Source organism: Ursus maritimus, unplaced genomic scaffold (assembly GCF_017311325.1).
Source record: "Ursus maritimus isolate PB19 unplaced genomic scaffold, ASM1731132v1 scaffold_4, whole genome shotgun sequence".
In the NCBI taxonomy this organism is placed as follows: Eukaryota; Metazoa; Chordata; class Mammalia; order Carnivora; family Ursidae; genus Ursus; species Ursus maritimus.
Window position 1 is genome coordinate 33554831 of NW_024426552.1, and position 72089 is coordinate 33626919.

A 72089-nucleotide genomic window follows, 5' to 3' on the forward strand; every position below is an offset into this window, starting at 1 on the left:
AACACACATAGAACTAAGACATTTAAAATTGGTATAAGGAAATATAAATAATTTATTTTCATATTTTTCTCTTTCCTCAATACAGTGCTTGAAATATTGTATCATATTTATTCTGGCCTAAGAATGTGTATGAAATGAATATAGAGTTTAGTAGTTGCTACTTCAAAATTCAGTAGCTTCAAAAAATATTCATTTATTAGTGTTCATGAGTCCATGGATCACCTGGGTTGCTCTTTTTCTCTTGGCTGAGCTCACTCATCAGTTTGTGGTCAACATTGTATTGTGCAACCAGCTCTGCTAATTTTAGAAGGACTATATCATATGTTTGTCAAATATCTTTAGGTTACTCTGTTATTTCCTTATCTGTGACAATTAGAGTCTTCTCTACATCATCCTTCATCCTCCAGTAGGTTTTTCTGGACTTAAATTAGCAGTGGCCTGGTTCCAAGTAAAAGTAAGAGCTCTGAGGTCCATGCTTAGAACTTCACACAAATATTCTACAAGCTAAAGCAAGCCACAAGGTTAGCCTGTACTCAAGAAGTGGGGACATACACTCTTCTGTTGATGATGTGGTTTCACAGTTACATTGGAAATGGCTTGGATACAAAAAGAAATATTGAGAAAATTTTAATAATCAGTCTATTACCATCACTTTAAGAAAATATACCGGGGGCGCCTGGGTGGCACAGCGGTTAAGCATCTGCCTTCGGCTCAGGGCGTGATCCCGGCGTTATGGGATCGAGCCCCACATCAGGCTCCTCCGCTATGAGCCTGCTTCTTCCTCTCCCACTCCCCCTGCTTGTGTTTCCTCTCTCGCTGGCTGTCTCTATCTCTGTCAAATAAATAAATAAAATCTTTAAAAAAAAAGAAAAAGAAAATATACTGGAATATCTATTTCATAATTTATGCTCTGTCTTCCGTGGAGAAAAACTAGTAAAATAAAATATTTTAATTGCCTGGATTAACCTTACATCTGATTTTTTATAAGACTATTATGTAGTCATTTGACATTTAAAAATTATTATTCTAGCCTTAAACTGATGTGTATTATCTATTAAGAGAATACTACTGGCATATTCTTCAGGTGTGTTTTCTTTAAAGTGGATTAAGTGCACCTTGAGAACACAGGAAGATAATTGCAAGGGATAAATGGGAAAAGATAGTTTCAAGGGGATAACTTTCTAAATAATCAACCAGAGTGGGAAGTTCTGAATTGAGACATATCTGAGTATAAAATACAGTGTCTCCCCACAAAGAATTTACAGATTATTGAAAAGAAACACAAAAAATAGTATTTTGTGTAGCTGTATAGTCACTGCGGTAGCATCAGATTCAGTCTGGAGTCAGCATGGTGAGAAATGATTTGAGGAATATAGACATATGTGGAGCTTGTGTAGTATGCTTTAGGGCTTTTGGAGTTTATAATGTAGGAGATGGGAGGACACCAATGAGAGAACTTAAGTAGTTTTACATCCCAGGCAGAAGAAGGAAGAGAACTAGCATTCAGTTCACACTTGCTGTGTTTGGCCCTTGACACTTCTTGCCAAATTGAACCTTATATTATTTTCGCAGAAATCCCAGAGCTGATATCATCTCTGAATGAAGCAGGTTAATTGATTTACCTAAAATCCTATGTCTAGCAAAAGTTTCCACTATTTAAAGCAGTCCGATTCACTATTCTATTTTCCTCTGCTCTAGATGTTTATTTATAAGTCGTATTGAGTAGCATTGAGTTGAAATTATTGGCAGTATGATAAATTGGAAAAATATTTTAAAAATCCAGATTAAATATAAATTGGAGCCAATGAGGTAACTACAAAAAGAAGAGAAATGGATGACTTGGCATATAATTTGGTGAATGTCTTTTAATCTATATTGTCACTTAGAATATTGAATGACCTCAAAATTAATTTAAGCAATATTTGATGGGAAATTGATTACTACCTATATGTAAAAATAATCTAGTGAAAGATAGATTAAAATTAAGCTAATTAAAACTGTTTTAGTGTTTCCACAGTCACGCGACCACTGTTTTATTTTGGTTCATTCAAATATTTGAGGTATTCGGCAAAATGGCTGTGTTACTATTTCCATCCTATATATCAGGCAGTGATATATTTCAGTACAATTTTGGAACTTTTTCATTGAAAAATGTGTATAGGTGCAAAGGTGTCATTTGACTTTATTTGTCAGTAAGCTATAAAATATTCATGCACAACAATGTTTCATTTATTCTGATAATGTGAGAATAGTTTTCATGCTTATTGCAAATGCTTATTCTGAAATAAAATATTTTCTTCCTTTTACATATGTATTATACAACAAAAATATTTTAAGTGGGTACAACAGTACTCACTGAAAGTAATTCAAATCAGACACATGCCGTGATACAAGCCAAACACTTTCTTCTTCTTTTTTTTTAATTTAAAATTGTTTCCTCATAGAATAAGTAATATTTTACCCTTGAAGGATTTTCTTTCTTTCATTTGTGGAAAGACCAGATGGGTCTCACAGGTCATTCACAGTTATGAAAGAAACAAAAAAAAATTCTTTCTTCAGAGGTGAGATATCTTTTATTTTTCACTAGAAAACAAATTATTTGCTTGGATGGAAACCTTTTGTATAGCAGCGTAATTGCTGATATCTGTGGGGTGTCTTGGAAAATGAGATGCTCTGTCTCAAGGAGTTATAACTTATCCTTGTGCATAAAATCTGAATAAATAAATGGGAGCAGACCTTGGAATTTCTTGCAGAGAAGAGATACACAAAATACAGCTGAGAAATCAGGGCTAACCCCCAAATGATAACGAACGAACGTGATAAAATTACTTAGCAGTGGGATTAGGCTGGTCTTTCTTAATGTTTTGCACTTTTAAAAACTGTTTACATATTTTTCATGAAGAATTTGATTCTCTCTGATCTCCAAAAAGTCAATTATGTATAATAACCCATGTTTAAGATATTAAAATTCAATCATATATAGCTGTCTGATTTTTATTTAATTGGATTAATAACATTGTGATCTATACAATAGAAGGTAAATAATTTATTAATTCACTCAATGCTTATTGAATGTCTACCATGAGTCAAGCTCTGTTCTTGACACTGTGGGTAGAGCAAGAACAAACTAACCAAAACATATTTTATTTTGGAGCTGTGGACTACTAGAGGCAGGAAGAATATAAACAAATTAATATAGGGGTGCCTGGGTGGCTCAGTCAGTTAAGTGTCTACCTTTGTCAGGTCATGATCTCAGGGTCCTGGGACTGAACCTCCGCATCAGGGTTCCTGCTCACTGGGGAGTCTGCTTCTCCCTCTGCCCTCCCCCACCCCCCACGCATGCTTTCTCTCTCTCTCAAATAAATGAATAAAATCTTTAAAAAATAAAATAAATAAATGTATAGTATATCAGTTTATGATATTTTTATTAAGAAATATAAGTTTGTCCAGAAAACCTTCTCTGGAAAGGTAATATTTGAATAAATATTTTAAGGAAGGGACAGAGCAAGTCAAACAAGTGTCAGAAAGAAAAATGCCCATGATAGAAGGAAAATCAAGTGCAAAGGCCCTGAGGACAAAAGCGTTCGTATGTTCATGCACATCAATATAAAAGTTGTATTATAATTTTATACTTATTAAGTAGAAAATAGAGAATAGTGCTTATATAATTTAATATAACAATTTTTATTATCAAATTCTTATTCTCCTTGAAATTGTGCTTTAATTCTTAACTGTTGCACCTATTGGTGTTTGTGAGTTTTGTTTGTCAAATTTGCAGTTATTTGAGGAATGTAAGTTAACAGAGAAAATTAAGGTTTTCCTTCTTCTGTTTATTATATTCCTTCCCCAGTATTGGAACAGAATTGAACATTGAAATGTCCCAAAAAACTAAAAATAAGGGGAGAGGAATATGACCAGTTCCAGAAACTAAGGTCATATGTCATGCCTGTGTCTGAAATATGAAGGGCTTTGACCAATAATAGTTTAAGTGGAACCAGATTGAAAAATATTGTGAAAGCTTAGTAAAATTTTGTCTTCCTGAGAAAGGAGCACAATATCATGGCGCATGAATAGAAATCTTAGCCATAGTTGGAAGGACAAAGCGGAGTATTAGAACTGGCTATGTGATAGAGAACATTTGTGCTAAATTGTCTTTGCCCTTAAAGATAAGCATGTTGATAGCAATAATGGGAGGAAGGCCAGTGGTACACCAGGTCAGAAAATATAAGAGCAGTGAGTCTTCTAGAGTCACAGATACTATTTTCAACTTGGCTTCTGCAATGTGAGCTGAGTCAACAAAAACACACAAAACTGTTCCCAACAAAAAATATTTTCCAAACAGACAGATGCGCTTACACTACAATTCCCCCAGATCCAATCATTACAAAAAAGTAGCTAATATTAATGAGCCTTCTTAGATCTGGCAGGTTTTCTAACCAAATCTAGGAAAAGAGTGAAGGCATCTAATGAATGAAGTGTCCAGTCCTGTTTTTGAGAAATATTAGATTTAGACAGACTCATAATGTTCCATGAGTAAAAATGGAACATTTGGGAAAAAATTACTATATAGTTTTTTAATTTAAATATTAACCGCTTCTTGAAGCATCGTGCTTCCCTCTTCTTGATTTTTAAAACTTTCTATTAAGGGCAGGAACCTTAGACTATTTGGTTTACTCTTACTTTCCTAACACCTAAAAACAGTGCCTGTCTCATAGATGTTTGATAAATCTATAGAAAATAAATGATTAATGTCTCTCACTTTTCTTTGTAGCATGACCATTGGTAATTCCTTCTTAGTCTGCCCAGCCCTAAACAGGGCTCGTGTTTTAGTCCTTTTCCACCCAGTCCCCCAGCAATCCCAATAACACATCTGCGAATGATGACTGATGCCTGAATTCTCTGAGTAACTCTATTTGCAGCTGTCTGCTTGATATTCCTGCGTGTTGAAACCTCAAACTTAGCATCTCTAAAATTGAACTTGCCATCTTCTTATCAAATCTGATCTCTGAGATCAGCCATCTCAGCCAATGATGACTTTGTTTACCTATTTGCTCAAACCAGAAACCTTGTTTTTATTCTTGATTCCTTTCTTTCCCCCCTACATGCCAACAATAACAAGTTCTCTTTAACTCAAAAGTAAGTGCTCCAATCCATGGATTTCTTTCTATCCCCACTATCATCAACCTAGTTCAAATCATCTTTGTCTCTCACATTTGAATTGTGCTTTCACTTTCTAGCTGCTTACTGTGTAGCATCCTCTAACACAATCTCTCCCAAATGCAAATCTGCTCACAGTTACTTGCCTACTTAAATATCTTTCATGGTCTCCTTGCTTTTAGGATGATTTTCAAAGTTCTTATGATGACTTTAAGAACCCATGGTGAACTTTCTCATATTTATCTCTTTGGTCTCATTTCTCTCCATTTTACTTCTAGAAAACTTTGTTACAAAAATTAATTTTTTTTCTTTTTCTTTTCACTTTCTTGAATACAGTGCTATTCTCTCTCATCTCTAGACCGACCTCTGCACACAAGTTATTCTTTGTCTGAGAAACTTGTCTGCTCTTCTTTCTCCTGTCCCTGTTCCTAATCCTTCCCTGAGCTAAGATCCTCAGGTCTTAGTTTTGGCATTACTTGATCTGGGAAGCATTTTATGATCAGAAAATCTGGGTTAGGTTCTCATTCTTTATACACCCAGGCCTCATGCAGTTCTATCTATGCACTCATTAGACTGTCTAGGTGCCTAGATTTTCCATTAGACTGTAATATTTGTGAGGACAGGCACACTTTCCCTTTGACTGGTAAAGTGAATGTACATTCTAAGTGCTCCATGGATAGTTTTGAATGCAGGACTCGATGTTTAAGGATATATAGCAAAATGTTAATTGAAATTACCCTTGGGCAGTTTGAGTAAAGATTTTATAATTAATATCCTGTCATATGCTTTTCTCTTTTAACTAAATATTTTCAATTAACATGTTGCAATGGTTATTTTTTTGTGTCAACTTGACTGGGATAACAGATGCCCAAATAGCTGCTACATTATTTCTGGGTGTTGTCTATGGCGGAGTTTCTGAAAGAGCTAAGCATTCAAATTGGTAGACTAAATAAAGAATATTTCCTTCTCCAATGTGGGTGGACATCACCCAGTCCATTGAAAGTCTGCATAGAACAAAAAGGTGCAGAAAGAGTAAATGTGCCGTCTGTTTATTCTGGGACGTACATTTTATCCTGCTCTTCAATATTGGCGCTCCTGGTTCTTTGGCCTTCCAGCTGGGAGTGGGACTTCTACTGCTGGCTCTGGTTCTTGGGCCTTTGGACTCAGACTGAATTATACCACCAACTTTCCTGGTGCTCTGGCTTGCAGATGGCAGATCATGGGACTTCTCGGCAATAATCCTCTATAATCGCATGGGCCAATTCCTATAATAAACTCTGTCTCTCCCTCTCTGTGTATCTCTGCCACTGTGTAAATCTCTGTATAGATAGATTATAGATAGATAGATTAATATCTATCTATATCTCCCTCTCTGTGTGTCTCTGTCACTGTGTGTCTCTCTCTATAGATATTGTATATAAATCTTAAGTTACTTATATGATAAAATTACATGTACATAGGATTACTTAATCTCTCTGCAAAACAACATATATATCTCCTATTGGTTCTTTCTCTGGAGAACCCTAACATAAAGTATTATATTTCTTAAATATTGATTAATCCAAATATAGCATTTCTGTATGCTTTAGATTTTTAAAGTGTATACTGAGATAAAGCAGACTACCATATTTGTTTTTACATATATATGAACTAATTATATTTTTAAAATACTATTTGGTATTCTTTCAGCCTAATTTAAGCATATTTATGACTATTCTTTCAGCTGGAAGGGAGAAATGTGAGAAATATGTGAGAAACATAGCATATTATAGCATTCCTTCCTTAATTAATTTTTGAATCCTATGTAAAATAGAAGTAAAATTTACTTTGAATATGCTCATTCTTTCAATGTTATCATAGAAATACATACTATCAATTTACTAGTCTAAAAAAATCTTAGGGGCACCTGGGTGGCTCAGTCAGTTAAGTGACCCACTTTTGATTTCCGCTGAGGTTATGATCTCAGGGTCATGGGATTAAACACTCCACTGGGGCTCTGGGCTCAGCAGGGAGTCTGCTTAAGATTCTCTCTCTCCCTTACCTTCTGTCTCTCCCCTGGCTCATGTAGTCCCTCTCCCTCTCTCTTTAAAATAAATAAATCTTTTTTAAAAAAATCTTAATATCCCATTTCCTCCTTCTCTAAGCTCCACCTTATAAAGTATATTCATTGAAAACTTGGTTACTCTAAAATTTTACTTTTTGGGGGCTATTAATTTTTTTTTTAGGAATTTATAATATAAAATTTTCCTTAATTTTGAACCTCTTTGAGTTGCCTATCAGCAAGTTTATTGTTGCCCAATAAATGCCTGAATACTGAGTAAACTATCAATAAAATATTACTAGCTGACAAGTATATTCCTAATCAAACCATAAAATGAATTTATACAGCATCATTGACCATATGTTCAGCATAGTTTTGCTCTGATACAATGTAATGCTTAAAAGCATCAACAGTAACTGTGATCTATCTTAGATTACTTAACTTCTCCGCAAAACAACTTATTTATCATAAAATAATTACTTTCCTACCTTATATTTCTTGTAAGAATTAAATAGGGTGATACGTGTAAAACAATATATACATCATACATAATAAGCACTTAATAAATGTTATTTCAAAGTGATAAAAAGTGTCCTGCCCATTGTTTCCAGCAACAGTGTATGTGTGGGTTTCTCTCTTTTCTGTTTTATGGAATAACCCGCATTGTATAATGTGTATAATGTCATGACAGTCCCTTCTCCACCATGTCTACAGAGGTTTAAAATTCCTCCAATGTTTTACCTGTGCTCTTTGAGGTCTTAGGAGGAGTTACCACTCATCATTCCTGACTTATAAAGGAACCTGTATTAACCAGGTTTTTTTAGTTTTCAATGATTACTGCTTTAAATCAGTTTGCTTGAAAGACATCCAGAAACTTCCTGTTAGACTGTTGGCTTCACGGGTGATTAGGCACAACATTAACCCTTTCAGTTTAGTAGGTGGCCATTTGGGAAAGTACCTCTGTAGTGAATTAATTGGCACTCTAGACTGAGAGGATTGATGCATCCTCAAAAGCGCCTTCCATTACTTCCAGGAAAAATTCACAAGAATAAATTGGCCGTCAAATGAAGACGTGAGGTTAATATACTTACACAGTTAAAGTAACCCACTTTCTCAACATCGGTGGAATTACTCTGACTCTAGTCAGATCTGAAAGCCCATTGTTATGATTTATTTCAACATTTCACCGAATGTCAATAGTGCACCAGACATGCCAGAGCGACACAATTCTCCAGGGATATCAGTAATTATGCAAGTTCAACTAGTTTTGTTACATATATGCCAAAACCCAATTTTTAAGCAACTTCATTTTACTTATTTCAAACCCAAAGTCATTGAGGACATCATGCACATACAATAAAAAGCTTTAAAAAGTTCAGTTGTTTGCTAGCTATCTATGACAAGCTTCAGAAACTTGAAAAGGAGGACTGCTGACAAAGCAGAGAATACGGGGACACTTCTTTTCAAACAATAACCCACAAATGAAAGAAGAAACTAAAAATTCAACCAGAAATAAACCCCTGATTGTTCTCCTGTCAGCCTGTCACCTACACGAAACAGCTGTTAAAGCAAAGACAGATACAGCAGCTGTTGCTCCTGAAAGTACTAATGCTAAAGCTTCTCCCAAAGCCTTTATTTCTGTTACTGCAAGACTGTGCTGACGCGTTTCATCCGGTGACACCGCCCATCTCAGTTAGGCTCTTCCCAAGGCCTCTGCCCGTGTCATAGTTTGGTCCAGGTTAGTGTTTGTATCCTTTATCCTTTTAGCGGAACTCCGGCTACACTCTCCCCCATTTTGTGTGTTTTATCAGCGAAAAACATGTAAAAAAAATCTTTCAAATAGGCTATTACTATTGAGACAAAAAGCAAAATTCCTCCGATTAGAAAACCATACATAAGAGTGGGGGAAAATGTCTTGCCTTCAACGTCTTCACAAACAGCTGGTCTTGAAAGTATTTTCTAGAGAAAGAGACACAGCAGAGGGAAATATCCCCAAACAAAGAAACTGAAAATCCAGACACGAGGTATAGAAGAATTCAGCCCTCAGCTCTTACCACTCCTTAAGTTCCCACACCTCAATCTCTTTGTCTGTGTAGCTCCCTCGGCCCCGACTGCCTTTTCACATCCCTTTTCATCTTGGTTACTTCTAATTATTCCAATAAATTCTTCAGATGAAACGTTCCATCCTCTTTTAGGTTCCCTTAGGCAGAGTTAAATAGTCCCTTCTCTATTTGTTACTAACTTTATATATATTCTTCTAGAGAAGCACTGACTATATTGTAATGTAAAAGCCACTTCGGTTTTGAAACTTTGAGGGCATGAACTTGCTTTCTTTACTTGATAATTCTTCTACCTTGCTCTGAGGCTGTTCAACTTAAGTTCAATAAATATTTAATGAATGAATGAATGAGATAAGAAACATCATCTCAACCGAAATTAGCCAAAGAGGGAATTGTTATTTCTGTAGCGCCTAATGTAGAGAAGCTTTTTCTACTGAAAGTAACAGATATGGAGAAAAGCTACTCCAGAACACATGCAAGTCAAATTGGTACTCTATTTTAAAGAACTGGCACACGTCCTTTTTTCTGTATGTAAAAATGGAATTAGTTTGGCACATCCCACTTTTGCCATGGATTTATAAAAATTGAATTATATTCAAAAGAGAGAAATCAGGATAGAGAGAGGACATGGAATTATAATAATGATATCGTAATCATAATTATACCATAATAATATCTGATGTCACTTATGAGCCTTAACATTGAGAATAGATGTCGCAGCAAAGGGAAAGACTAGAAAAAGGACCAATGGGTAAAAAAAATACTTAGAGACACAATCAACTGAAGAGTTAACAATGGCTATGCTAACAATTAGTAAAATCCGAAGATGGAATGAAACAGTCTAGAAAATAGTGAATTATTTGTCAACAAAGATGTTCAAACACTTGGAAGAGGAAATTCAAGCATTAAATGGGCTGTAAGACTAGCTTAATTTTAAAGACTCTTCCTCTAAATTCTGTCATGCTAATGTTCTAGCTAACAGAGTTAGGGTAAGACTTTAGGATGTCAATTTTACAGCATATTTTAGCTCTTTTTTTTTTTTTCCTATTTTACTGCTTTAAGGAGACATTATTAATGCTTCCTTTCATAAAATCAGTTCTGCTGTGGGAAATCCCAGGCTTATCCACAGTTCCCTGGCATTGGAAGTTAAAATAAAATTGCTATAGATTTTAACTTAGTGTTTTTAATAATGTGGGGCTTATCACTTTTATAGTTAGTGCATAATTCTACCTAATATCTCAAATGCTTTCTCTACAAATGCCAAACTATATATATACATATATTGCATTTTTCAACCTTGAATTGTCTGCTCTCACCACTTTATTGTACTGGGGTCCTCACCATTCAACACAATTGGAAAAAATAATTAAGTGCATCCAGATTTGAAGGTAGTATTAAAACTGTGTTCATTCTCAGATGACATGATTATCTACGTAGAAATCCAAATAAAACTATTTTTTAAAAAGTTGTTAGATGTAATGCGTGAAATTAGCAAGCTGGTAAAATATTGCATCATACAAGATAGCATTAAAAACATAAACTAGTTATATATCCAAAACACATGTGTAGAGTCTTTATGCTGAAAACTACAAAGCACTGCTAAGAGACATGAAAGACCTATATTACAGGAGAGATAACCATGTTCACAGACAAGAACATTCGACCTTGTTACAATGCCAATTATCAATGTAATCCCAGTTAAAATCCCAGCAAGGTTTCTTTTAGAAATTGACAATCTGATTCTAAAAATTTGTATGAAAATGCAAAAGATCTAGAATAGTCAAAATAATGTGGGGAAAAAAATCAAATTTGGAAGATTAACCATTACCTGATTTGCCTAATAACCTGTATTCACTTCGATGTTTGCTAGCAATATCTAAAAACAACCAATGATAATATTGTAAAGTGTTCTTTTGCTGTGAATATATTTATTTAAAAAATAATTTTGAATATTGAATATAAACTTTCCCATACTTCTTGTCCAGCTTTGTAACATTACCCCATTTAAGCTCAGTCTCAAGACTCTGCCATTGTGACCTGACCTGAGCCAAAACCAAGAGTCAGTCACACAAATGATTGTGCCACCCAGGTGCCCCTAAATATATAGTTTCCTAAATGGGTTTTCCAAATTTACTTTTCCTTTGTCGATTTTTGAAAGTAAGTTATTTATCTCATGTCCGTCAGATTTGGGTTTAGAATTTTTCAAGCTTTGTTAATATGCTCTATGGGAAAAATGGTATATATTTTATTTTTCATTTCTGTGTTTACTATGATGAGCTCCCTTTCATATATTTGTTCGCCATTTGTGTTTGTTATTATCAAGGGTATCTGTTTCTGTCTAACCCTTATATGTCCGCTCAACCCATTAAATTTTTTTCATATACCTATATTAGTGCCATTTATGTTTTAATTAGAAGACTTTCTTTGTAATTTTTTTGGTAGTAAATGTGAGTGGTTTGACTAATTTTAACAAAGAAAAATTAAAATCTCTCAGAGTCAAGTTTTTTATGATTTTTCCAATAACGTTGGCACTTAGAAATTTTGTACCTACAGTATAATAATATCCACTTCTTTCTAGTTTTCCCGTCATTTTATTTCTTATAATTAACCTTTTAATTTTACTTGATATTTCCTTTGGTGTATATTGTGAAGTGAAAATGTAATCTTTATATCTGTTTTGCTTTTTCCTCAATCGGTAGTGAACTGGCACATAATACTTCACACATACATTCTCCTTGACAAACAGTCTGAAGTACTTATTTGGAGTTTCACTATTTCTGGTCAGCGTCTCCCCACCCATTGATGTCTGCATTCTAGGTGAAAGCTTCTCAGATTAATTTCCAATTATTTGTTGTTCTAAAGCCTAGTAGGGAGGAAGCTTTGTATATTAGTCTTCAAATACTTGTTTGGTTATTTCTGAGGATTGTCAGTTCAATGTATATGCAGTTTCCTTGTAAATACACATTACCAAATTCCTGCCAGAAGGGTTAGATATCCATCTAATTCTGTGTTGTATCATGTTTTTAATCTTTTAGAATGTGATAGATGAATCAAATCTTATTTTTAGAATTTGAATTTCATATACTGCTTCCATGAATTATTTTAAAATTTTATTATTTGTTTTTGTTTGTTTGTTTCTGAATTGACTCTCTAGTTTCATTGACCCTTACATGGAGTGTTTAACTTTTTTACTCTACTTTTATCTTTTCCTATACACATTTTAATGCTAAAATATTTTAAGTATTTTTATTATATGATAAAACTGAGGTACAGGAAACTATATAAAATAAACATATAACTTAATGAATTAGCATGAGGTAAATATCCTTATAATATTGATCCAAGTACACAGGTTAATAAATAGAATTTTGAGAGATATTCCATGAGACCCATTCTAGTAACAGTCCGTCTGCTCCCCTGCCAATGAAACCTTTATTCTGAATCTTACAGTTTCTTATAGCTGTATCACCCAGTATGCACTTTTATTTTTATATTGGTGGCTGATACCTAGATATTTTACTTCATAGAGTACTACCAAATGCTGATGTTCTAATTATGTCCGTATTTTTCATTTATTAACAATGTTCTATAAAAAGAAGTTTCCCCTCAATTGCCAAATTTTATTCTAGAGTAGTATTTATATAAGAAAAAAAGGAGAAATGTTTACTTCTTTACATTTATTTACTAGTTTTCTAGATAATGAATTGTTATCATCTTTCTAAAGTGATCAGTTAACGCCCACATCTTTCATATGCAATTACTTTTATTTCTTATTTGTTTTTTTTCCCTGTTTTTTTTTTCTTCTTTTTTTCTCCCCCTATTTTCTCAATCTTCACAAAGTTAAGCCTTTTCTTCTTTTCTCTTATGATTACTGGTTTTGGTGTAAATCTTGGAATATCTTTCTTAATCTGGTATTATAAAGATATTCCCTTATATTTTCTCCTAGCACTTTTATGGCCAACATAATCTTATAGCCATTTACATTTTTATATTTATTTGTTTATTTATTTATTTAAAGATTTTATTTATTTATTTGACAGAGGGAGACAGCGAGAGAGGGAACACAAACAAGGGGAGTGGGAGAGGGAAAAGCAGGCTTCCCGCTGAGCAGGGAGCCTGATGTGGGGCTTGATCCCAGGACCCTGGGATCATGACCTGAGCCAAAGGCAGACACTTAAAGACTGAGCCACCCAGGCACCCTTCCATTTACATTTTTAAATCTTTAATCGATTTAGAAATTTTCCTCCAAATTGATTACAGTTCTACAAATACATGACATTCCTTTTTATTAAAATACAACGTACCTACAAAAGAGTACAATTCAATGGCGTTCCACAGAGTATACACATCCATGTACCAAGTTAAGGCTCACTTTTGGTGTCCAGAAACCTTCCTCATCACCTTCAATTCTGTATTCCCGCTTTCCTACTCCTTCCAAGAAACCACTATTCTGAATTCCAATACCAAAAATCACTTTTCTCTGCTTTAAAAAATTATATAATTAAAATCATATGTATTCTTACATATCTGGCTTTCTTTGCTCAATTTTATATTTGTAAGATTTAATCCATGCTCTTGTTGTAATATAATTATTTTTATTGCTTATAAAATATGCTAAATTAATACACCTTATTTTCTTTTTCTTCTTCTTATTATTATGTTCAATTAGCCTTATTTTCTTAATCTATTCTACAGTTGATGGGCATTGTTCTTAGTTCTCGTCTTTGACTATTATGGTTACTTCCATTTTGATCATATTTGAATAAGTTTTTTGTGACATATGTAAGCATTTCTGTTTTGTAAATACCTAGGAGTAGAATTACTGGGTTATAGGGATGCTTTAATCAATATTACTAAACAAATATCCAAAGGGTTTTGACAAGTTATATTCCCGCACTTATGCATAGAGTTCTTATTACTTCATATTCTCATAAAAACTTTCTTTTATATAGTTTTTTTCTTAAAGATTTATTCATTTTTGAGAGAGAGAGAGAGAGTCACAAGCAGATTCAGTGTTGACAGCTGAGCCTGACATGGGGCTTGGTCCCACAACCTTGAGATCAGGACCTGAGCGAAACCAAGAGTCAGGAGCTCAACCGACTGCCACCCAGACACCCAAAACTTTCTTTTTTACTCTATTGTTTGGTTTTGTTATTGCCCATCACCATTGCAATGTTTTAATTAATGACATTGTAAAATACTTATTACATGATAGAAACAAATAATTTGCATACTAAAAAATAGACAAATGCATGGTCAACTGAAATTTGAATAATGGCTTGCAGTTAAACCTGACTATATTCTCTGTAATTTCTCATGGACCAACTCATCTCCAAATTATAGATATGAACATAAAAGGTGAACCTTTAAAAACAGGAAAGTATAATTTTCATGAAAATGAAGTATAAAGTATTTTACTATCTGACAAACTACAGTAGCCAAGAAATATCAAATCTTTGATTTCTACATGCATTAAGTAGATTACATTACCACCACCACCTACAGGCACCAAATTGTCATGTCTGGTTGTGTGTAATCAGTTCCATAATAATGAATCATTTGTTAGTCAATACATTTTTATACTAGGTATAGTGTTAGTTGCTTTGATATTAAATTTCTTTTTAAATTATGGGATAATTTTATATGCCTAACATATCACATTCTATTTCCCATTTAGTATATTATATAGCAAGTCATCTTGAATGGGTGGCACTGTGAAATATTAAGTATGAGAGCTCAGGAATCTATTTTTTCTCTTCCTTACTTACATTTTTATCATGTTTCCTTCTGTGGAAGGCTCCATTTGTGCAGCAACAAATACATATTTTGGCATGCTAAAATTATTTAATTTCATTGAGGATATATTGCGGATAAACAAAATTCATTCTGTCTTGCTAAGTGTGTCATCATCCCTTTTCTTTTCCAAGTTAAAAAACATTTTCCACTGAGTAAGATTTTTATTCTCCATCCTCACTAAAGCTGGGAAAATGTTTTGGTCTAAACAACTGTTATTATTTAAAAAGGCATGTACTCTATAGTTTCAATCATTGTACCTATAAAATGATATAATCAAAGTTTAACACATGGAAACTACTATAAAAAGGAAGTGATTAAATTATCAAAAGGCAGGAAAAAGAATTAGTAAATCTTAGAAAAAGGGGAAGGAATGGGTTGGAGAAAGTAAACAAGTGTAGATCCTGGATGTGTCAAACTTGTTAGGCACTGATGATTTGAATCATAAAAGAAGCTAGTGGACTTTATTACTTGTAATTCATTGAGAATCAGCAAGACATCTGAAGAGTCTTTTGTAGGTAAACTAGAAAAATGAAAAAGGTTATGCTGAAAACTATATATTTATTTTATTCATCTTATCACAATCTTGCAATTGTGCTTACACCTTAATTTTAAAAAGTTGCATTTTTTCTAGTAATTAGAAAAAGAATCGGCCATAAGATTTTTTAAAATTAAACCCCCCTGTCATACCAGTAATGGCTTTGGAAGATCCAAGAAAAATAATAAATGTCATCAATCTTCATATTAGCAAGATTTTTTACTTTGTTCTACATGACTTATTCATCAATACATTGGAAAATGCTCACTGTTCAACTGAACTATTAGATTCACAGCTAACTGTAAAATGAGTGTGTAGGTGGCTTATCTAGAACATCATTATCAATAGTTCAGGTGAAAATGGAAGACAAATGCTCTATAGAGACTTGACCCAATTCTATTTAACATTTTCCTTCATGACTGAGATAACATGGAAAATGTACTCTTTACCTAAGTATAGGATTAGCGTACTAAACCATTGTGAAATATTAGAAAAAAACTGATGAGAAAACATCATAAAATGTTTAATGTCCTACAACCCAATAATTAACAAATACAAATTGGAAAATGGTTTGTATTAATATGACAGAAGAATTCACTTTCTTGGTGAAACATAAGTTGAAAATCTGTTAAACCTATAATACTGTTTATAAAAACAGAAAGTGCATTTGCTGGAATGCAAACATATATAATAAACCCCAGTTTGTTTTTTTTTAAAAGATGTTATTTATTTGTTTATTTATTTATTTATTTGAGAGAGAGAGAGTGAGAGAGTGAGGGAGAAACTTAAGCAGCCTCCACACCCAGCATGGAGCCCCTCACAGGGCTCTATCTCATGACCCTGGGATCATGACCTGAGCCAAAACCAAGAGTCAGATGTCTAACTGACAGAGCCACACAGGTACCCCATCTGAATCCCTCCTAAACTCTTATATTCAGCTGAAGGTTTGATTTATGTAAAGCACATTTTGACAAAAATGGAGGCAACATAGAAAGGAAAGGAAAATTGTATTTACAAAAAGATATAATCCTTTAGAGTTCCAAGAGTATTGGAAGCTAACAATAAACAGAGAAATGTTTTAAGAAAGTGCTGAGTATTTTCTGCTGCCATGAAAGTCAGAATATAACAAAATAAACTTAATTGGGAGGTTTGATAAGAGAAAAATTCTGTGATTTAGGGATTAAAGGTGGGAGGTTTTTCCTTTTCAGTTCGGAAATTCTCAAGACCATGCTTAGTTGAATTTGCATCTGCACTAAACTAGGTCTTGAAATTGCTTCCAGTTTGTGACTCAGAATTTTCTTTCTTTCTTTTTCTTTCTTTCTTTTTTAAGATCTTATTTATTTACTTGAGAGAAATCACAAGTAGGCAGAGGGAGAAGGAGAAGCAGGCTCTCCCCTGAGCAGATAGCCCAACTTGGGACTCCATCCTAGGACCCCAAGATCTTGACCTGAGCCAAAGGCAGATGCTTAACTGACTGAGCCACCCAGGCACTCTGTGACCCAGGATAATCTTGATCCTTATAATAAAGGATCTGGAGATGACAATCTTTATATTGATTGGCTAGTCCACTTGTCATTGTAGATGTAAGTAGGAAGAATCCTAAAATGACTCCCAATGATACACACCCTATATAATCCATTCCCCATGAGTCTGTTATTCCTTCTAACCAAACAACATGACAAATGTGAAGGGATTATGCAGATGTCTGAAGGTCTCAAATCAATTGACTTTGTATTAATAAAAGGAGATATTAATCGAGGGAAATTATTTATGTTAGTCAAAAGGGGAGCCCTTTATTTTTTATTTTTTTAAGATTTTATTTATTTATTTGAAAGAGAGGTAGCGAGAAAGAGCACAAGCAGGGAAGAGAGCAAGAAGCGGGTTTCCTGTGAGCCAGGAGCCTGATGTGGGGCTCAATCTCAGGAACCTGAGATCATGACCTGAGCCGAAGGCAGGTCATTAATTAACTGAGCCACCCAGGCACCCCAAGGTGAGCCCTTTAGAAGAGAGTCTAGAAGTTCAAGACCCAAAGCAAAAGAGATTCTTCTGCTGGCTTTCAAGAAGAAAGTAGCCATGAGTTCTGAGCTGTAAGGAAATGGGTCTGTCAATAACCTGAGGGAATCTTGAAGCTGACCTTTTTGGTGAGAATGCAGCCTATACAAACTTGGTTTCAGCTTTGCGAAATCCTGAGAAGATGACCCAACTATGTCATTCCAGGACTCCTGACACAGGAACTGCACAATAAAAAATATGTGTTGCTTTAACCACTAAATTTGTGGTGATTTGTTATGTAGCACAGAAAACCAATATAGTTGTACTGGTCCGGTGACAGTGTTAAGATTTAAGACAATTAGCTTGGTATTTCACAAAGAATTTAGTTCCACTTCATCAAGCTTCCCTGGCCAAGGGAATTGGAATTACATTTCATTCTAGAATACCCCACCAAGTCAAATCAGAAATAATTCACCTAAAAGAGTCCTACAGATTTATGTGTAAGCCCTTTGTAAAAGTCTTTTCTGTGTGTAGAGCTATGACCCTTGAAATCTGTCTTCAGGTTCTGAATTCTGTTGAAGCATATTTACTTCAGTTCTCATGTTTGCTCTCTGATTGCCCCTTTGGATTTGTACTTTGGATCTTTCCTTGTGTCTAGAAATGTTTTGTGCTATGTGTTTTCCAGGGTTCTCTCAGCAACATGGCAAACTCATTTATTGTCACTTCCATTCCCATATTTGTTCAGAAAATAAAATCGAAATTCTGAAGATAATTCAACAAATGCACCTTACAATTGAAATTTCCTGTGCTTCTCTTGCTGTCTCTCTCTACCTGCCACTTTCTTCTTGCCCTCTGGTTACAAAATTCCCTGTCATGTAATGCTGTCAGCAGCTCATCATAAAAATAGTGATTTGTCTACTCCTTTGTACTTTGGGGCAGACATCTTAATGAGGATAAACTACCACAAATTGGCACTTTTTGCAGGCTATTCATTTGGAGAATCTTAAATATTTATTATATATCTATTCAGTTATGGCAACATGAATGTCAGAAAGGGTCTTTTAAAAAAATAATATATTTCCATGTGAGGTTCATATACTTTTGTAGAAATGGAAACAATTTACATTTCACCATTTATTCACATAAATGGATAATTGGCTCCATTATACTCACTTATTGTAATAATATTTAAATACCTATTGTGTTTGGAACCCTGAAATCTGAGTACTCTGGTTTGTTCTGTAATTTGTCTTTGTGGTTATGTATCTACTTGGTAGACTTGTTACGATCTAAGCAGTAGAATTGAATAGATATGAAAACACAGGCCCTGAGTTTCAGCCTTATTGTTGCTTCCTACCTAGTTAAAAAAAAAAAAAGTACTTTATTTCTCTGTGCCTTAGACAACTTGTCTGTGTAATAGGGACAATAGTCATATTATCTTTTAAAGACATTGTTAACTAAATTAGGTCACATGTATAAAATCTGTTGACATCAGTTTTTGGATATTGTGAGCACTCAGTAAATAACTTTGATTCGTTATTTCCTATTGCCTATTATTACGATAATTCTAATTAATATTACTGTATTTTCTCCTGTCTTGCTTTGGGTTTTAATTATCCATCACAAGCATGGTTACAAGGAAGTTCATATTTATTCTTCCTATCTAGTCAGAGAACTAATGGTATTTACTTTTTCATTTTCTTATTCAGCCTGCTGTTTTTGCAATTCCTTCAATTCTAGCACATTCTCCTAGACACAAAGCTTAAAACACACTAGCTACCGGATGCAACCAAGTGATGTACTACAGATCCATATATATCTTCCCAGGGGGAAAATACTTCATTAGAAAACTTAAGAAAAGTAAGAATGTCAAATGATTTAAGAGGAATAGCGCTAATACAAGAAAATGGTAGAATCAGAGAATTGTTTTCTGTCTTTTCTTCAGTGTTCCTGTGCACATTTTTCCCTTTGCTTTCCGAAGTTCACTATAACCGAAACAAGTAGCCATTATGAATCATTGATTCTTGTGGCTTGAAAAGCTGATGACATTTTAGTCTTCATGGTATATTCAAATATGTACCTTTGTTATATTTGCACATTTTAATCCTTATGTGTATGTGTATATTAGTCAGGATTCTACAGAGAAATAGAACCAATAGGATGCATACACCTAGGTCCAGGTAGGGGGGAGATTGGCTTATTGTAAGGAATTGGCTCCTGTGATTTTGGAGGCTGATAGGTCCCAAGCCAGCAAGCTGCAGACCCAGGAGAGATGGTATAGTTCCAGTCCAAAGGGCTAGAGGCTCAACACTCAGAAAGAGTCAATGTTTCAGTTCGAGTTGACAGGCAATTAAAAAAAAAATGACATTTCAGTTCAAGATAGTTAGGCAGGAGGAAATTCCCTTTTACTCATAGGAGTGTCAGTCTTTTTTCTATCCAAGCCTTCAGCTGATTAAGTGGAGTCTGCTCATATTAGGAAGGGTAATCTGCTTTATTCAGTCTACACATTCCAATGTTAATCTCATCTAGGAACACCCTCCTAGACACCTGCAGAATAGTGTTTGACCAAATGTCTGGACACCCTGTGGCCCGATCAAGATGCTACATAAAATTAACCACCACAGCGCATATATGTGCTAGAAATGACATCGAACATTTATAAATTAGTAGAATTTGAGGAGAACTGAGAGCAACCCTGCAACTGGTATTAATGATAAAACTCCTTTTGGCTTTCTTTTTCCTCACCTTTCTTTCTCTTCCTTTCTTCAACATAATTTGTTAAGACATCACTAAAGAATCATAGGTAGCACACAGTACAATACTGTAAATTCTGATGAATGTAATACATATTATGAAAGGTATTATGAAAGACCGTAATTAAGTGACTGGAATCTCAGAAGAAGAATTTAACTGCCTAGATATACCAGAGTGTTTCCCTCGAATAGATGTCAAATAAGTTGCAATTCAAAAGATGGTTTTATGTTTGTAAATCAGCCTGGATGTGTGTAAAAGGTCATTAAAGACATAAGAAACAGGTAGAAGACATTATGTAATCTATTTAGGGAAAACCAAATTGTTCTGTACGACTGCGGTAAAGAGCTTTTTATTTTATGCAAAGGCATTTGAACTTTATCCTATATGCAAGTGGAGTGTTGAAGAAATTTAAAGTAGAGAAGTATCATAATTATGCATTTTAGAAACAACCCTCTGGCTGTGGTTTGGGGGAGAGGAGAATAAATTGGAAAGCATGTTAAAATTAAAGGCATGTGAAATATGAAATTTTTTCTAAAGGACATGATAGTTGAGGTAAGAAACTGAAAGCAAAGATGGTAATAATGGCTAAGATAGGATGACTACAATAGATGAGCATGGAAGCATATGGACTCAAATATAAATGTTCAGGAAAATGAATGAAGCTGTCACCATATTTCTGACTTGAGCCACTGAATTGATCATGGAGTCTTCTACCAAAGTGAAAAATACAAGACAGGAAGAGATTTTTGCAGGTTACATAACTAGTGCAATGATGGATACTTGAATTCAATAACTTGTAAGTCAGCAGGATGAAGATATCCCGTAGGAGATTACCACAACATTTGTAACTGTGACTATGGATGTTGAAGGACAGTATGAAATAACAAGGGAGAAAGGCAGAAGGCAGAGACCCAGGGAACACCAACTTTTCCGGAATGGTTTGCGAATAGCAGCTCACCTACAGTACTAAGAATGATGGTTAAAAACAGTGAAACGTGTTAAAAACAACATTTAAAAAAGTGATACAGACTAAAGAAGGAAAGTGTTTCAAGGTGAAGGTGGTAGACATCTTGGAAATTTCAAGAAAGAAGTGGACTAAAATCATACTTTGAAAGTGTTTTTAGATGGGTATTTGTCATCCTAGTAAACTGTTTGCATGAATGTTAAAGATTATGCCAACAGGGGCACCTGGGTGGCACAGTGGGTTGAGCGTCCATCTCTCTTTTTTAACTCAGGTCATGATCTCAGGATCCTGGGATTGAGCCCCGGGGCAAGCCCCACATGGGGCTCTGCACTCTGCGAGTCTGCTTGGGATTCTTCCTCTCCCTCTTCCCCTCCTACTCCCTCCCCCGTCTCTAATATAAACAAATAAATCTTAAAAAAAAAAAAGATGATGCCAACATGTAGAGAATCAAGAATGGGAGGTGAGTAAGGAAGGATAAGGAATGTAGAATCTTCACTAAGTTGGGAATGAATGAGTTAAAGTTAAGGAGTTATATAAAATTAAGGGAATGTTCATTAAAGATGGAAGGAAGATCAGTGAAATCTATTTTCAGTCTATCTTTTCCTTTCCTCTCTTATCAGTGGGCTTCATGAATACCTCCTCTGGTTAATTCTGTCCCTAGACTCTCCAGTTAATTTTTCACATTTCCTGGCACATTTAAATTATTTTACTCAGTATTTGTTAATATATTTGTACCAATGCTCTCTCTTGTAACAATGAACAAATCTTGATACAAAGTATGTCGTGACCGTGGATTCACTTTGTTAGTATATTGATATTTGAGTTAATTTAAACCTTTTTTTAAATAGAAAAAAAAAATACCCAAACAGACAAAGTTTAAGATTTTTGGCTATTTGTGACTGGTTGATCATTGGTAATTGTGCCAGCCTACATCATTCCAAACTGATGTAGCAGTTGTATCTTGAGTCTCCAGAGAGTCAGAAAAGGAAAATTAAACCAGTGCTAGTTTTTCTTTTTATTACTTGAGACATATTGGAAATGGGTCTGTTTTCCTTGCTTCTAAACAGCTACGGCCACCTTCAGTTTGTTAACTACATTTTGGAATGGTTTCATTGATTTTATCTTACTCACTTATTCCTCTATGCTTCCTTCCTTGACTGCCAGTGTGTTTAAACTCATTTTCTAAAAGAATGTTTAGTTTGTAAAGTATGGCTTGCAAAAAAAACCAAAAAGTGAAAAACAAAAGACCCAAAGTGAACAAGCTAGAGTTCTAAAATGAAGAGAGGGAAGCATTTTCACTCCAGTAGCCACTTTTGCCTTTACATAGCCTTTTTTTCCCTCCTTGTAACAGGCACAGTTAAATGAAGTTTCTGGCTTTTTCTTTCATGGTATCTTTCCCCATTACAAAAGTAATTTGTATATAGGTATTAAAATATAGTGGCTACTTTGGCATATGTGTATCGGTTAAATTCTGCCATCTTAAATTAGGCCATAGTTGGAGAGACATAAGCTTCCAGCTTTATACCTGCCACCATTCTAGAATCCAGGAGTGGGACTATTTGAAATTCAGGGAATAAAAATTGCCTCTTCCTGAGGGATCTTGGCGTGGAGTGTGAACTTAGCAAGTTTGGTGGAGATTTGTTGTTGCCATACTCATTTTTCTGGTATACTTGTCTGGATTGCATCATTTTACATTCTGATTGCTTTAGTTTAGAACTTCGGTTGCTATGATACTGTTGCATAAAGCAATGCATCTTTTAACCTATATTTAGTGCCCAGAATTTTCATTAAAAAAAATCCAGCTACTTATGTGCACAGTAGTTCAATGTATACTGTATGAAAGAATAAGGAGTAATTTAGAAGAAAGGATACATGCTATTATTCTGTAAGGAACAAAAAGTATTCCTGACAAATTCATTCCACCAGGGGACTTGGGAGACTCATCAACTTACATCTGTTGCTAAATACAGCAGACAAGCTTTCTCCACCGGCTTACTCAGGAAACAATGGAGAAAAGGATGTTCTTATATCTGTGGGTCTGTATGTGGGTTTGTTTGTTTGTTTGTTTGTTTTTTAGTGTAGTTAAGATATCTGACTCAAAGAGCAAATCACAGGAGGAGCTATTGGCAAGGCATCAAAGTTTATTTCATCAAAAGAAAACAGAAGTAGATAGCACTTAAACGTATTTAAAATGAAAACCACTGGTAAACCATTACAAAAATAAATAATAGACTCCCGCAGTGTGTTTAAAATTTTAGTAGTAAAATTATTCTTTGTGGATATACATATGAAACAAATTCTAACTAAAAACATGTTTGATTCTGTCATCTTATTAAGAGGAATAGCTATAGAAAAAGTCTGAAAGGTACTAACTGGCCACATAGTCTTTCATTTTTTTAGAAAAGGTACCATTTTACTGTCATATAGTCAATTAAAAATTTAATTATAGAGTAGTTAGAACAATAAGCAATGCAAAAAATAAATCTTGATAAAGAATTAGAAGAGAACTGCCAAAATTGTGCATGAACTACATTTATATTTGAATTTGACTTACTAATAAAGACACTTAAATGAAAGAGAAAAAAATCTTTAAGCTTCATTTTAGCTGACACACTGATGTTTATAATAAATATGGAGCAAAGCTAGGGTAAATAAAATAGAAAACATATGCTGCTAACAGAATTCTTAATATTTATTTTAGTATAAAATAATTTAAAAAGCACTCATATTTACTTTATTTTGAAGTACCAGTTACAAGTTGGTGAAAACAATATATTGTAATATACTATAGTGCTCTTACTTAGAAAAATCATATGTAATTTTTAATGGGAAGGACACAATGTTTATATTGAAATATATGTTTCAGCATCGAGAATTACTTTATCTAAATAAAAGTAACTATATGAAAATATGAGCTATACTTAAAAAGAAAAATCATCCACTTAATTGTGAAATAGCTAACAGGATATTTTGAGCATAATATATTATATTTGAAAGAATAATTTACCCAAATGATTTATGTAGGCGCTGCAGAATTTATGATTATGTTATTATTTATCAGAGAAATATGATGGGTTTTCTTTATCTGAATCCAATGACATGGAAGTTTTTCCCATCTTTCTTACAAATATGATTAATGAGTAATTTACAACCCTGAGCAACAGCACACATATAATGTTTGCTTTTGCAAAAAGTAAATATAAAACCATCTGAATATATTTTCCAGAGATTTTTTTCTCCTTTTTGTATATCTAGCCTTCTAGAAAAATAGGAAGAAAAATTAAAACTTGTGGACTAAAATTATAAATCCATATCATAAAGTAAATAGAATTGCTTTGTTTTTCTAAATTAAAAATATATTATCCATGTTTACAAATTCTTTTGAAAGTGAATCTGTCCTGTCTAAAAAAGAGTGATTAGTCAATTAGACTACTTTCCTTGTCAAATTAATATTAATGTGGTTTTCATTCTTAATTCTCATTTATGCTCCAACCTCATCCCCCAGGAAGTATCTAAGCACTTTACTATCTAGTCACACTCTAATTATAGAATGCAAAATTGGAAAGCCACATGATCCTCCTTCTAGCAGTTAAAAAATAAAATTTTTTATAGGCTTCATTCTGTTACATGCAAAGGAACTAAATTGTTTTCCCAACTTGAACAAACATTTAAATAACCTAAATGACATCCATTTTGAAGACTATTCTTCTACGTAGCGTTTCAGTACACTGTATTGAATTTTTTATCTCAGTTTTTGGTTTGTATTCAGGTACTAATAGTCCTGATTAAATATTCCCACAAATTTGTCTGCCCTAGGATCCTACTTTGCTACTAAAACTGATTATCAGTTTATGTGGTAGGTAAAAATCTTTCTCACTTTTCTTGCAATCTGTAAAGTACAATATAGAGATCTGGGTTCATGGTCTGAATTTTGAGGAACGAGGGGATGGACTGAATTTTAAAAGATATTTCTAGAATGATAAGCTTATATTTGGGGTAGATGTGTTGGCTGCAAGGCTTTAAGATAACGCAAGATACTGTATGCATGGTGATGTCTTAACGGACTTGGGTTACTGACCTAACGTGGAGATGAATCATAATTACAAAATGTCATCTTTTCCTTAAGAAAGAGAGCTTGGGAGATTAAGGGGAAGAAACATAGTATTCCAATTCTTCTCCATTGTGTTTTGTTACTTTATTACTAGACTTGAACAATTTTCCCAGTCTGTAATTTTAATGTCTAATGAATATGTTATAAATAACTATTCCTTCACTCTCCAGGTGTTTAATTATCAAACAGCATAGGAATCTTTTGTACTACTATTTTCCTTTTATATTTTATAATGATATTAGCCTGCCAGGACAATTATTTTCGTTATTGTCCCCAAAATATATGTAACTCATTTTAACATAAAATTAGTTCTTCCTCACAATCGCCTGCCTCCCCAGCACAATGTCTTTAGCAATTTAGCACGTGTGAAATCTACCAGCATTCAAATTGTGATCCATGTTACTTGCATTCTAAATTAGGGTTTTGTCTGTCTGCCTACCAAAGTATGCCCTCATTATTGAGCTCAGGTGGATATCCTTGCCCTAAGGCACTTCAGTGCACCTAATTTTATTAAAACACAGTCTGTGTAGCAGTCCAGATCTCCGAAATAGCCCCCATATATCATTTCAACAGAATGTTGACATGTTCTCACTGCTCTCCATGGTCATTGTTTCTCTGCAATGGTTTATATGGACTTCTCAAAGTAGAAAGAAAAAGACCACAGAATTTAATTTAACAATTTAACATAAGAAAAACTTTTCATGACAAATAAATATATTTTTTAACATAACTGAATTTTTAAAAAATGCAATAATGTATGGATTCATTTGATTGTAAACTTAAAAAAAACAAACTTCCATTTGCCAGAAACTGGGATAGTCACTGTAACTTGCAACTGGATCACTTGAATTCGAAATCTCTAACCCTCAAATCTAAATTTGTAGAACTGAGATGATATGAAAAATAAAAGGGAGATAAAAACAATGAAAATACATGGCTGCATACTATAGATTATATAAAGAGTAGTTATTAATGTAGGCTTTTTGAAGTAACACATAAGAGTGAAGATTTTAACAGCCGGATTGCTTGGATTTACCTATATTATAAGAACTTAAACAAAATACTTTATAAAATGAAAATATAATACTATCTGTCCCATGGGGTTGTTAGAGGTTTCAAAGCATTATTATATATAGAATAGGCAACATACTATATGGCTCATATGCAGTAAGTAATCACTAAATGCAGCTAGGAAAGGTGTCTCTAAGATTTTGCTGTTTTAGAAGTACAAAAAGTGTGTGTAAAAATTTAGGAGCACAAATAGTCTTGACCTTTATTAAGTTATAACTTGTGATTCTATTAAATTTTAGCACCATGAAATACAAAATACAAAGAGGAATAAAGAACAAGTTTCCATAAATGCAAAAAAATAGAGAAATATTTTGAAGCAGTTGTGAAAATTTGCAGTCATACTAAGGAATTTCTACTTTTGAGTCTTACCCTTTGTTCTTCTCTTATATAACCTCATTGTATGATTTAATATTTTTAGCTCGTAAATATCTTATTTTGTTTCCAATCAGAGTCACTAGCAGCATAAAGACTACACGTCAATTTTAAGGATGTTACTTGGTATTTGAGAAATATTTGTATATATAGGGTCTCTGGAAAGTTTTTATACCTTAAAGACATGATATTTATATGGCAAAATTAACTAATATGTATTTCTATGTTAATAAATTGCAGTTAATTATTTTTAAGAAACTGATGCAATGTCTAGGGTTTCTAGGCTCCAGGATTCCTTTACTTCGCTGTTTCCTATAACTCTTCCACTGTTACAATTAAGTAACTGAGAGCTAAGGAAAAAGAAGTATGTTTTTCCTTTTAAAATGTACCTTTTAAAAAATTCTAATATTTTGCAAAATCCTTTCTTATTCCAGCCTCATGTAATTGATATCATGGAAGCCTTGTAATCCCTCCCTCAAGTGTGTACCTAAGATGCCTCCATTACAACTTGTATCATGCTCCAGTCTTGCTTCCCCTTCCAAAACAAAGGGCTTATTAAGAGGAATTCACAATCAGTCAAAACTTCATCACTCCAGCCAGTATCAGTTGATGAAGTAGTGTTAAAAAGAAGAAACGTCCTTTGATTACCATATTCTTTGTGCTAGATTGATTTCTTTATATTGGGGCTTTCATATTTGCTCCTAACCTTGTGCTAGTGATGATATTCAGGAAGGGGAACCAGTATTGTTACACTATTACATTTCTGATGCAAACAGGAATTCTCTTCCCATAGGAGGTTGAACTAGAGAGAAAATGACAAATGTGTGGTATAATTCCTTAGCAAATATTGTGATGCCATTGTATTTATCGTAAGCAATCACTTAGTAGGAGTGGTTTTGGATAAGCTGATTGGCTAGTTCACTATTCTGGTTTAATCAGAGTTACCACATAGATAACAGTGACTTGCAAAGAAAGAAAAATCAGGGGTACCTGAGTGGCACAGTTGAATGAGAACCCAATTCTTAGTTTCAGCTCAGTTCCTGATCTCAGGGTCCTGAGATCCAACGCTGTGTCCCCTTCTACACTCAGCATGGAGTTTGCTTAGGATTCTCTCTCCCTCTGCCACTGCCCTTCCTTCCTCTCCACCCTCTCTCAAATGAATAAATAAATAAATAAATAAATAAATAAATATTAAATAAATAAATAAATCTTTAAAAACGAGATAAAAATCACTGCACAGAAAGATGTTGAATATTTATATAATATATATGTATATGTATATTATAAATAAAGGTAAAAGTAAAATAACTATGCACGGGAAGGTATTTACATATACATATATAAATATTTGCATACATACATACACATACATATGTACATATATATGATTTTAAAAAGCAATTTTTATACATTTTAAATATAAATTTGCGCTATTAAAAAAATCCATTTTTGTTTCAGAGCTCCAATATTGATATTTTTTTATTTTCTTACAGCATCTATCATAAATAATGTCTGGGTATTAGTGAACTTTCATGAAATTTTGCTGAATTGAATAGATTATGGACACTAAATTTCTATTTAACATGTTCCATTGTTTTAGAATAACCGCAAATTAAAATGTCCCATTATAACTGGTCTACTCCAGTCCGGTATATGTGTATGTAATCCAGCTATGCAAGGAGTGAAAGCGCTTTTAAGATCTGTACATATGTGTCATTTCCTTGATCTTTCTTTTCAAACTTCCATAGTGGCTCCATTCAACCCAGTATGTTGTCTTTGAAAGTAAACCCGAGGGGCACCTGGGTGGCTCAGTTGATTAAGTGTCTGCCTTCGGCTCTGGTCATGATCCCAGGGTCCTGGGATCAAGTCCCACATTGGGCTCCCTGCTCAACGGGGAGCCTGCTTCTCCCTCTCCCCCCTGCTCATGCTCCCTCTCTCCCTATCTCTCTCTCTCAAATAAATAAATAAAATCTTTTTTAAAAAGTAAAGGATCAGCTTGTGTAAAACTGTGAAATCTACCACTAACAGTGTTGACCTGTAGCTAGTCTTTTCATAAAGTCAAATTATGGGTTCATTGTTAAGAATATAAAATAAGGGGGGGGGCGCCTGGGTGGCAGGCACAGTGGTTAAGCGTCTGCCTTCGGCTCAGGGCGTGATCCCGGCGTTGTGGGATCGAGCCCCACATCAGGCTCCCCTCTGCTATGAGCCTGCTTCTTTCTCTCCCACTCCCCCCTGCTTGTGTTCCCTCTCTCGCTGGCTGTCTCTATCTCTGTCAAATAAATAAATAAAATCTTAAAAAAAAAAAGAATATAAAATAAGGGGTTCAATAATCAGACTATTTCTACTTCAGAAAAAAAATTAAAATCTACTTGAGTATGATTAAATTGTTTGAATGATTAAAATTATTTTGAATTACATTAATACCCACAAAATAGATATGAAACAAGGCAGCCTGAGAAAATCTTAGGTTACAGTGCAAAAGAGAACTAAGATACCATCTTTCACAAACCACAGAATCTGCTGATTGGTTGCTAGGATTTGACTCTGTGTGTGTGTCGGGGTGTATGTGTGTGTGTGTGTGTAATTCTATTGATTATATGTCCTTTAATTTTGATCTTGAAGTACCATGTATTACCACTCTTTTTTCTATGTGACTCAAAGTATTATGGCATAAAAAGTGATTCTGGGAATACTATAGCTCTTTAGCATCTTTGTATTATGTACTTAAATTGTATTTTAATACATAATACATGATTGGATACAGTAGATTTTCATGAAGGTAATGTTTCACTACTCTCTGAATTGATTCTTTCTGTTGAGCTCATGATAATGTATCTCTTATTTTAGTCCACAGGGAAGGAAAAATTTTCCTCTGTCTGGCTTTGATTATTTCTCAAGAAACAATTCTAATATATTTTTTTAAATGAAAGTTTCCTTCAGTAGCCACAACGCAAATGACTAACATGATGTAAAAAGTACAAAGTCCAATAACAATCAGGATGCACTGCTAAAACCTGAGCCCTAGTCTCTTGCCTACACGTATCTATTATCACAGGTAGTCATCTCTTTGGTTAATTTCAACCATGGAGCATTTGCTGAGCTACAAATGAGGTCTGCCTATAACTTCCTTTACACAGATTACCAAATTGTGGAAATAAAACATTTTACCAACACTTTGCCTGTATCTGGAAATTCTTTAATTTTAAGAAAAACACAGATTTATATAACTTTGCTTATTAAAATGTTCTCATTTTCACATTTTTTTGAGTAAGTAATTCATTGCTGTCTTTTTATTGTTGTGCCTAAAATAACTGAAAACAAATCAGATTTGCTGCTGGGTGATTAACCTATAAATGGCTAACCTTGGTGATAAAATAATCCTGTAATCTCATTACAATATAATGCAATACAAAATAATATAATATAACAATAATATAATATGATATGATAATTACATTCTGTTCCACAAGATTTATATAGTGTCTGCCTGGTTCCAGACATTGTTATGGGTGGCAAGAATAGAAAGTAAGAACAAAAGTTTTGAGACCATATGGACTATTTGGTCTGTTATATTGCTTACTGTCTTTATGGATTTGGATAATTATCCTAACTTCTCAAAACCTCAGTCTTTTTCATATATAAAATGGAACTAATAATACCAACATGATAGAGTGTGTGTGTGTGTGTGTGTGTGTGTGTGTGTGAAAAAGGCAAGGAAAGCTCTTATCCTTGGCCTGCAAGCCCTCCATGGAGATTGGCTGGTAATAATCACAGCAGTTTGGAAAAACTTGTTAAAGGTACATTCCACATTCACTTGTTAAAGGTAGATTCCACATTATTTTCACAAAAGAAGCAGGCAAGTAAGCAAACAATAAGAGTAAGAGTAAAAATGCAAAATATTGGCGTAGCATAGGAAGGAAAGATTGAGGAATTCTTACTGAGGAGATGCTGCTTAATTAGATTTTGAGGGAGGAAAAGGAGTTTCACAGAGAGATTTAAAAAAAGCAAAATAAATTATTTCATACTGATGAAATGTGGTTAAAAGACAAGGAGGGGCAATGCAGCGTTGAATGGGGTGGTAGGAGCCATCAAGTTCAGAATGATGGGAAGGTAAAATGTGAGGGAGTCAGATGTATTCCACGAAGGGGGATGTAGAGACAGCTCCTTTTTTTTTTTTTTTCCTTCACAGACAGATGATCTTCCCTTATAGCTGTGAGAAAATTTCGCATAGTCTCTAAAAGCTCATTATTTATCCAAGCATCATTTATTGATGCCAGATAATAAGTATTGGGTATAACATATACAACAATTATATATTCTATATAAATGCAATGACTCGCTATTCTTAGGTCAAACAGGAGAAGAGGACAGATCTATCATTAAAGCACGCTGTAGTAGTTTAGTAGAGCTACATGCAAGATGCTCTGGGGGAGAATCCCACATCTGTCTGCCATGAAGGCCTTGTTACCAGATTAATTCTCTGACCATGACAAACTATAGAATCTGGATATAGTATTTTTATTAAGACTGAAATCATGAGGAAAAAAAAAAAGCCAAGAATTTAGCAGTCAATATTTCAGAGAAGGAAAATATGTTACAGTGAGCTAAATTTTTCTATAGACTTTCCCTGTCAGGTAATTTTGTTTATTCACCACAAAAGACAGAGAGGCAGTAACAACCCCAAGTTTGTGGCATCTCACTGAATTGAATAGGAAAAATATGTGATTTAGGGCCACCAAAGCAATCAAGGCATGCAGAGTCAATAATTTGAATGCAATGCTACATATTTGGAGTGAGACTCCAAGAAACTAGACCAAGATCAGCCATTAGGAGGCTCAGCAGCTAAGCAAAGATTTCAGCAGTCTCCCAGTGTTGGGAGAAAAATGGGAACATGTGGTGTGTAAAGGAAGAGGGTCTCTGGTAAAGCCCCCAAACTTGCAGCTAAGACTTTTTTTATTCCTAACCTTAAATATTGATATTTAATTTTAGCCCTTTTCAATTGCTGCCAGTATGCCAATGATATCCAAAGCACTAGCTGCAGAATCAAACAATTGATGAGTCCAGATGTATATTTGCAACTGACCCTTGCTATCTCCATCTGGATATGTATAAACTTATCAAGTGTACCAAGTTTAACTCTTTTCCTCACCTTCACAAGTGCCTTCTCCTAGATTCCTTATTTTAAGTAATGTAACTGTCCCAGGAACCCAAAAGATACACCTATGATTCCTGATTCCTTTTCTTCACTCTCTAGAAGAAATTTTATCCTAGACCCTGTAAATTAATGCCTAAAATGCTTCTAAAAAGCCATTGTCATTCTAATTCTACTTGTCTTCATCCAGTTGATATCATCTCTTGCTCATATAATTTCGGTGGCCTCTAATGGCATCCTTTCTTCCAGCCCTTCTTCCTCTCCAATATCCACAGTGATTATGATCATTTATCATAATGTGTTATTTCTATTGTGGCTAATCATAGCCCAGATGATTTCATTACCATTCACAATCAGGCTTCATTTTTTACAACTTCTCCCCACAGGACCTGTGGCCCCAAATGCCATATGCATCTAGATGTCTTTACTCATGCTTCTCCCTTTTCCTAGAACACACTTCTCATCCTTTTTCCACCTGACAAATTGCTGATCACCCTTCAAGGCCCAGTGCATATATCCTCTCTTCTATGAAGTCTAAACAATCTCATTCTTTCCACGAAGAGATTAATTGATGATTCTATAGCTACTTCCTTCACAGTGCTAGGTTCACACTTTTATTGTATTATATAGTAATTGCTTATAAACCTGTCTCCTTTTTCACATGGTGCCCTGCATTAGACTAGGCTCATAATAATTGCTTTGTTTCCTCACAACTTAGCATAGGACTCCTGGAATATAAATAGTGGTTGATTGAATGATACTTTCTGGCCCCAAAAACTTTTTTTGTCTGAGTACAACCCAAATACAGAAAAATTGGGCCTTAAAAATGAACATTTGTATCTTTATTTCTTATCACATAATGAAAAGTTTTGGGGAAAAGAAAAAAAGGAATACCAGAAAAATATAGTTCTTGCAGGAAACCTCTGAGAGCAGTCTGACTGAAATGAAATCATGATGATGCCGTTTTAATTTGGAGTTGTTTGTCTTCAGGTCTTGTGAGATCTATCATGCCTCTAGGCTTATCTAGATTATTGTTATCACTTTTCTGAATTCAAACAAAAGACATAAGTCTAAAGTATATAATTTGCACCAATCTGTATAATTTCAGAAAGGAAAGAAAAATTATATATATATATATATATATGTATATTTCATCAATAGTTTCTATTTCTAGTTTATTACATTTACTCTGACCTATATAAGAATAAGAAAAAAATATATGGATTGCTGCCAACAGTGCTGTAATTAAATATCTAGCATGGAAAACATCTGAAAAATAATATGCCATTTTTATTTCCGAATGACACAAATGATTGTGGCAAACATGTTAGCTTACAGAGTATGCACCTTTTCCCAGGTTCTTTCTATCTCCTGCAAAAATAAAATAGAACTAAATAAAAAATAAATAAAAGTAAATAAGACTTAATTTAAAATTTTAGGAAAAATCTGAAAGAAAACAATCATACCTATTATGGGAAAATATAATGTGCTTTTAAAAAATCATTTATGTAGGGAATAATGACTGTATACTTTTTACTCATTTTTCAAGAACATCCTACATAAGAACTAAATTTATGAAAAGAACAATTTACATATAACATTCCTTTGTCTAAAATCCTACACTAGCCATTCATCCTTGGTTGGATATTTTGATGTGATAATGTAATATTTTCTAAAATATTGTTAATAATGCCAGTCTCCAGAATTCATGAATCATCATTCCTGGATCTGAAGCATCTTGCCCAGAAAATAAAACTCAAAAAAGAACAATCTGGCAGCAAAGAATAAAGATGTCATTGTATCTTTGTAATATTCCTCTAATAATTTGATATTAATTTATAGCACAAATGAGGGTTTAGTTTTCCCACTGGTATTAACTTTGTATTTAATTAAGTCAAACTAAAGGGTAATAAGTTAATTCATAACTTTATTTTCCATGTCCAACTTTAAATCTGTTTCTTTAACTTTCCTAGCCGTTTTGTAAGATCTTGGCATAGGCAAAGATTTTCCAACCAGATGTATTATTGAGAGTTAGACAAAATACATAGAGGAGGAGGCATAACTTAAATTGCTTTCACAAATCCCCCAATCATTTTCCTGAAAATCTATAGATATATCAGCATGGTATATTGACCCATAGGGTGGAATTTTTATTTATGTTGTTTAAAACAGTTCTAAAACAGTAACTTTCCTTGGAAATCACTCTGAACAGTCAGAGAGACTCATCATAAGAAATGGTTGCATGATTGATAAATCAATGCTCTTCAAACAATCTACGATATTACCATTCATTCTAATAATCAGAAGTCCTGCTGAATGGGGCACATAAAAATATTGCAACAGAGGTGGAAGAATAACTTACAAGCTAAAACTCTCAACAAACTACTTTGAAAAGAAAACAACATGTTTCCTAATTATCATAGTACTTCATTAGATAATGTAAACCAATAGATAGGAAGACAATGACTTTAGGAGACCACAAAAGCAATAGGTTGAAATTCAATATTTTTTTGTGCTGGATAATAAAAGATTTGAACTTTTTTTGTAGAAAATGACATTGTTCATAAAACGAAGAGAAAACACTGAGACATGTGAAACTTACCGAAAATTTTCCATTAAGCCCTAATTTTAAATTCCTATTATAAAAATCTATAAGACATTTCAGTAACTGGAGTGTCTCTTTTGTGAAATATTCTGAGAAAATTCAAAGACAAATGTCTTAAGGAAGTGCTAAGATAAAATGTGCCAGAATACAGCTAAAAGCCATAATTTTTAAAAATCTAAATCTTTTAAAAAGAATTGTTATCCAGAATTTTATGGAAGATAAAAAAAGTCAAGGGAGAATATGTTCTTTTGGTTTTTCCCTAAGATATACTTTCTTGTATTTTCCTGTAACCCTCTTTAATATAATAAGGAGAGTTTTTGCCTCTGATTTACTCAAATTATGTCTGCAGTATTTAATTTGTTTGCATCAATAATTTAGCACAACAATTTAAAAGAAAAACATGAGCTTAATATTTTCCCGCTTTGCGAACAAAGACAATGAAAACCAGAGAAGTTAAACTATTTGCTTAAGGCATGGAAGAAAATTTAAAATTAAGTAAGACTCCAAATACTTGAATAGTTCATATCCAGTGCTAGATAGCCATATTTTGATAGTACTGTACTATGGATGAAATGAAATTCATTGGCTATTATTTAAGAGTCCTATTTTTCTTTTAAATGTCCTTTTTTGACAATCAAATAAGAAATTTCTGTGTTTTATTTTTTTTTCTGAAAAATAAACTTTCTATACCTGTGATTTGTTGTTTGGAATTTAGGAAAAAACAAGTACTCTCTTTTGTGCATTTGAATATAAAGTAGGAAAAGAGTTAAATATACTGTTAGTGATTGCCTGCCATAATTCCTTCTTTGGGGCGGTTGTACAATTTTTATTATAGATATATGAATTTATACAAATATTTATTAAATTTTTGCAGCGATTCACAATATTTTTTGCCTACCCATAAAACACTAGATTATTTTGATATGTGATACAATTAAGGGATTAAAAGTGTCAAAACACCAAGCTAGTTGGAAATCATTATTAATTGCTAATGCTGTATAGCAATGATTATAATTACGAAAGTATTCCTAGGCTAATAATATGAACAGGACATTCATAGATGAGGAGAGTCTAATCACTAATACATTTATGAAACAATTTTTAACCTTGTAAGAAATCAGAGAATTGTTTTTTGTTTGTTTGTTTTTAGGAATCAGAGAATTGTTAATTAAAACATGAATAGGGTAGTGATTTCTTCAGAGATCAACAAACAATTAAAATATGATAATATCAAGTGCTGACAGAGAAGTCAGTATAAGAAAACAGGTGCTCTCTCATCTGATGGAGCTTTAAGAACAATTGACAATATCCATTAAATTTTTACATGTACATTCTCTATGACTTAACAATTCTTTGAATTCTTAGAATTTAGGCTAGGGGAAATACTCCTATATGAACATAAGAAGAAATCCTCTCATATCAACACAAGAAACACCACAGCTTTGTTTGCAAAAGAAAGAAAAAAAAGGCAAGTAGATATCACTTAATATAACTAAGCTAAAAACAGTAAGTTGGAATCACGTGCACTACTTTGCTAAGACAATACTAAATTTAAAAAGAATATATTTCTGTAACTTTTCTTCTTTCCTCCTAAATAATGTATGTATTTCCCTTGACTTTCTTCTGTATGTGTGTGTGTGTGTGTGTGTGTGTGTGTGTGTATAAATACATAGAAAACAATTCTGAGAGACATACAGTAATTACTTACCAATAAGAAGACTGAGATTGGTGGTATTCAAACAATATTTGTAGTGACTATATTCCTATGTACAATGGTTTAACTTTTTTCCATGAAAATGTGTTTATGTATTATTTATATAATTGAAACTTTCATTTAAAAATCAGGTTAACATAAATACAATAATAGATTAAAGAAAACAAAAATATAACCTTGGGGCTAATGTTCTTCATTTAGTTACCATTTAACTCTGTGTCAACATTGGAATATAACTTTTCAGCTCTAGATCATCTTTGCCAAAATCATAATTCTTATTTCTGTCTTGAAATAGGGTATGTCTCCCTCTGAACTATGTCTTCGAGCACATGCATCACAATGTTATTTCTGAGAAACAGTGCTTTAATAATGGGTATTATAAAATACTCTAAGTCATTTTGGTTATGCATAATGCTCAGGTTCTTTTTTGTTGGATAATGATAGCCCCTGGAGAATTTTGAGGTAGGTGAAAATTAGCTCTCCCCCTGTGGTCTTGCTACAAGCTTTAAAGGAAAGAAAATTTTAGGCCAATTCTAGCTATATATACAGAAATTTATTAAGCAACCATTAAGAACTAGACATGAAATAGTTCATGCCATTTATTTTTTAAGTCCAAAAGGTCTCTGATCTTTTGATGCTTCAGACACACCTTGAATGAAATGTTCATATGAGGCAGACATGCTAATATTACAGAGATAGGATTCTATTTACCTTTAGTTGATAAAGAAATTAGACATTTTGAATCCAATGGCTGGACATAGATCATTTAATGATCAAATTTTATGATAATTTTATCCTCTCATTATGCAAAGTTGAGGAGTGATTCATAATTATTTTAGTCAATTTACATATTTTGAATACTATTAATTTTACTGAGAACCCATTGCTAATATTCATGATGATGATGAACAAGCCATTAATTTAACCAATAGAAACATAATTCTAGCATTCATTCTGCTATTTGGAAAGGCCTTGGTATTGATTGACATATGGATAGTAGAAGTGCTTTTAACAATTACTCCCAATTTAGGTTTCCTAAGTTTAATTATAACTGAACACCCTTGAAGTTCAAATTCCTGATTAGGGCAACTGACTAAGCTGAAGTGTAGTATAATTTATCTAGTGCATTAGTGGAGTTTAAGTATCATCAAAACAATGAATATGCTCTGTTTACAAAAATACATTATGTATTAACTAAAATTTATTGATATGACTAGAGAGCTTGGAGTTTATCACTGTGCCATAGTGCTGTGATTGAGAACTAGTACATCATCGAATATTTGTTAAGATACAATGCTTTTGGCTTAAAAATATTTTGTTAATTTCACAGGTAACTTATTTCCATATTATCTCCTTCTGTTATTATAACACTCAAGACTCTTGGCTACAAAGACATACTCCAACTCATACTGATTTAACAGTTCAAAACACACGCGCGCATGCACACACACACACACACAAATCCTCAAAAATAGTGGGATCCAGGTTTGGCTTAATCTTGGCTGCATTTCTATTGCTCCACGAGTCTCCAAGACTCTGCCTCCTTCATGTATTAGTTCACTTTCGGATTGGCTTCCTTTAATAGCAAAGTGGCTGTACTGCGTTTTTCCAATGTATCATCCTGATAGGAGAGAGTATATATGCAGAATTTTGAGCGGAGTTTCTATGCTTCACTTTGAACCAACTTAATCACATTCTTATCTTTGAAGCAAATTCTGTGGCCAGGGGATAGACTATGAAGATTGGTGTAGTCAAGGATTCATGCTTACTTTCCTACATGGGAGTTAGATTGATCTCCCTGGAATAACATATAGAAACTAGGGACAATAGTAAAAAGTAGGCAATAACAGTGGGTGCTTAGGAGGAAACAAACATATATCTACTGCAATTTACTAATCTTCTACTGTCTCCCAATGAGAATACTATGGTAAACCCTCTAATTTTAAATAGCTTGAAGACCAGAGGGGATAAATACTAAATAAATAAATAAATAAATATTAAAATATTAAATGATTTGTTCATGCTCCTCCACATTGGACTTACAGATTTTATATAAAGAGACAACCACTTTCTAGATATTAATTTAATACACAGTTATTATAAAAGGACCATATAAAGGGGTCTTCTAAATCTTCTTTCTGGTCATTCTTATACTACACTGGTAATAGATGGATGACATTCTTAAATACATGGATATTAATCAAAATGCCATAAACACCAGATAGAGAAGGCAAAGGGAAGATGCACAACTTTTTTCCTCCAGAGTGCATTTTTCCAAATTAAGGTAGGGACAATATAGGAAAGAGAATCCAGTTCTACTGGTTTCTGAATTCTCGCTATTTCCAATACTAGTTTTGCCTTAAAAAAAATACTTGAATGGAGAAACAGGATTTGGTCATTTTATGGTCCTTTGACCTGGTCACACAACTTTACTTTCATTATGAAATTCATGTCTCTTTGCACTCAAACCAAAATTCTCATTTTTTCCAAGTTGTTCAAATAGAATACATTTGTAATATGTCCATTTACTTGATTTAAATAATTCATGCCTAGCTAGGCATAAACTCTTATGTTGAGCTCCCCTTGCCTCTAGTAATGCAGAAAAGAACAGAAGCTAATAATAATAGGTGCAGTCACATTTAATTACTAGAATTAATGTAAAGACTTTGTAATTACTTTCTATAAAGCTTTTTTTTTTTTTTAATTCAATGAAAACAGGCCAGGAAAGCAGCTAATTTCAGAAATCCTGTGGCTTCTTGCCAAGGTTTTAAGCAACCGATGATACTCAGGGTCATTGGCTCTCTGAAAAACCAAGGGTGCCTGCTAGTTGTAGGTTTCAGTAACACCACTGGGAACTTTCAATTTAATGTGATACTTAAATGGCCAGTGGGAGTATTCAATAAACTCAATCAATGTTGAAAGCAAAGTACTATTAAAAACATGGGTAAACATTGATTTTAGGCTTCTGGTCCATTTAGGAATTATTCTTGGGGAGGTCTCTACCGCCTCATTCCCTACAGTAAGAAGTGACTGCTATGGTAACACATAAAGCTGCACACAATAGTTGCCATGTTGGCTTCTGGCCTATGTTCTTGAATGACTGCATTTTTAAATCACGTAGCATTTTCTTAGTATCCATCTTAGGATGAAAAACCTCTTCAGGCTTTGAGGCCTCGTGTGGTAGGCATATCTAATTTTCAATATGGCTGTAATTTTTGGCTATGCAACAGGCAACAAATCTTATATTTTGAGCATTTCCATTAGTGTCACTTCTGAATCCATCATCATTCAACTTATGTCTACTGAAATACATTTTGCTGATCTGGACATAAATGGGCTGTGAATTGTAGCTGCAGATGGCTCAGAAACATACTTTACAGTGAGCAAACTTTGGATGACTGAAAGAAAATTGACAGAAATGCTATGAGGAGAAATTGTATATCATTTCAATAACTGAGGGAATAAACTAAAATCAAAACAACAGGCACAATAAGAATCTATTTCCCAACAACAAAAAAATTGTCACATCCACCTGATGGATTAAAATGAGTTTGGCCATTTCAAGCAAAAAGCATAAGACTTTTTCTGTTCTCCCTGTAGTAGAGGATTTTCTGGTTGGTTATTGGGTTGGCAGGATATGAGAGGCCGTGTGCTCTCAGTAGTGATTCACTGTAGGGAAGGTCAGGGTGTGAAACTGAGCCAGAGTCCTTGAGGGGAACCAGGAACATGCTGAGTAAACCAACCTACATGCCAAGTCCAGAGGACAGAGCTAGATGGTAAACAAGAGCGGCATTGTAGCTGGGAACCAGATTGCAGCTGAGACAAATTGCGAAGAAGTGAGGAAAGACAGGGCCAAGTGTTATGGAGAGGAGTTTAAGCTGCAGTATAGTAATAATTGCTTAGGAAACAAACTTATTTAAGTGTTACTAAGAGTTATTTCCAACTATAAGTTGGTAATTTTTATAAATAACCATTTTAAAATTTCTTGTAAGTAAGCTACAGAAATACTGGGTATGATTTAAAATCTCTTCTTTTTTTGTTGCTGTGGATCTAAGAGCTTTTAGGGTCTTCTCTTTTGGTTTTATGGTATATCATAAGACTGTGTCCGGGTTTAAGTCTTTTACTCACCTCCCTGGGCATTTGGTATTCCTGTTTGATTTGGAAGATTCTTCCAATATTCAGAGGAAAAAATTCTTCATTTCTATTTCTGCTTTTCAATCATTTAATTAGTTTACTATTATCACCCCCAACCCCCCTTTTTACTATTTTTTTTCACATTCTTTCTTCTTTGCCATCTCCAATAGGACTGAATTTAATTATTAAAGTTGTAAATTATATTTTCAAAATTTGGAAATTTCTTTTGTGTTCTCTGCAATTCTTTTTTCAGCAAACTTTTCTTGTTTATATTTTATGGCTTCAGTAACTTATTAAACAACTCTAAGCCATAAATTTAAGACATGTAAAAATTTCTCCAATTTTCTCCTTGTTATCTGAAGTATTATTTTCTCAAAATTCCAGTGACCTTGGCTTTCTGTGAATACCGAAGAACAAAGAGTTAGCTTGGATCACAGCTTCTTCAATTGGATTAATTTCTCAATATGTATGCCTTGCTTCTCAATCTGTCAGAAATACTTTAATAGCGTTTGCATGTTGATCAATATATGTAGGTGTCTTGGGTTTCCTCTGTCAATATGTAGTGAGGCTCACTTTCTCAAAGGTCCTGTTACCTTGGTCATAAAGCTGACTGGCAGTTGAAGGTTTGTGGGAGAGCTGTGAGACTTACAGGCAAGTTTTGGTAAATTTATGTGGAGACCAGGAGGCATGCTGTTACTCCCACCCCTCCCCTGCAAATCTCAAATGAGATGAAATGACTCTGAAGTCTTAACATCATCTTAGAAAACTTCATTTTTCCCTAGGCATGCAATTTCTAGAAACAGAGCTCCGGTTTTTTCCCTTGACAAAAATACCGAGTGCTAACTCCCTGCATAGGCTGAGTTGGGGGATGGAGAATAAGTAGGACTAAATGACTTAGCAACTTTGAGCACAGAAGACCTTTAAATTAATTAACCTGTTTTCTGTCCCACTACTTCCACTCTCCAAGCTTGCTTGTCCCCAAATCATAGGCTTTTAAAAAATTTCTTCCCACCTCTCTTCTTGAGTTCCTATGTTTGTGTGCTAGACTGCAGCTTCTTCTATTCTGATTAATTTCTTAATATATGTCTTGGTTTTCAACCTGTCAGAAATATTTTAATTGTGTTTCTATATTGCTGACCCATTCCTATTACGAATGCTATACTCCTCACTGTTACAGATTTTAACAATTTGTACTTCATTGCAGTAAGAGTTAGGGGGAACTGGAAGGCAGATAAGGTTGCTTTTTCTGCCATCTTGAACTAAATTTTCTATCATAATTTTTAAACTCAAAGATTGCATTAGTGTCCTGTTATTGCTGTAACGAATCACCACAAACTTATGGCTTACAGCACAAACATTAGCTTATAGTTTGCAGGTTAGAAATCTGAAAATGGGTCTTATGGAGCTAAAATCAAAGTCAGCATCACCAACTTCCTCCTGGAGATGCTAGGAGATAATCTATTCCTTGCCTTTCCGGTTTCTAGAGGCTGCTTACATTCCTTGGTTCATGGTGCATCGCCCCAACATCTGCTTACTTGTTACATTTCCTTTTCTGAGTCTACTGCCTCCTTCCTTACCTTATAGGGAATCCTTGTGATTACATTGGGACCACATGAATAATTCAGGCCCCAGGATTTTTTTTCTCAAAACCTCTTTAATCACATATGCATAGTCCCTTTTACAATGCAAGGTAATATATTCATAGATTCCAGGGATTAGGATAGGGAAATACTGAGGGGCCATTATTCTGCCTACCATAATCATGTACATGGTTTTATGTCATCAGTCAATATCCTGGGACATCATAACTAATCGCTACTGAGATATTCCATCAATTCCATATCATAAATAATCAACAAATGTATCTGCTGTGGCATGACTTTCACCTAATTTGGGATACAAATATAAATAGGAATTATTTCAAATAATAGCTGAAACCAAGGAAAAGTTTTAGAAAAGCCAAGGCTGATCTATAGCTGCTTGATTTTGACCATTTCCAGTGGTTTCTGTTATTCTTATAAATCTTCTTGGCCAACTGAGCTTTAGTCACCTTAGATATAAACTGCTATCCCCACCTCCAAATTCTATACATATAAAATCAGTAAGGAATCTGAAATGATACCTAGTTTAACACCTCATTTTAGAGAAAAGAGTTCTAAGAAATTATAGAACTCCTACAATCAATTAGTGTAAAGTCAGAGATAAAACCTAAATTCCCTGGGGTGCCTGGGTGGCTCAGTCAGTTAAACATTTGGCCTTCAGCTCAGGTCATGATCCCAAGGTCCTGGGATTGAGCCCTGTGTCGGCTTCCTGTTCAGTGGAGAGCCTGCTTCTCCCTCTCCCTCTGCCCCTCCCCCCTGTTCCTGTTCTCTCACTCTCTCTCACTCTTTCTATCTCAAATAAATAACATCTTTTTAAAAAATTAAATAAATAAAAAAACCCCAAATTCCCTGAATAATGTACATTTCATTAAAAAATTTGTCGGGGCACCTGGGTGGCACAGCGGTTAAGCGTCTGCCTTCGGCTCAGGGCGTGATCCCATCATTCTGGGATCGAGCCCCACATCAGGCTCCTCCACTGGGAGCCTGCTTCTTCCTCTCCCACTCCCCCTGCTTGTGTTCCCTCTCTCTCTGGCTGTCTCTATCTCTGTCAAATAAATAAATAAAATCTTTAAAAAAAAATTTGTCAATTACTTTTTATGTTTGTTTTTGCTTATGATTGATAAAGATTCCACAAAATTATAAATGCAAAGTCTTACTCTTTAATCAACTTTGGAAATCAGTCTTCTATGTTTCTCGGATATTTATGATGAGATTCATTATTTTAAATTGTTAGGTTAGATTGTGTAGTGGTAACAAAGTGGTTAAAGACAAGTATCTGTGACTAGAAACTTGACAGTACTCAGATATATTTTCAAGTGATGAGCACATCAACTTTAAAAATTAAGAATACACATAAATTTAGTTATTAGTACCTGCCTGAAGCTGGAATTTCAGGATTTCCAAACTTAGGAGAGATAGAATATATCCAAACATGTAGTCTTTGCTACCCCTGAAGTAATCTTGTCGAAACAAATGGTGAAAGACCGAGGGAGTCAGCTGAGAGAACTCCCAGAGACTCCAGAAAGGCAGAGTTGAACCTGATATTTCTCTTGTGTTCCCTACATTGCTAAGTCCAGTTTTGCATTTGCTGGAGCTCAATTAGCACTTGGCTGATAGATTAGTTGGATTCTCAGAAGCAGAAAAAAAAAAAAATCATTGGGAAGATGGGGCTCCTGGGTGGCACAGTCAGTTAAGTGTCTGACTTTCAGCTCAGATCATGATCTCAGGGTCATGAGATAGAGCCCTGCAGTGGGCTTTGCAGTAGCTGTGGATCCTGCTTAAGATTCTCTCTCTCCCGGGGCGCCTGGGTGGCACAGTCGTTTAGCGTCTGCCTTCGGCTCAGGGCGTGATCCCGGTGTTCTGGGATTGAGCCCCACGCCAGGCTCCTCTGTTGGCAGCCTGCTTCTTCCTCTCCCACTCCCCCTGCTTGTGTTCCCTCTCTCGCCGGCTGTCTCTATCTCTGTCAAATAAATAAATAAAATCTTTATAAAAAAAAAAAAAGATTCTCTCTCTCCCTCTGTCCCTCCCGACTGCTTGCATGTGCAATAAATGAATAAATAAATAAATAAATAAATAAATAAATAAATAAATGCAATCTTAAAAATAATCATTGGGAAGATGTACATGAAAATGTCCATCTCAGGCTCTAGGGCTAGTTTCTTACAGGATTCCATGATATTAGAGCAGTTTACATCTCTGATGACTCCTGAAAATGGCCTCTCCGCACCATGAAAACACCTTAACTTGTCAAGACTTAATTTTGGTCACAGTTTCCTCTTAGAGGATAAAGACAGGACAGATGACTGTTCTCTGAAGTTCTTAAAGGCAAGGTATGCCTGGTAGCTACTGACTGTTGACACAGGAAAACATCCCATGTATATATTGATTTATAATGAAAAAAAGTCTTGTCTTTACAACCAGATCATTTATAGAAAGTATGCTGGAGAAATGAACCTTCAGATTCTAGTCAAGATCACCAGATGATCAGCAATTTTTAGAGACCTGAAATTGAGATCATTTTAATATGGAACAGATATTCTCCAGCCCATGCCAATCATTATTTATGAGTGACTTCAACTGCTAAATTAAAGAATTGTGATACAGATCTGCAAAAATGTATCATGAAGCCACTGAATTTTAAAGGAGAAGGCTGCGAAACCCTGGGGTGCTATAGGCAGCAACCTAGTGTGCTGTGAAAACACATGAACTTAGGAGGATCTGCTCCACTACATTTGACCCACAAAACAAAACAAAACAAAAACACGAAAAAACCCAAGAAAACAAACAAAACCCATCAGAGGTAGAGAATGTTTCATCTTCGAGCAGACTGTGTAGCTTAAACAATGAACATTTATTTCTTACAATTCTGGAGATTAGGATTATTTCCTTCTAAAAAAGGTAAGGGAGAAACACATGCCTGTTTCCTAGTTCCTGGTAGTTTGTGGACTGTCTTTGGTGTTCCTGGGATTGTGACAGAATAATACCAATTTTCCCATGGCATTTTCTCAGTGTCTCTGTATTTATGTCTCTGTCTTCAATTTTTCCTTTTCAGAAGAACAGGCTTATTGGATTAGTCTCCATCCTAGTGATTTCATCTTTATTTATCTGCAAAGCCTCTATTTCTAAATAAGGTCACAAGCACAGATACTGGGCATTAGGACTTGAACATCTTTTGGGGGTAACGCAATTTAGCCTAGAACATTGTCCTTGGAAGACTGCCTGATGTCTGCCCTGGAGCTTGCAGAAGAGGTGGCACAACTGCCCTTCATGCTAATGATGGGCTGACTACCTATAGGGTAAAAGATGCCTACTACTACCCCTGCTGCTTTTGGGTATTGCAGAAAGGTGGTGGCAGCATAGTCAGAATTAAATGGGAGAGGGGAGCCTGGGTGGCTCAGTTAGTAAGCGTCTGCCTTCAGCTTAGGTCATGATCCTAGGGTCCTGGGATCAAGTCCCACATCATGGTCCTTGCTCAGTGGGGAGTCTGTTTCTCCCTTTGCCTGCCGTTCCCACTGCTTGTGCTCTCTCTCTCTCTCTGACAAATTAATAAATAAAATCTTTAAAAAAAAAAAAGAATTAAATGGGAGAGTCATTTAAGCCTACAAATGTAACTCAAGCCCAAGGTATTGCAATGGGCCATTGGAGAACATAAGTACTGAACTAATCCTAAATCTGATATGGGTGAGAGTTAACCAAAATCTAAGATTAGCACCATTCTGGCAGCCTAAAATTACATGATCCTATGAGAAAATCCTATATCTCCTATTTCTTTGGTGGTATGGAAGTACTTTTTTTTATTTTTAATTTTCTATTTTTGCTTCTTATTGTTTATTTCCATGGGAATCTCTATGGCGATAGAGCTTACCTAGAAAAAAAGAGTAATACACTGATACCCTTTCATTAGGAAATTAAAAATTAAAAAGTGCTTCTATACAAACATATTTTTGATGATATATAGAACAAAATGACATGTAAGTATGAAATTATTTTCTGTTTCACTTTGTTTTGAAAGCTGTGATAATAAGCACGAATTTCTTATACAATCAATATTAAAATGATCTCAATTTCAGGTCTCTAAAAATTGCTGATCATATGGTGATCTTGACTAGAATACATCAAAGCTAGTAAAAAAAAAAGTGGTCATTTTTCTTTTTACAATGTTTATAATAGCCTTCTAAAAAAATGGTCTCTAGGAGCACATATCTTGACACTTTGGTCTCTGATTCAGGGGTACATTGAAAAAGAAAAGTAGCTAAGTAGAAATTACTAATGTCAACGATGTTAAAAAATCTTCATTGGAGAAAACTTAAATAGAAAAGTACTTTAAAACTATAATCCCTGACATTAAAAGTCTACATTAATATATATTTTAAAAACTTACTCTTAAACTATGGGTTCTTCACTAGAAAGAAGATAGCTGAAACAATGTTCCAATCTCAAAGTCTGTGAAATTTCAAATTCTAAAGAGAATATGTGCAACAATGTAATTATCTAATATTAGTAGATTTGAGGGGGAAAGTTTTTCTTTTAATGAAGACTTATTATTTCACTAAATGAGTCATGGTTTGACTAAATTCAGGTTCTCAGTGATAATTCAGCTTTTAAAATTTGGACTTTATCATAGTCTAGAGGAAAGAAGATGAGTAGAAATATCCACATTTTGTTGTTGTTGTTGTTGATGATGATGATGATGAAACATTTATTTCATGGAACCAGACTCTAGTTCGCAGTATTTTATAATCTGGATATTGATTTAATCAGTCTATCTAGGGATGGTTCATGTGCTAGTTTATTCTCAAATAACAATAAATTAACTTAAAAATCAGAAAGCAATTCTATAACTGTGCATGGAGACACTGAAATGTTTAACCATGATCCCTGCTTACACCCTAACAATATTTCAGTAGTTTCCTGCATTCTATAGAGTTAAGTTTATTATATTTGTCTTGGCACATAGCACTCAGTGACTTTATTCCAAACATGTTTCTATCCTCATCTGCTATTACTCCTCCTCATACCCTCTACCAGCTTCACCTTTTCCTGATTTTATATATTAACTACATTACACCCTCCAAATGGTATTTGTGCTATTCCTTCTTTCTAGAGCTTTTCAAATCCTTTCAAATTCAGCTCATTTTATCTCCTTTATGAAAGTTTCTCCTATTTTACCCTCGGCTTCCAAATGCCAAATGAAGAATTATCTCTTTTCTAAATCCTTTTACTTAGTATTGTAGCTATGATTCATAGTTTTATTTCCCCTATGATTATACACTTTAAAGACAGCAAATAAAGCATCAAGCCATATTTATTATTACTTTCTTCATAGTTTTATGTAAAATTTGTTGCATTTAGTATATTCTCAATAAAATAATTTATTACATATACTGACATTTTAAAAAAACAGGCATGCAAAATAGTTATACCAGTTAATCAGTTCTCAAACTTATTAAAAGTTTTGACCAGAGGAATTTGGAGAATTTTAATTAGTAGCATTACAAAATTCTAGTAATTTAATCCAACCCTCTACACCAAAAAGAAATACTTGCCAAGCAAATACAAATATTTATCTTCAGTGTTGTCACTCCTATTTTGAAGGAAGAGCCAACAGATTACATAATGCTTGGCCCAAAAGTAGGTGCTCAATAAATGTTGCCTGAGTGGATGCCAGGAACAAATTCTGGCCTTTTGACTCTCTCCTTTTCTTCCCCTAGACTTCAGGCATGCCTTAGCCTTCTGCTGACATTACATAGAAGAAGTTATAATTAATCAGGTCACAGTTTATCCTACATTGGCTTTATTTTAGTCTTTTTAATGAGATTTGAGAAGCACCCTTGTGTAATTATTCTCACATCTAGGAACCATCTGTTAGAATGGGTCACTTCTGCAGATGGCTAATCTCATTAATTTATGTTGAATCTTTCCTCATTCAATATCAGAATGAAATTCTCCTACTAGTTACCAATCTTTGGAGGAACACCTCATTTGGAGTCTTTAGCCATCTATGATCTGGAGAAGGAACTAAATGTACCCTGATTTATATGCAAATTTCTTTTACAATGAGAATGATTCACATTATATGAAGTACAGTCAAATTGACTCCACGTTTATATAGCCTATTGTTACTCCCCATGGAGAGCCAGCATACCATTTAAAAAGGTGATAATTTGAGACTTAATTAGTATTGACTCAAATGGTGACTCATGACAACTATGTTACTTCAGAAATGACAAATGATGAATACTATTGAATTCTTACATTTTCATTCAATTCTAAAAATTGGCAATAGAGAGTTTGAACTCTGCGTGGAAGTATGTCCACACTTAACTATAAAGAACAATATTTGGTCCATACCCTTCAGTTACTTTGTCTTTCTACACTGGTCAATCAGTAAAATGTTATTAAAAACAGTCCTAAAATTGTATATTTTGCATAAATGCACCGAGTAGTTACACATATACACTAAGTAAACCAGAACATTCAAGGATTTTAGAGAAAAGTGGCATAACCCTGATTTATCAGAACGTGATGTTATAAAATATATATTTCTACATAGAAGAGGAAAGTTACTGTCACGAAAGTTAATATTCTAAAGAGAGATCACTATTTATCTTGTAGAAATATTCTTACCAAGTAGAGGAAGTTCCTAAGTTTACTGAGACATTTTATTACAAATGGGCGTTGGATTTTTGTCAAATGGTTTTTCTACAACTGTTGTTATGATTATTATTTTTTCTTTTTTAGCATGCTGATGTTACAGATTATATTAATTGATTTTCAAATGTTGAATCAGTGGTACATGACTGGACTAAATCTTAGTGGTGGCATATAATTCTTTTTACATATTGTTGGATTCGATTTGATAATATTTGTTAAGAATATTTGCATCTACGTTCATGGGAGATATTAGTGTGTAGTTGTCTTTATTTCTTATAAAGTCTTTGTCTGGTTTCAGTATAGGGTAATACTGGCCTCACAGAATGAGTTAAGAAATATTCCATCTGCTTTTATATTCTGAAAGAAAATGTAGGGAATTGGTAGAACTTTTTGAATATTTGTTAGAATTCACCAATGAACCCACCTGGGCTGGGTACTTGCTGTTTTATAGGGTTACTAATTGTTCATTCAATTTCTTTAATAAATACAAGCCTATTCAGATTGTCTATTTATTCTTATGTGAGCTTTGGCAGATTATTTATTTCCTGGAATCCTTCCATTTCACTGAAGCTATAAAATTTATGGGCATAGAGTTATTCATAGCATTCCTTTATTATTCTCTTAATGTTCATGAGATCTGTAATATTGTCTCCTCTCATTTCTGATATTAGTAATTTATGCCCTCTTTGTGTGTATATAGTTTCCCATCATTATTATTATAATTATTATTATAATTTTATATTATTTTATTCATAAATATATTACCATAATTTCTTATAGACAACAGTCCTGTCCTGATTCTTTTACAATAGTTTCATTTAAAATTTCACAAATTAACACTGTCTTTTTTTTCTTATTTTCTGTATGTCTGAAAGACTAGGTTTCCTCAAATACATAGAGTAGTCCTGAAAAAAAATACATGGCTCACCATACAGAAATAAATTTTCATCAGTTTGGAGACTTTCCTGGTTTTATGTTACTGATCTATGGTGACTAATCAACAATACTTTTAACTTTCACTTGTGGCTAATAATTTCCTTTCCTAAGCTGGAATGGATAGAAAATGAGAAAGATATTAGCAAAAAGAGAAGATATTTTCATTGGCTTGTGTGATTGCATCGATGCACAGGAAAGACAGAAAACCGGATTCAGATTTTGGATTGGCTCTTTGGGAGACCTTGCCAATCTGGGAACAAAGGTCAATGATGGAAAGACTTTCTGGTTCTTGAAAGTTCCCCTTGGAACTTTCTACAAATTTAGGTAGTAAATTCTACTCCTTCTACAAATTTGAGTAGTAAAATATTTGAGAAGAGTTACAGAATCAATTTCAGAACCTAGAATTAACATATATGAAAAAATTATGTGTATATAGTAACATAATAAACATTAAAATAATTAAAATATCAATAATTTTTTCTGTCAATTTTCTAATTAATTATGAAACCTACAGTTACCATTCTAAAAACATGTCCTATTGATGCCTGGCACTTGAAACTAATTCTTTGGTGGCTTCTTTTTATAATCTTTAATGTCCTAATTGAATAATGGTAGAATGAAAGAAAGAAAGGGAAGTAGAAAGAAGATATAAAGATAGATGAAAGAAGACAAAAGAAAGTAAAAGGGAAAAAGGAAGAAAGGATGAAAAGAAGAAAGAAAGGGAGAAAGAAAGAGAAAGAAAAGGAAAGCTGAGAGAAGGAAGAGCAAGAAAAAACTTTTCATATGTGTTATAGTGTGAATAACTGTCTTGGTTTCTCTAGAACCTCCTTACATGTGGAATTTTCAGTGCTAACACTGGGAAAGTCTGGGACAGTGGTCACTTTACTTGAATACCTGATAAAGAATGTGCAGCATCAAGGAGTTGAAAGTACAGGTCTGCCTGCCCCAGTTTTCTGTATCCTGAAAGAAAGACATATCATTCCTGGGTCAGAGACAAAGGACTCTGTTACTCACAACTAATATGTGAATATTGGCATTTTCATGTATCCACGACCTAAGTCTTAATCCCCATAGGGTGATGTGAAAAGTGTAAGGGTGTACTTGCACATACAGTGAGTTGTTACAAGAAAGGAACTCGGAGCTTAGGGAACCCAAACCTTTTAAATAACTAATAAACCTGATTTTTGTTCCAGAGGGAAATATTATCTTTATTATGTTGGGCAGTAAGCATACCTCTTCTTGTCTCTGGTTGGAAACATTATCTCTACCTTCCAAAGCTTTTCATTACACAAACATCCATGAACAGATAATCAGGAATATAGGTAGTCAGTGTCTCTGCTGGCAAGACATGCAGAACTGCGACAGACCCATGGAGAATTGTCTCCCAACAATTTTTCTAGATTTTTAAGGCTGTTATGGGGATGTACTGTAGCATTCTGAGGGAATCTTAAAAGAGAAAATTCAAGATCTTTCTTTTATAATTTAATTATTTAATGTATAGGTATTGCAAAACTTTGATATAAAGAATAGCTATGTAGGGAGTTAGGACAGGGATCTAGGAAAGTAAAATTGCTCATAGTCACACATAAACACACACACAAATTAGAACCATGACTTCACAGACTGTGGTTCATACAGACTGTGGTCCACAAAGTCAGGAGTAGTTGGAGGAGAGTGGTGCTGAGTTTATACACATAAAAATAAAAAAGTGCTTCCTAAAATGTCTTCATATGGCCCTTGAAATGATAGAAAATCCTATGAATGCAAGTGGGCTTCTTATTTTCTTTGTCTCAAAGGGGCTTCTGGGAGGTTGAGTCATACATTGCACAGGAAAGTAGGCTTGACATTCATGTCATGTGCCTTCTCCACAACCGGGTGTTCTTTGACAATTCAATTTGCCTAAGACTACACTTTCAGCTGCCCAAAGAGTCTCACGTAGCCTTGCGATAAACAGTAATATGCTGAATACTGATGAGTTCCTGGTTTGTCTCTTTTGTGTCCTCAATAATTGATTTTATATCTGTTGTCAGATACAACATATTATAAGGCAATGGTCCTCAAGTGGAGATTTTGCCCCCATTGGACATTTAACAATATCTGGAGATGCTTTCTGTTGTCACGACTTGGGAAGAGGGGTTCTACCACTAGCATCTAGAGGGTAGAGGTCAGATATGTTGCAAAACACCTTGCAATGCACAGTACAATCTCCCACAATAACGAATTATCTGGCCCAAAATGTCAATAGTGCCAAGGTTGAGAAACCCTGCTAAAATGTACTGTATATTGTTGGCCACTTTGAATTCAGGACTTAGTAAGTATTATAATTCTATCAAGTGTATAAAAATAATTATTCTCATGTATTTTATGTTGTTACCCCTTCTACTATTGGTTGTGTATGCATGTCTGAGAGGAAGGTATCGCAGTGTGAATTGCTAACCCGTATATCACATAAATGATGGTCGTCTATGTAGAAGTGATTTAAAATATACAGGACTACAAACTATTGTATGTTTGGCTGTTAAAACCCTTTTCACTACATCCATTTCTGTAAGACTGAAGAACTAAGCTTGAGTCAGGGAGAGGTTCATGAGGTGCTAAATCTAGTGGATTTTTAATTATTTAAGATGTACCTTTTAAAAAATAGTCAGATCTCTCGATAGCCCAGAGACTATTTCTATTATTTATTTGCCACATCAGGTGCTTTATGGTCTGCATTGCATTTGTTGGCACTTTAATCGTTAAATGTTTCTCAGTTTATCATATTTTAACATGGGGCATCAAAATCTTTAAAATTTATTCTATTCAGCATCTATTTGGGCAATAACTATAAGAAGAGCTATTATTATTGGCAGATGGATTCAACAGAAAGTATAATTCAAGGATAAAAAGTTTTATCAATGGCCAAGGATGTTGTGGCTGCTGTTTCGGCTGCCTAGAATCTATAGTTGCTGTCCTAGTGGTAAATATTTGGAGCAGGCAGGGGTTCAGAGTGTTAATCTACTTAGACAACAATCTAATTGCTGCTCCTTCGCTTGAAGCAATAAAGCTTCATTTGAATCTGACATTCCATCTGTTAATCTCCTTGAAATTTCAGATAAACAAACTGAAAGAAATCAATCACCATCCCACAGCATGCTCTATGAGTTTCAGGGATTCCTGGGAGGCCACAAAATTGAGTGTGATCACCAATCTAAAATTGGAGTTCAATTACAAGGTAGGAAGAGAATAGAAAGGACATGAACTATCACTACTGAAACATATATGGAGCCATTTATGAGTGAATTTCAAACTCTGCAACCAGTTATCTTTAATGTCTGAAATTATGATAAATTTCTGGAAGTTGTAGTGGATGTTTCTTCCCTTATCTTGCTGTGATTGTCCTGAAAACTTATTTTAGAAATTGTTCAAGTAACATGTTGCATGTGGCTTGCTATGGACATATCTAAACCCTTCCTCACCAGACCGAGATGGGGTTAGTCAAATGAGGGAACATATGAGTTTTAATTAGCTTCTTTAGGGACTATCAGCATGTTGTTGAAATATGGAGTTGTGGACTATGGACAGTCACTATTTACTTACATGTTACACTATTGCAAAATGGGTATACTCTCCAGGTACACTATTTTGTGTACGATGGTCTGGTACCAGGAACATTTTCTTTCATTGCTTCTTGTTTTTTTAACTTTGTTTAGCCACTTAAAGAAAGTGTGCATATGGCACAATTTGCATCAAATCCATTCAAAGTTGTATATTTGTTTTGCAATAAAAAATTACAATTTCCACCCTCCCCTCCCTCCAAAAAACTTAACCAGACCCCATTAACAGGGGTACATCCAACCCTTAAGAGTTGTGAATGTTGGCCACTAACAACTCACAAGTAGTCTCTCATCACTTTCAGGTGAAGGTGGGCCTCCTTGCCAGGGAGCCTTCCCTTTGAGCTCCCCTGCACCCTCACCCCCCACCCCACCCTGTGTCTCCTGTGGCCATGCCTGTCTGTCATGAGTTGCAAACATTTGGCCACATTGCATCTAGATGGAACTCTGTGGTGTAATTTGTGGATCAGAGAGGTTTCTGTAGGATCAAGGTTAAGCTATAGTTTAGCAGAAAACACATTACTTAACAACCCTCCAACACACACCCACGTATACTTTATCTTATTTTCCTCACTCCTTCTTCTGAGAGCTTTCCTCCAATTAATTTCCTCAATAAGAATACCCATTTCAGTCTCTGCTTCTTAAGACCTAAAAATACCTACTAATAGAAGCAGGGATATTATTATTTATATATTTTATTTTATTCTTTATATGATTAACTGTTCTCAAGAAAGTTATAATATCAATAGGCAATATTGATTAGTAATTTTCTCTATTCTATGCACTAAGCCAATTACATAAATATATCTTCTGAATTTATAGCACCTAAACAATAAAATTGGTAGTTGCTAATTCTTTACTATTTTACATTTGAATAAACTGAGTCAAACAGAAATTAAGTAATTTGCAGAATAAATGAATAAATAAGTGAAATATATATTGTGTGCCTTGCAGAATGTTTTATGTTCTATACATGAAAGAACTAAATCTGATATTTAAGTCAGTACAGTATTTATTAAGATACCAGTTATGGATAGATGATAAGTGTTATGGAGAAAAATAAAACATATTAAGGGAGATTGGGATATGAGTGTGTGTGTACTTTTGAGTGTGTTTGCTGGTAAGGGGTAGGAGATTGCTTGCTGTTTTTTGCAGTCCTCTTTGTTAAGGTGACACAGAGCTGAGGCATGAAACAAGTTAAAAAGTGAGTGACCAATGCAGTGGTTTGAAGAAAAACTTTCTAGGCAATGGAACAGCAAATCTAAAGACCCCGACAGGTTGATGTGTTTGATGGTGCTAAAGGTTGCTACATGGGCATGAGCAAGGGTGAAGAGAATGAGAACAGAGAAGACATTTTCTTTCATTCTAGGAGAGAGGGAATATAAGTGACGTCTTGAATATAGCAGGGACATAACCTCTCTTCTGATTCATAAGGGACTCTCAGGTTGCTGTGTGTGGTTCAGGGGCAAGAGTAGAAGCAAGCAAATGAGTCAGAAGATGTCTATCATTATTAAGGAGAGAGGTAGCTTGAATCAGTGTTAGGATTCTGACACCAGTTCTGATGTGTGTTCTTTTTCCCCACACCAAACAGTTCTCTGACATCAGTTGAGTGTCCTACAATTCAACTCAGTTTTGATACTATCTACCTGGTCATAGCATCAGATCCCACAGATTAAGGGCTCAGTCCTACGAGATGCTCCCATCTCTCTAATCCTACTTCAGAAGTCAATTGCAAGTCCACGTTATCACTTGTGCTTCTGACCAACTGGCTGTAGATGAGAGATTCCAACAACTTCCTCCTTGGGTTGGATTAATTTGTTAGAGTTGTTCACAAGTCAGAGAGACATTTTACTTACTAGATTTCTGGAGGAATGTGAAAAGATATAACTCGGGAATCGCCAGATTGAAGAGATGCATAAGACAAGGTAGGAGAACTTCCATGCCCTCTCTGGGCATGCCCCTCTCCCCAAATCTCTATGTGTTGACAAATTTGGAAGCTCTCCAGACCCCATCCTTTTGGGTTATTATGGAGGCTTCATCACCTAGGCATGGTGAGTTAAATTGTTGGCCATTGATGATTGAACTAAACCTCTGGCCCTCCACCTCCTCTCTCCTAGCTGAGGAGGGGGTGGAACTGAAAGTTCCAACCCTCTAATCACCAACTTGGTTCCCCTTGGCAGCCAGCCCCACTTTTAGGTTACCCAGGGACTTCCTGAGTCACCTCATTAATCTAACAAAAGGTGCCTTTATTTCTCTTATTACTTAGGAAATTTCAAGGGTTTTAGGAGTTGTGTGCCAGGAACAAGGATGAAGACTAGATATATATATATTTCTTGTTATAAATCACAATATTGTAAATGTGATGTGGCAATTGTAAGAAGAGATCAGATTCTAAATATATTTTGAATCAAATGTTTATTTATATAAAGAATTAAACAAAGTTATTTTTCCTGATGAGCTGCCCGGATAATTCCTCTTATGAAAGCACTTGCCAATATTGAGACTAAGCCTTAATAACCTTCTTTGGTCTATAGGTTGAAATATAGAACTCAGAATGGCTGACTGCCAGGATTCCAGGCAAGATAGAAGGAACTCTGCATAATATAATGAGAAGAATTAGGACCTGGGGCATGGGGCAGGTAGGGGTTTAAGAAAGAGACAGAGCATTGGAGGGGGAGCCAGATGACATAATGCTGATTGCTACACCAGCAATTCCTCCCCACTGTTTCCAAAATCTTCAGTGTTCCTACAAAAGTCTTGAGGTAATTAAATTTCTTGTGGAGAGGCAGCTGTTTCAAAACTAGGTTGACACAGGGATATCGCTAGGCAGCATCAGGGACAAAACAGTGGGGAGGCCTCCTGCAGTCCTGGGGTTATTAGAAACTTAAGGAACACTCAGTGAACTGCGTTCATTAGTCACTTTGACAGACTGCTCGCCACCAAATCCCATACAAATCCCATACAGTTATACATGCTTGTGGCTCCGTTGTTAATAACACAGAAAATTTACATGTTTTTCTAGTGGGCACTTATAACTGGATGTTGTACAGTTCTAACCTTTCTGACATCAGTTTCATGCTGTGCTCACCACTCCATCTCTCTCCCTTCCCCTTCTCCCTCTCTCAGCTAGGGAAGGAACTCTGAGAACCAGTAGAAGAAAGTTTCCTAATGTCTTTTCTTTAAAATCAGACTATATACTTGTAGGGTAAACCTGTGGCATGGAAATAAACATAGACTACCACGTGAAGCATGTTCCACCAATTTTCGGGGGGGGGGGTGGGCAAAACACATTCATATTAAAAATTCTGGGGACAGGGGCGCCTGGGTGGCACAGCGGTTAAGCGTCTGCCTTTGGCTCAGGGCGTGATCCCAGAGTTCTGGGATCGAGCCCCACATCAGGCTCCTCTGCTGTGAGCCTGTTTCTTCCTCTCCCACTCCCCCTGCTTGTGTTCCCTCTCTCGCTGGCTGTCTCTGTCTCTGTCAAATAAATAAATAAAATCTTTAAAAAAAAATTCTGGGGACTATTAATAGATGTCTAGACAACACACTTAGAAATATGAAGTTACTTCAGATTGTTTGCTTGATACTCTTCATTAAGATAGAGGAAATTCACAATGGAAAAAATGTTAAATTAAATGGACACACACCCGTGTTTTTTATAACCTGTACATCTTTGCAGTACTGCATAAGGAATACGAGACAGGACGGAAACAGAAGTCAAGAGCTTACACATGTCTAAATAGATAAATTCTTAACTTGACATGAGCAAAATAAAATGACATATCAAGTTAATTTTTACCTGCAATTTGCTATCATGACCTATACATGAATTTAACGAACAGGAATACAGAGCATAGTATATCTCATAGAATTTAGTTCATCTAGACAGCTTATCTACAGATTGTGAGGGGGAAAAATATTCTTAAATTCTTTAATAAAAGTTTCAAAAGTGCTTGATATTGGTTTATTTTTGAGTGTAACATCATACAGTAAGAAAAATTTTTATTTTTATGACATTTTAAAAACAGCAGGACTATAGACTATGCATAAATTCAAGTAATGTTTATGTTGATTATCTCAATGAAATCCAATATCAGAATCACATCATCAAATAATGAGGTTCAAGAAAACATTATTGTTCAAACAGGTAGCTCAGTGGGATCAAAATAAATGTAAAAGAGTATAACCATTGTTTTTCAATAATAGCAAGAATGCAACAAATAACTTTTGCAGAGGGACAAAATGACATTCTTTATAAATGCTTTTAATTTGTAATAACAAAAAAATTCCTATTACCTCTAAAATTATATATCACACTTTGACAGTTGCAGCAGTAGCTTGAACCAACTTAAAAAAGAGCATTATCATTTATTAGCTTACACGTTGGAGGAGCTTCGTGGGCAGTCTGAGACTATTGTAGCAGTTCTAGGCACTGTAACTTTTTTCTTTTTATAAGAAGATGCTAATTTAATGCTTTATCACAAAAAAATAAGTAGATATTCTATTTATACACATAGTTATAGCTACTGCCAGTGGGATAAACAAAATCTAACTTTATTATGATGTTTTGGAAGAAAAAATAAAAATTCAAAGCAAAAGTGCATACCTCTTATGAATGACTTCCGTGTATACTGTATGATAGGACTCTGGCCACATAATAGTTGAACTTACTGAATTTTATAAATTTTATATTCGACTTTTCCATTATTTTTTTCTTAAAATAACCACATTATAAAATTTAAGAGGTAACATAATAGCCTCTACTTTAAAAAATATGGAGATATGATCAATGTATTGTGTAACAGACACACTAGGTTTCATTACTTATATTTTATGGCAATTATAGTGTTACACTTGTTACTGATTTCTTAATATGCTCAATGGCTTTAAATGTGTCATTTCACTTTTTTAGAAGTGGAAAGCATAATTAAGATAGCATTACAAGAGATTTTTAAATCTATTGAACAAACAAAGCAATGGAAGAAGGTGAATGATGTAGAAAATTTTCATATTAGAGTTGATTTCCTTGATAAGTTTATTTATGTTTTATAATATACATATTTATGCATGAATATGTGTGTGTGTGTGTGTGTGTGTGTGTGTGTGTGTGTGTGTGTAGTTGAATCTATAAAACATCAGTACATGTTAAATCCTTAAGGGTTGTCAGTCATGAGTTTTTAATACAAGATAGTCTCTTAAATTACTGTATTCTCTTAAATTTTTTATACAATTAGCATCACTATTCTAGCAAACACTAAGAAGTTAAGAATGGAAACACAGGAAATTTCTAAAGAAAACTAAAAGAAAGAGAAAGGAATAAGGCAAAAGAAAACAGGGAAAGGAAGGTTATTTCAGACAAGATGATGATAAAAGGTGACAGAAAGATAAAAGGACAAGAGTTTCTTGTTTAATGATTGGGCATAAACATCATGTCTAGTCATAAAATCATCTTCTGATTCATTCTAGAATCACAAGATTTTTGTGTCTATTAACATATGGATAGAGCTTTTTCAGTAACTAAATTTCTTTGTAAAACAGTTGAATACAGAATTGTATTATCCTGAATTATAGAATGTGGTGGTTCATTATATTGCAATCTACATCCTATAAACTTCATTTTACTTTTCCAAAATGCAGAGGAAAGACAGGCAGATGGCAAGAAGAGTTGAAACAGTCCAAATAACTGAATGAAATTGTATATTGGCAGAGAAGAAAAAGCCATGTATTTTTAGATTTGTTTTATAAAGGAGTAGATTTTAAGGTTAAGGATAGAGGAAAATTAATTTTTCAGGTGGAAAGATAATAACTTTAGTGATAGAAAAGAGAAAAGATGCTCAAACTATTATTACCTTACTGAGTTGTTGTTTGCAGGTCAATATTTCGAACTGAACTGAAAAGGCCAAAAATATGACAGAGGAAAGATAAACTTGAGAGTTATGTGAAGCAGGCAAGCTCAAAAAAAATTAGGATCTAAAAATAAATGGTTGAAAAGAATATGATACTCCAAAATATCCTAGGGAAAACTGACAAATAAAAAGAGTTGAAAATGGGGTAGAATACTTAGGGGTAAAGATATAAAATTAGGAGGTGAAACTTCCTGAATTTTGAGGGACAGGGTGGCAGACTAGGACATGATTGCCTTTTTCTACTGAATAGCAAATGCTTCAATTTGGCTTCAGTTGATGAACAGTAATAGATAAATGAATAGTTACCCTTTGAAACTATAATGGTCAATTTTTTATTTGTTTGTTTATTCGATCTCAGAATACATTAATTTCAATATAAAAAATTCTAAGAAAAAATATTTTGTGCTTGAAAATCAGAAAAAGCCCTGAGGTATATTAGATGTTGCAGATATAGATAGTATTTCTTACCCAGTCATGTAGCAGTTCATAAAGCATGTCTCTAAATATGAAAAATAAACATATTTTTAAAAAACACTTGAACTCAATACTAGTGTATGCATATAAAAAAACAGGCTTATGTCTTTCTCTGCTATGAACATTGGGGTGCATATGGCCCTTCTCTTCACTACATTTGTATCTTTGGGGGTAAATACCCAGTAGTGCAATGGCTGGATCATAGGGTAGCTCTATTTTTAACTTTTTAAGGGACCTCCACACTGTTTTCCAAAGTGGCTGTACCAACTTGCATTCCCACCAACAGTGTAAGAGGGATCCCCTTTCTCCACATCCTATGGAACATAAGAAATAGCGGGAAGATAGGTAGGAGAAGGAAGGGAAGAATGAAGGGAGGGGGGGTAAACAGAAGGAGGAATGAACCATGAGAGACTATGGACTCTGGGGAAAAAAACTGAGGGCTTCAGAGGGGAGAGGGGTGGGGCATTGGGATAGGCCAGTGATGGGTATTAAGGAGGGCACATATTGCATGGTGCACTGGGTGTTATATGCAAATAATGAATCATGGAACATTACATCAAAAACTAAGGATGTACTGTATGGTGACTAACATAACATAATAAAAAAGTATAAAATAAATAAATAAAAATAAAACAACAGGCTTCACAGAGTTTGATACTTGCTGTTAGCAACATTTTCATTGCTGTTTCCAGTGGCCATGGTCCCTGGTTGCTCAACCATAGGTTCACAACATGTTTGTCCTCCTCTCTTTAAATGTGGAATGGTCCTGACACTCTTGCCAGTGTGACCTAAATTTTCTAATGCATCATGCTGCTGGAATGATAGAGAAGAGGCAATGCAGCATAGAAAGAGCTTTCTCAATGGTGATTTTATGGAAAGAAGGTAATAGTTTATTCTTTTTATAGCAAGTTACCAAGGAACGTCAAAAGGAAACAATGACGTAACTCTTAGCTCTCTGTCTTATCTTCATTGCTAGTATTAGCTCTCTCCATGATCATCCTCACATATTCTATATCTACTGAGTAAAACCTAATTCTGTAATACGGAATGCATTAAAAATTAAAATATTTTAAAAAATTAAAATTCAAGAGAATAAGACTTGCATCTGTTTTATAATTTTCTGCTGTTTACCCAAATTCAGGCGTAATTAAAAAATGAACTATTAAAGTTGGAAGGGACTTGGAGACCATTTGGATCAAATAACACATTTTTAAATGAAGTAATGTTTTAGAAATTATTGAGAGCACTTTTTTGTACTCTGTCCATTTACTTTTTGTGTGTGCTTGTGTGTTCAGAATGTTCTACTTTGTGTTAAATATAAAATGAAAATCTCTGAACACAGGCAATTTAGGAATTAGATTTAATGATATGAAATTATTTGAGAAGACTGCATGTATACAGATTAATATCACCTACTATTTTTTGACTTTTGGAAACAGATTTAAATATCTTTACCAGGAAAGATGCTATACTGAGTCATCTTACTTGTACTTCACCCTATCTTTTTTCTTTTCTTTTTTTATTGTGGTCTGTCCATTTACTTTTTGCAAATAAAATACTTATTTTTTTTATTATTTCACTACTAAAATTATTGAGTATTTCTTGAACTTATGAATGTGTTTGATCTTTATTTATACTTTAATTTATCCATCAATTTGTTTATGCCTCTAGCCTACCAGCAAACTTTTAATGAATAAATGCTGTGTACCAGGCTCTGTGCTTTCTGATGAGTACATTTAATTTTAGTGATAAGATTAAGTCTATTAAATTTTTAATAGACTTTACGTTTAAAGCAGTTTTATTCATAGCAAAATCGAATGGAAAGAACGGAAACTCACATATAAATAACCCTCACCTCCACACATGCTTAGCATCTCCCATTATCAATATACCCCACCAGACTTGCACATTTGTTACAATTTTTTTTAAGATTTTATTTATTTATTTGAGAGAGACAGAGAGAGAGATCATGAGCAGGGGGAAGCATAGTGGTAGAAGCAGACTGCCTGCTGAGAAGGGAGCCCAATGTGGGACTCGATCCCAGGACCCTGGGATCATGACCTGAACCGAAGGCAGACACTTAACTAACTGAGCCACTCAGGTGCCCCCATTTATTATAATTGGTGAACCTGCACTGACACACTGTTATCACCCAGACTCCACATTTTACATCGTTCACTCTTGATGTTGTACATTCTATGGGTTTGAACAAATTTATAATGCTATACATCCACTAGAAGATATTTTAAGATAACTTCTTGAGATGTTATTTATTCTCCATCCTGAGTTCTTTCATGACATCAACACTACATCAATGCTTCTGGGAGTAACCACAGAATTCTGTAAGCACTGCTTTCAAGAGCAGATTGCTATTGTTAAGGACAAAGTGTCAAATAGCCTTTTGAAAATCATAGCAGAGTCAAGAGCCTTGAAAGCCAAAGTACTTTGGATTTGCAAAAGCCAGACTCTGTGAGAAAAGTCCCAAAGCATTGTGTGGATGACAAACAGCCCAAAACCTGAACGTCAAGTTTAACCCAAGAACTATCTAGCAAGAAAAAAATGTAGAAATTTGTAAGACAAGTTACCTGACTGGATTATTTGAAAATCTCACAAGTGGAAAGCTTTGAATAACTGGAATGACTGTCAGCTTCATAGGCTTCATTTTCAATTCCAAGTATCATGTCAGGACCCTTTGACATTTAATCACCGCCAGGTAGAAGGTAGAGAGATATGGAAGAAGGAAAATTCTTCTGAATGGTTACTCAACCAAGATGAAAATTTAAGCAAAAAGTGATCAAATATATCACAAATTGTCAAGATTATGGTCTGTGCCATTATTAGAAAGGAATTTGAGCAATTAGATTATTATTATAAAGCAATAAATAAACTTATGTTTTTGCACAAGAGCAAGCAAGAGGAAATGAAATGGAATGGAAATACATCCATAAAATAGGAGCTAGAGAATTTGTATCCAATTACTTTTTCTTTTTCTCCACAGTCTCATAGTGATGGTTCTCACTTTACTTCTGCTTAATTTTTGACTCTCTTTTCAATATCAATTTAAACCAGATTACTTTTACCTTCTGATCTCTCACTCATGGGACTTGGCATTAGAACTAGCAGGATTCTAGTTCTAATTTACTTGGAGAGACAATCTGATTGGCTTATCTTGATTTTGGTCTCTACCCTATCAGTTCTGGGTGGGTGATCGGTGTGGGGTAGGAAAAAACAAGTGGTTGTGTTTATTTTATAAATACGGAGACTAAGACCAATTTTTATCAGGTGATGGACAATTCTCAGGAGGGTGTCAGTTGAATGAGAAAGCCAAGAGAAGTTTATTGTAACTTTATAATAATATTCCCTTCATGAAACTGAATTAAAAGAAAAACATATAATAGAACACACATACCCCCACAAATATTATAAGCATTTTAAATCATATATATAATAGAAACATGCTTTCTTTCTTTCTCAGCATGGAGAAATCTTTTTGAAACCTAATGCCCAAAACAAACCTTATGAACTCAGTTTCTCTTGACAAGTGAGAAATTTTTTCTCAGTTTATTTACAAGTTACATTAATAGTGGGATTTAGCTTTTAACACAAGTGAGTTAATTATTTTAACATTCAATTATCCTAAATCATCAGATAATTCAGACAAACGAAGAACTGGTCCATCTAATTATTTTTATCACAAAGTGTAGAAATATTAGTCTCAGTTTAAAATGCAATGCTATCTGAGATTCCATGAGTTAACATAAATGTTATAATTGTTATACAGTAGGTAAACTACAATGTGTGACATATAATAAAGAGCTCAGTATAGAAATGTATATATTCTAACATTTACCTTGGAGCTACTGTAAGTAATCTGTTTAGATAGCAAATATATAGACATATTTGAAATGATGTACTATTTAGAGTAACTACATTTCAACTCTTAGGTTGCTGAACGCTTTAACAAGAAGGGAAAAGAAGAAAGTTTTCAAAATTGCATGCTTTATTAACACATGAGTAAACTTATTAAGAAATGATGCTAATAAGGATGAAGTGAATATTTTCTGTCCTTTTCCAACTTAATGATTATTTTGTGTGTATATTTTTTAAAATCTACAACTACAAATGTTTCAGATACGTTGTCTTCCAGTTTTTGTGAAGATCTCATCTACTAGTTTGCATCCTGTATAATATTTAAAAAAGTGTCATATTGATATAAGGGATGATTCCGAAGTAAGATTGAGAGAGCAGGTGGTTGGGACTAGGGAATCTCATTTGTGAATTTTTGTTCAATATCTGCAAGATTATCTTGCAAAATCTTCAAGAAAGAGGCAATTACCTATATATCTCCACAATAAAGACAGAGTATTCAGTAGAATGAATGATAGTAACCAGGGAGGTAAATGGGTTGTCAAACTCTGTCACCTTATCGCTGAGGATTTCCTACATAAAAATGACAGGGAGGATATGTGATAACCTTAGACTTAAATGGTAGTAGAGCAAAATATAGAAAAGGATAATCACCTCTATACAGCGAATCTGATTCATTCCTCAGTGTGGGAAGGTGAGCTCTCTTACAAGTGTCTGAGGTATTGTTACAGACTCAGAATAGTAAGGACTGCCCATTTGTATTTGTATTGGTGGAGGGTGATAATTATTGTTCCAGGAGAATATTAATGCTTCTCCTCTTCAAAGGCAGCTTCAGAGTGGGAAGCTAGACAGTGCTATGAATCAAGGGATGCCAGTTCTCCCAGTTCCACAGGACAAGTGGTTTTGCCTTAACTTTCTATCAGATGATTAACTCCTCCGGATGAATGCATTGCAAATCCAGGAAAATAAGCAGACAAGCATCCTGCTACAGGATTGATTAAAATGCTGCCCACTAGAGGATACCAAATAATCTATTGTTACATTTTTCAATTTAGCCGTGGATTAGTGTATTACAATGCCTGCTCAAAAGGAAATGAACACAAAGTAAGCACATACGAATAGAGGAAAGGATCAGAACACGTCCCATCTATGGGGTCATATTGGTGACAAGAGGAGTGATGTGTGGAAAGCATATTTTCATGGATAAATGAATATATGTGCCTGTCCCACCCTAATTATTCGGGTATATAGAACCCTTTTTGTTTTTAGGAAAATCATGAATCTTTATTAATAGCTTAAAAATTCCAAATGTGAGGATATTCTTACAGAAAATCTTAGCTCTGTCAGAGTTTTTTCAAGGGTCAATAGTAAAGTCGTGAAGACCATGCCTTAAATGCAGTGTATCTATATACAGACACAAAGCGTTCATCTTTTTCTAAGCCCAGGAACTTACTCACCTTCAGCTATCCCTCCCAATATACGACACATAACATGAATTCTGAAAATGAAGTTAAAGATAAATAATTGGTAAATATAAAAAGTTCTAAGAATAAATTATTATAGTAAAATACTATTGACTTTATGCTATTTAAAAAATCATGTCAGACAGGTAGTTCCTTCTAGTTTAATCTTAAAATAAGCATCTGTTCAGATAAAATGCGTCAGGAAAGAAGCAAATTTATATAAACTTTATAACTCAGCTCTTCGCAGCTTCCCACTGCGAAATATAATGTGTCAGAAAAATACAATAACTTACAGTACCCTAAACTAAGCTATTATCTTTTAAGTCCATTGCAGTTGATAAAGATCCACCCTTTAGCCTTCATGAAGAGCAAGAGCTATGGCTGGAAGGATACTAAGGGGGACAATGGAATCTTATTCGCAACTTACTTCTGAAACAGTCTTTACTAATAGAAAAATAGAAAACTACTTCTTAACGTGGCTAAGAGTATTTTGATCCCCAATGCCCTCCATTTTTACTTTTAAATATTCATTTTACCACTATAATTATCATAAATGCCACATGACTTTTAGCAGCAGAAAAAGACAGGAGCATAAAGCAACCAGTGTTGCAAAGTTAGGAAAAGGAACTGGCTGGGGCAGGAAAAGCCACAGAGGTGATGCCTTATGTGGTTGAGACATTTCAGCCATGATTTTTCAATAAGGAATTCATTAAAGACAACTTAAATATTAGTTTTTCCACCATACATTCTCAAAAGAATAATGAAGTACCAAGAATTTTTTCTTCTGTCCAGATGTTAGAATAAATAGGTTTTTGGTCAGATACCAGAAATTTGGCTAAAGCCTATGATCATCTATTTAACTGTACCTAAATATCATTTTATATATATTTATTATTGTGGAAACATATGCATAACATAAAATGTACCTTTTAAACTATTTTTAAGTGTACAGTTTTGTGGCATTAAGTACATTCACATTTTCATACAACTGTCACCAGCAGCTATTTCTACTTTTTTGTCTTCCCAAACTGAAATTCTATCCATGAAATAATAACTCCCATTCTCCCCTCCTCCCTCGCTCCTGGCCACCTCCGCTCTGCCTTGTCTCTCTATAATCACATGTAAGTGTAACCACATAGCATAATGTCCTCAAGGTTCATCTATATTATAGCATATATCAGAATTTTTTTTCTTTCCAAGCCTGAATAATATTCCACTGTATGTATATACCACATTTTGCATACACATTCATCCACGGATAGACGCTTGTATTGCTTCCCACCTTTGAGCTATAATTAATAATGCAGCAATGAACAATGATGCACATATACCTCTTTGATTCTCTGCTTTTAGTTTTTTTGGATACATAAATGGGTTGGTAGGGTCAAGTGGTAATTCTATGTTTATTTTTTTAGGAACCATCATACCATTTTCTACAGCAGCTGCACCATTGTCCATTCCTACCTGTAATATACATAGGATTCCAATTTCTCCACATCTCCATCAACACTTGTTCTTTCCTGGGTTTTGTTTGTTGTTTGTTTTGTTTTGTTTTGTTTTGTTTTGTTTTGTTTTGTTTTTGAGAATAGCAATCCTAATTAGTATGAAGTGATATATCACTGTGACTTGATTTATACTTTTCTAATGATAAGTTAGGTTGAGCATCTTTTCGTGTGCTCATTGGCCATTTATTTATGTATCTTTTTGGAGAAATGTCTATGCAAGTCCTTTGTCCATTTTTTAATCAGGTTATTTATTTTTGTTGTTGAGGTGTATTAATCTATTTGTTTATTTGCTTATTATTTTTTTTTAATTTTTTAATTTTTAATTTTTTAATTAAGTAGTTCGTATGGTGGAAGTTACAATATGCATTCTTGCCATACTGGAGTCTACACTGAATTTATAATTTTATCACTTCCTACTAATGTAATGCCCTTATGGGAACCATTACTATTATTGATTCATGATTTTAATACAAATAATTACAAATGACTATTAAAATTAAATGGTAGTAGTGTCTGTTGGATTTGTAGAAGCAGAAGAAGAAATGAAGGAGAAGGAAAGAGATGGGGGAGGGGAAGAGGAAGAGGAAAAGGGGAAGACAAGAGCCAAATAAAAATATCTATACAATCCATGAAATGTCAAGAAAAGATAACATGACAGAATAAGGCAAACATTTAAATAATTTTAGTAAATGCAAATAATTCAAAATTTCTGCAGTTTCCTGATTGGCAGGAAGAAACTATTTACATCTAACCATTGTGTATTTACATAGTTTCCAATTTAAAAATAATATAATAATATATTATCATTTGAGAAATGGGTTGCCCACATAGTATAAGAGTAGATGTAACATAATCCAGGTGGTTTCCCTCGGTTTACAGTCCCTACGTGTGACCAAGACTTGCAGTTTTCATACTCCTGGAAATCTCCATTGCTATCATACCTCTTGGTATGTAAGTTATAATCCTTATAGTATAGTAGAGTATAGTAGAGTAAATTGAAGAATTTATACTAAACATCTAAGTGCTTCTCTTTAAGGGATTGCTTATAAATATTGTCCTGTCCTATTTCCTGAAAGAAATTCAGGCATAATAAGCATACATTATCTTCCCACAGGAAGAAGAAGAATTCATGGCTAGTTGTTTTTCAAAAATATTTATCCTGTGGTTTTCCAGAATTCCTGAAAGCTCATTTTTCTACACCCTATTATTTATTGACCGAGAAAATCAAAACAAAACAGAAAAATATGATGCTATCATAAGATACATCTAAATCAAAGTGACAGAGAAAGATTTTAGAAGTCAAAAGTAAAGCAAATTTTATACAGGCATAAAGTAAAATATGAAATAGTAATACAGTAGGAATTTAAAACAAAAATTGTTGCAGAATACAAAAATATTTTTATATAGTGAAATAGACATAGTTCATAAAGAAAATATGTTATAAAGTCTTAGTACTGAATAAAACTATCAGGCTAAGGAAAAATAATTTTAAGGAATGAAGGAAAGAGAACTAACATAGAATATAATTTTAATACACTTTTTCAATAGTGGGCAAAAATAAGCAAAAATAATGATAGAGCAAACTAAATAGTATAATGTAAAAACTAACAATGAATCAACAGTCAGGAATCAATGAAATATTTAGAAACCCTTGTAACGTACACAGTAAAGTGAAAACTTGCCAATTATTTTACCAACTAGAATTGTGTAGATACATTTCTGATCAGAATTCAACAAATTGAGAACGTAGAAATGTTTAAACAAAATAAATGAATAATTTGAAAAATATAGCGAGATATTTTAATGAAGAAATAGTAATCTAAAGTTAATATGGAAAAATAGCTGAAAATAAATTGAAGACATGAAGGCACTTGCTCTTCTATATAGTAGATATATGACATAACGCATTTAAAGATGACCTACGAGCTTCTATAAGAGAAGGATGGGGGTGGGTGATATAGGTGATGTTGATTAGCAAGTGCACTTGTGATGGATGGACATTGGTTGATGTATGGATGTATTTTAATCATTATATTGCACACCCGAAACTAGTACAACACTGCATGTTAATTATACTTGAATCAAAATTTAAAAAAAAAAGGATGGAGGGGATGGACAAAAAGAGGTGAAGGGGAGTGGGAGTTACAAGCTTAAAGTTGTGGAATAAATAAGTCATGTGGGTGAAAAGTACAGCATAAGGAATAAAATCAATGATATTGTAATAGCGTTGTAAATTGACAGATGGTAGCTACATTTGTGGTGAGCATAGCATAACGTATAGGCTTGTCCAATCACCATGTTCAACACCTGAAACTAATTTTTTTAAAATGGATAAGTTTCACAAACAAAAATATCCAAAAATGGACATTAAATACAGCTCATATATGTGATAAGATTTAGACTTAAACAAATCATGATGAACATCTATTGAATAAATGGTGCCAGGGTACGTTTTTTGACTATTTGGATAAAAATAAACAAAATCTCTAAAAATATCATGTGCAAAAAGAAACACAAATTATTATTTTTTTTAATGGAAGGATGGATTTTGGGGAGGAAGAAAGAATAAAAGGAAAAAAAAATCTCCAAATGATTATATGACTAATCTTGGTTTTGAGAAGAGATTGTCTAAGTGTACCGCTATATGGGTATTATTTTTTCATTGTTAGGCATGTATTTTTCTCCAAATCTATCATGTCTTATGTTTGTGCAATTAAAGAAAATATGGTATGTATTTATTTGTAAATACATGAACATACAATTCCATAATAGAGAGTGGTTTCAGATGATTTTGCAAAGTCATGTATTAACCAAAAGCCCAAGATGTAAGCTGACTGTGCACTCTATATCCCATTTCTCCTGGGACATGAAGATTTTGACTGACTCTGCTCACAAAGGGACAGTAAAGACTTAGTTTTTAGTCCCACATATAAGTGGCTTGGAAGTCACCATTCCGTCTGAACAAGTAAAAAGCTGAACTGACTGAAAAGTAAACAACTCTTTTTGGATCCATAGAAGGGTGAGGATGCAAGACAATTTGCTGCCCTTAAGACTGGAGAGACAGACAGGTGAATATAGGGAGTCAAGGCTAAACCTGAGCAGAGGCTCATAAGCAGAAGTTGCCAGGGGAACCAATGCCAGGGTAGGAAAAGCTGAACTATAAAAGCCTAATTGATGGAGGCTCAGTGCAGGCAAGTCTGAGAGTTAAAAACTCTAGGGGGATCAAATCATAGGGCTGCCCTCACACTTTTGTGTGTTTTATGTCTGGAAGCTCAACCGGGTTCTCACAGTAAATATTGGAGAAAAATCCCTTCCTTTTTCCAGCAAGGGAAGGGAAAAATAAACCAGTGAAAGATGAAAGAACACTCTGATCTTCTTAACAAGGCCTGCTCTCAGTAGAAATTGGTTAACCAAAAAGCCTAACTTGCTGGGGTATTATCACAGCCTAACTGACATGGAGGAAGAGAAATACCCAACTCTAACCCATTGTAGCCCCCCTGTCTCATGTAAGTGGGGAAAACACAAAACAAAACAAAACAAAAATAACAACTGAGAAATATTTGTAAAGTTCACAGTCCAGTGAGTTCAAAGACTTACTAAAATACTGAAACTTAATCATAAGACTATAGGACAGGGGCGCCTGGGTGGCTCAGTCGTTAAGCGTCTGCCTTCGGCCCAGGGCCTGATCCCAGGGTCCTGGGATCGAGCCCCACATCGGGCTTCTCTGCTGGGAGCCTGCTTCTTCCTCCCCCACTCCCCCTGCTTGTGTTCCCTCTCTCGCTGGCTGTCTCTCTCTCTGTCAAATAAATAAATAAAATCTTAAAAAAAAAAAAAGACTATAGGACGTTTCCACTTGTCCCACATTCACTACCACCTTATGAAAGGCCTATTCACAGCAGTTCCTTTTACTCAGTACATCACATTTAAGTATCAAGAACAAAATTAGAGAGTATGCCAATAACAAAAAACACAATTTGAAGAGACAGAGCTAAAATCAGAACCAAGCACCTCAGGAATGTTGGAAATATAGACTGGGTGTTTAAAACAACTATGGTTAATATCTTAAATGATCTAATCGGGAACAAAAAAGACAGCATGTAAGAACAGATGGAATATGTAAGCAGAGATTTAGAAATTCTTAGAAAAAATAAAAATAAATGGTAGTGATTAAAATCACTCTGACAGAAATGAAGTATGTTTCAATGGCTTATTAGTGGACTGGATATGGCTGAGGAAAGAAGCTCTGAGCTTGATGATATATCCATAGAAACCTCCCAAACTCAAACGCAATGAAGACAAAGACAGAAGACAGAGAGAGAGAGAAAGAATATCCAAGAACTGTGGGACAATTATAAACGGTGTAACACACAATGGGAATAAAAGAAGGGGAAGAAAAAGAAAGCACAGAAGAAATATTTGAAACGATAGTGACTGAGCATTTCACCGAATTAATATTGGACACCAATCCACAGATCAAAGAAGCTCAGAGAATACCAAGCAGGATAATGCAAAAAAAAAAAATTAAAAAACGAAAATGAAAAGGAAAAGGAAAAGGAGAGGAAAGGAAAGGAGAGGAGAGGAAAGGAAAGGAAAGAAAGGGAAAGAAAGACACGCAAATCCAAATCTAGGCATATAACTTTTAAACTACAGAAATAAAAGAGAAGGAAGGCAGGAAGTCAGAAAAGAAGGAAGGAAAAATGTTGAAAGAAGCTGAAGTTAAAAAAAGAAACAAACACCTTACTTATTTATAGAGAAACAAAGATAAGAATTACATCTGACTTCTGCGAAATCATACAATCAAGAAAAGAGTGGCCTGAAATATTTAAGTGTTGTGAGAACAAAACCACCAACCTGAAATTCTGTACTCTGAAATTATCCTTTAAAGTGAAATAGAAATAAAGATTTTCTCAGACATAAAAAAAATGAGGGAATGTGTTGCTAGTAGACCTGCCTTGCAAGAAATGTTAAATGTAATTCTTCAGAGAGAAGGAAAATAATATAGGTCAGAAACTCAGATCACCATAAAGAAAGGCAGAATATGGAAAAAAGATTAAGTGAAGGTAAAAAAAACAAAAACAAAAAACTTTTATTTTTTTAAAAAAACTTCCTATTTTTTAAAGGATTTACTTATTTGAGAGAGAGAGAGATCTTGAGGGGAGTGGAGAGGGGCAGAGGGAGGGGGGAGAGAAAATCTCCAGGAGACTCCCTGCTGAGCATGGAGTCTGACGCAGGGCTCTATTTCATGACCCTGAGATCATGACCCCAAGACCATGACCTGAGCTGAAATCAAGAGTCCAATGCTTAACCAACGGAGCCACCTTTCTGTATGCTTATATCTAAGTGAAATGAATGACAGCAGTGTTATAAGGGCTGGAATGAAGGGAGAGATGAGAGAGGAAAATAGGGTTATTTTGTTATATAAGCTAATCATACTACCCATGAAACTCTATAGTGTTGTATGAAAGTGGCCTTGAATTCATTGTCAATGTATATTGCAAAATTTAGGGCAACCAATAAAAAAAAGTAAAGAATAAAAAGCATAACATATTCTAAGACAAATGAGAAAATACAATCAGATAACAAATCACCAAAGAAGATATATAGATGGCATAAAAAACATATGAAAAGATTT